General features: G+C 49.3%; 1 protein-coding gene across 1 annotated transcript; it reads right to left on the bottom strand.

Annotated features, from left to right (window-relative positions):
* Window positions 1-17,270: 17,270 nt before the first annotated feature.
* On the bottom strand, window positions 17,271-51,057 carry LRRC38 (leucine rich repeat containing 38). Its single transcript, XM_019918799.2, has 2 exons — window positions 50,415-51,057; window positions 17,271-17,524 (listed from the first exon to the last, which is right to left on the bottom strand). The coding sequence occupies exons 1-2, from the start codon at window positions 51,055-51,057 to the stop codon at window positions 17,271-17,273; spliced, it is 897 nt and encodes a 298-aa protein (XP_019774358.1).
* Between the last annotated feature and the right edge of the window lie 20,468 nt (window positions 51,058-71,525).

Here is a 71,525-nt window from a genome sequence, read left to right as displayed (position 1 = left end):
CAGTAGAATTGAGACTATGACTCAGGAAGGCAGAGATATCCTCCCAGAAGCCTCATCCAGGGTGCCACTTACTCCTGTCTCTTTTGGTTAGCCTGAGGAAATCCTCTCCTTACAGAGAAAGTCCCTGGGCCCCATGCATCAGAGTGCTGGGAAGGCACTGGTTGGAACGGCAGAGCCGGGGTTACAAAACCGATGCTGTTCACAGTGGGGAACGGCCAGCCTGCCACAGTGCAGACAGACACTGACCAAGAGCGCCCATCGGCACTTCCACCTGTAGTAAGCTGCCTGCTCCCTTAGAACCCCCATTGCTAAGAGCACCTGCTCCCCTAGACTCTGCCCTGGATGGGAAAGGACTTTACAATACAAATGTGACGTTCAGGAAACTCCCAGGAACTGACTACGTGATCATTTCAACTGTCTAGTTGATGGGTGGCCCGGGAGCTCTTCCTCCTCTAATTACCCTCTCATTACCGTCAGGAAAGTTTGCTGTAAACTGTAGAGGCATCAGAAAGCCTAGAGATTCAGCGAATGTCAGGATCCTTCCTGCTTTGGAGCCTGTTAGCCGGTGTCACCATGCCCTTGATGAAGAACTTTCAATGACTCCCTACTGCATTACATAATGAGCCCGAACTCCTCTGTCTGGCTTTCAGGGACTCTATTTGGGATGTAAAGTGGCTGCTTATAATGGGCCATCTTTTGAGGGTTGCCAGGCACTCTGGCTCTGGGGTTCCCCCATGTTAAAGGACCCTTTGGAACCTGCCACTCAACTAGGACCTGCTGAAAGTGCTGTGCCTCTGATGGGTTTGGTTATGAGCCTCTCCCCCCAGGGGTGGTGACTCGCTGCCCCCTCCCACATTTCTGCTACTTCTGCTTGCTTCTCCCACCCTTAGGTCTTGTAGGAGCTTCTGCTTATAGCAGTGAGAACAAACAGTGTGATTCAGAGGGAACTACCTCCATCTAAAGACAGTGCTTGAGAGGGGACACGGTTATGAAGGGGAGGGAGGTAAAGCAAAACTGATGGGTCCCCAGATAAAGAATTCCATGTAGTTTTCCTTTCCTTCCCTGAAAATAATAATGGTAGTAATGACAACTTTAAGAAAAATAAGAGAAAATATATCTGTACACTTCTACACACATATAATTGGAATATACAATATAAATAGACTTTATTTTCAGGGTAAAGAGGTTTGTGGGGAATTCAATCCACAGGGTCTCCTTACCATAGTTTGACAAGTGGCCATGACAGTTCAAGGTTCATAGATTTTCGGGTATGATTTTGGCCCCCCGGGGATGTCTTGGCAGAGTCTGGAGGTACTTTTGGTTGTCACACTGAGGAGGGTGCCGCTGGCATCCAGTGGGTACAGCCCAGGGAGGCTGCTTAGCACCTCCTGTAGGGCACAGGACAGCCTCCATGGCAAAGAATGATCCAGCCCAAATTTCAGTGGTGCCAAGGCTGAGAAATCCTACCCGAGAACAGTTTCCCCCCCTCACCTGATCACAGACTGTCCAGAGGTGTTTGTTAAAGAAGAAAGCACCCCCACCTGGCATAAGGAACCTGAGTTTCCACTAATGGGGCCTAATAAAGAATTTCAAGGCTTCTTGGCATGATGGAGTCAGCACCCGTTCTTCTCCTGGTAAGAGTTAAGAAGATCCAGTGGAAGGACCTTGTCCAGGGTCAGCAGTGGAGTCAGGACCCAGATTTCCAGCTTCCTAGTACAGGGCTGTTCTGACCACCTCACAAATATCAGGGATGGTCATGTCCTCCCTCCCTGCCACTCTCAGAAACCGGCATGCAGGTGGGGAGAGCTCCCGGCCAACCTCAGGACAGAGCCTGGTCTGGGCCATTGCTTAGCAAAGAGGCCTGTCATGGGCTGGGACCCCTAGAAGCCGAGCCTGAGACCAGGGTCTGTGGGCATGTGATTTATCGAGTGAGAGCCCTTGGAAGAACCCAGTAAGGGAGTGAGGGAAGCAGAAGTAGTAAGGGGAAGGAACACAAGTCTGGTTTCAGCAGAAGTTTAGCTATGGCATGTCCTCAGGGAGCACGACCTGCCCACCCAGGACCCTTCCCACCTTGAGGCAAAGGAGGGGGGCTTCTGTACCCCTGACTACCTTCTCTCCATCAGTCACTGCTGTTGGCCTGGGGGACCCTGGGGAGGAAAGCAGTGATGTGCTCTTGCCAACTCCTATCAGCTGGTGAGACCAACTGCACTAGTTCAGTGACATCACATTGGGAGCTTGAAATTGGCCAAGGGGGGAATATTTACACTGGGGAAATTGGCAAGTGCTACAAACCAGTACTTTTTTCTGTGAGCCCTTGTTCTAGCACACCCCTGGGGGGAGGGCTGTGTGACTCCCAGGTGGTGGCTTCAACGTGCCACAACTAAGGAGCTGGCAAGACGCAACTGAGAGCTGGTGCAACCCAATTAATTAATTAATTTAAAAAACAGTAAACTGTAAGCACTAGAGAAGGCTATAGCTGTTAGGCGAAGCCCCAGCAGGAACGTAAGGATGGGCAAAGCCTAACTAACCCGAAACTGCATCTGGTGATGTCCCTCCCCAACCCATCGCAATGTCGGTGTGAACAAAGAATGTCACCTGCCATTTCAGTAAACAAAAGATGTTGAGGCCATCAAGCCACCAGCCTCTGCAGTCATCCCCAACAGTGCACTCTGAGGGGATTCAGGATGGAGAAAAACAGGATACTGGCCCTAGATAATTAAGGTGGATATCAAAGGAATAATTTCAGTAAGCCCAGATCTTGCATCTTCCTGCACATAGAAAAGGGCTAAATTCATTAACCTGAGAGGTCTGGTTTTCTTGGGTTGGTTGGTGTCCATGCAATTAGGAAAGCTGTGTCTGCTAGCTGACAGCTGTGGAAGTCAGGATTCCATCCTCCCACGGAGAGTGGGAGAGAGGCCCTATCTTCCTGATAATTACTTTTCACAGGAATCTTCCCCAGGCCCTAGAGAAGGCACCCCTGAGTTGTAGGAGGTACATATACATCTCAAAGGGACAGAGGAAGGATTAACAGTTGTAGATCTCTAAGAAATGGAGACTGGAGTCGACTTCAGGTGTTGGCTAGAACAGTAGTAAATTTTCTTGGCCTCCTGGAGCTTGCCCAGGCAGGCATTTGATGGGGGGCTAGGCTAGGGTCTTCCTAGGGACAAGGTCTTATGCTCCTAGAAGCCCTGCTAGGATTTGGTCCTCTCCCAGTGCAGGGATTTGGACAGAGTCCTTAGTTCTCACCAGGGACCCTTTTCCTGGCTCCTCACCCTGAGCTGGCCCCTGCTCTGTGTTCCCCAGGCACTGGCATTCCCTGGAGTAAATTATCACATTATTGTGATCACTTGTTTTATTTGTGTCCTCTGATGGAAAACTGCCTGTGATGAGAGCCTGTTTGTCCTGTGCTGCTGTATGTCCAGCACCTGGCCAGGGGGAAACACTTAAGAAATGTTGAATGAATTAATGAATGTTTAAATGAATGAATGAGTCCCAAGTAAGAAGCATCTAAGACAAGGTGGATTTAGGCAGAACAAACTGGGGGAAATGAGGGGAAGGTGAAAAGTCAGACAACCTGGGAGCCTGTTACACTCTCTTTAGAATCAGAGAGAAGCGAGGTTTGACAAATGTGTCAGATGATGGTTTGAGGGGCATGGGACCTGCAGGCATTTAATGCCCCACCTGGACTTCTGTCCTGGGCCGGGCAGCTCCATGCTGCCTTTCCCTGGATATGGGAGTGACAACAGGGACCAGAAATGAATGAGTCAGTTAATTCCACATTGCACCAGCTCTCCCCTCCCTCTCCTGCTATCACACTTGTTTCCCCAACAAGCTATCAAGCACTTTAGAAGGTGCAGAATTAGTGAGAGAATAAGCTCTTAGAGGGAACTCATCAAGGGGACAGACTGATCTCCTTTGAGAGCAAATCTCTGGAAAACTGAGTAACCTGAGTGGTACACAGCCTCCTCCCTCTTGAGGCAGGTGGTGGGCAAGGACAGGTGAAAAACATCGTCTTCTTATCCTCCTTGGGTGCAAGTCCTTTTTGCAGGGAAAGCTGTCCAAGTACTTAATAGAAGTAATTAGGGGTCGGGTGGCCACGAATGGAAATCTTTCAGTACCCAGCCACCAATGCCAAGCTTGGTCATGCCAAGGAGAGGCGAACATGGAGGGGGTGGGGGGGGAGGGTCCAAAGAGGAGAAGAGGCAGCCACCACCATCGCCCCACAGGATGTGGTGATCTGAGGGGGGCTTGTTCTCCCGGCTCTCAGACTAAAGGCAAGCTGTGAAGTCTGGGGGTTTGTATCCATAATCAGCAGCCCACACCGGGCAGAGGGGAAAGATTCAGAGCTACAAAAAAGATGGGCAACTGCTAAGGAAGGAAATACAAGTGGTTCCTGACATTACTGCAGCCCAAGGCTCAGAACTGTGCCCTCTGCAAGGTGAAGAAGCACTTTAACGTACTCAGCATGTCTTGTAAATCCTTCCTTTGTTGTATTCGTCAAACGTTATGTGTGGCTTTCAAGTCTTTAGAAATGGTGGAAATTGATCCATCCATCCACCCACTGATCCATTCATCTGCTCACCTACTCACCCATCCATCCACCCACTGATCCATCCATCCACCCACTCATCCATTCATCTGTTCACCTACTCACCCATCCATCCACCTTCCCATCCATCCACCCATCCATCCATCCATCCATCCATCCATCCACCCACCTCATCCATCTACTTCACAGATATTTATCAGGTTCCTGCCAAACCCACAACAGGGCTAGGCTCTGGGCATACAAGACAAACAAGACAAGCATGGACCTTGATCTTGCACTTCACAATCCAGAGAGGAGGAAACAGTACACAAGCAAGCAAACAAAACCCGAGAAGCCCACACAACGAGTCCTGTGAAGAGAATGAAACAGGGTGATAATGGGTTAGAGAGTGACAGGTAAGGGTTTCTTCAGCTGGGATGGGCAGGAAGGACTTTTTGAGAAAGTGACCTTTGAGCTAAATGACAAGAAGGAGAAAAGATCTATGGGGAGAGCATCCCAGGATGAGGGGACAGCCAACTGCAAGGGCCCTTGACTGAAGAAGCCAAGGGGCTGAAAAGAGTGAGTGATGGGGACCTGCGTGGGGAGAAGGGGAGGAGTCAGCAAACTCAGGGACCACTCACAGCAGCACCACACAATCTGAGGGCCAGCTTGCTTGCCCTCCCAATACTCATGTGAATACCCTGATACTCACATACCAGAAACTTTTATTACTCTGCTATTTTAATGCTCCAGTAATACTCCTCCCAAATACTCTGTTTGGACCATTTCAGTGGCTGTAGGTCAACTGCAATAAGCTGGCTTGGACCCCAGCCTGGACTCTATCCCACCTCCTCACCCTCTTGGACTTCCTTCCTTGAGGGAGGCCACATAGTGTGGCCCTCTTCAGATGGGATACTGTGTGTTCCCCTGTTCATGCGACAGTTGAGGGCTCCTTTCTGCCAGTCCTGGTCAAGGGTTGGTGTTCAGTGATGGTGACCCACTGGCTCTGACCTCATGGAGCATCTCTGGGTACAGAGGATTCCATGAGGCAGGGGGAGACATCCACAGTGCCAGCTCAGAGCCACCCAGTGGGGATGTCCTGCCCCTGCATTTCATTTTCTTTATCTTTCTTTCTTTTATTTTAGCACCTTTATTGGAGTACAATTGCTTTACAATGGTGTGTTAGTTTCTGCTTTATAACAAAGTGAATCAGCTATACATATACATATATCCTCATATCTCCTCTCCCTTGCATCTCCCTTCCACCCTCCCTATCCCACCCGTCTAGGTGGTCACAAAGCACCAGCTGATCTCCCTGTGCTATGCAGCTGCTTCCCACTAGCTATCTATTTTACATTTGGTAGTGTATATATGTCCATGCCACTCTCTCACTTCGTCCCAGCTTACCCTTCCCCTCCCCGTGTCCTCAAGTCCATTCTCTACATCTGTGTCTTTATTCCTGTCCTGCCCCTAGGTTCTGAGAACCACTTTTTTTTTTCAGATTCCATATATATGTGTTAGCATATGGTATTTGTTTTTCTCTTTCTGACTTACTTCACTTTGTACGACAGAATCTAGGTCCATCCACCTCACTACAAATAACTCAATTTCATTTCTTTTTATGGCTGAGTAATATTCCATTGTATATACATGCCACATCTTCTTTATCCATTCACCTGTCGATGGACACTTAGGTTGCTTCAATGTCCTGGCTATTGTGAATAGAACTGCAATGAACATTGTGGTACATGACTCTTTTTGAATTATGGTTTTCTCAGGGTACATGCCCAGTAGTGGGATTGCTGGGTCGTATGGTAGCTCTATTTTTAGTTTTTTAAGGAACCTCCATACTGTTCTCCATAGTGGCTGTATCAATTTACATTCCCACCAACAGTGCAAGAGGGTTCCCTTTTCTCCACACCCTCTCCAGCATTCATGGTTTATAGATTTTTTTCATGATGGCCATTCCGACGGGTGTGAGGTGATACCTCATTGTAGTTTTGATTTGCATTTCTCTAATGATTAGTAACGTTGAAAATTCTTTCATGTGTTTGTTGGCAATCTGTATTTCTTCTTTAGAGAAATGTCTATTCAGGTCTTCTGCCCATTTTTGGATTGGGTTGTTTGTTTTTTTGATATTGAGCTACATGAGCTGCTTGTAAATTTTGGAGATTAATCCTTTGTCAGTTGCTTCACTTGCAAATATTTTCTCCCATTCTGAGGGTTGTCTTTTTGTCTTGTTTATGGTTTCCTTGGCTGTGCAAAAGCTTTTAAGTTTCATTAGGTCTTATTTGTTTATTTTTGTTTTCATTTCCATTTCTCTAGGAGGTGGGTCAAAAAGGATCTTGGTGTGATTTATGTCATAGAGTGTTCTGCCTATGTTTTCCTCTAAGAGTTTTGTAGTGTCTGGCCTGCATTTAGGTCTTTAATCCATTTTGAGTTTACTTTTGTGTATGGTGTTAGGGAGTGTTCTAATTTCATTCTTTTACATGTAGCTGTCCAGTTCTCCCAGCACCACTTATTGAAGAGGCTGTCTTTTCTCCATTATATATTCTTGCCTCCTTTATCAAAATAAGGTGACCGTATGTGTGTGGGTTTATCTCTGGGCTTTCTATCCTGTTCCATTGATCTATCTTTCTGTTTTTGTGCCAGTACCATACTGTCTGGATTTCTGTAGCTTTGTAGTATAGTCTGAAGTCAGGGAGCCTGATTCTTCCAGCTCCGTTTTTCTTTCTCAAGATTGCTTTGGCTATTCAGGGTCTTTTGTGTTTCCATACAAATTGTGAAATATTTTGTTCTAGTTCTGTGAAAAATGCCATTGGTAGTTTGATAGGGATTGCATTGAATCTGTAGATTGCTTTGGGTAGTATAGTCATTTTCACAATGTTGATTCTTCCAATCCAAAAACATGGTATATCTCTCCATCTGTTTGTATCATCTTTAGTTTCTTTCATCAATATCTTATAGTTTTCTGCATACAGGTCTTTTGTCTCCTTACGTAGGTTTATTCCTAGGTATTTTATTCTTTATGTTGCAATGGTAAATGGGAGTGTTTCCTTAATTTCTCTTTCAGATTTTTCATCATTAGTGTATAGGAATGCAAGAGATTTCTGTGCATTAATTTTGTATCCTGCTACTTTACCAAATTCATTGATTAGCTCTAGTAGTTTTCTGGTAGCGTCTTTAGGATTCTCTACATATAGTATCATGTCATCTGCAAACAGTGACAGTTTTACTTCTTCTTTTCCAATTTGGATTCCTTTTATTTATTTTTCTTTTCTGAGTGCTGTGGCTAAAACTTCCAAAACTATGTTGCATAATAGAGGTGAGAGTGGGCAACCTTGTCTTGTTCCTGATCTTAGTGGAAATGGTTTCAGTTTTTCACCATTGAGGACGATGTTGGCTGTGGGTTTGTCATATATGGCCTTTATTATGTTGAGGTAAGTTTCCCTCTATGTCTACTTTCTGGAGGGTTTTTATCATAAATCAGTGTTGAATTTTGTCGAAAGTTTTTTCAGCATCTATTGAGGTGATCATATTATTTTTCTCCTTCAATTTGTTAATATGGTGTATCACATTGATTGGTTTGCGTATATTGAAGAATCCTTGCGTTCCTTGTATAATCCCACTTGATCATGGTGTATGGTCCTTTTAATGTGCTGTTGGATTCTGTTTGCTAGTATTTTGTTGAGAATTTTTGCATCTATGTTCATCAGTGATATTGGCCTGTAGTTTTCTTTCTTTGTGACATCTTGGTCTGGTTTTGGTATCAGGGCGATGGTGGCCTTGTAGGATGAGTTGGGGAGAGTTCCTCCCTCTGCTATATTTTGGAAGAGTTTGAGAAGGATAGGTGTTAGCTCGTCTCTAAATATTTGATAGAATTCGCCTGTGAAGTCATCTGGTCCCGGGCTTCTGTTTGTTGGAAGATTTTTTAATCACAGTATCAATTTCAGTGCTTGTGATTTTTCTGTTTATATTTTCTATTTCTTCCTGGTTCAGTCTCAGAAGGTTGTGCTTTTCTAAGAATGTGTCCATTTCTTCCAGGTTGTCCATTTTATTGGCATAGAGTTGCTTGTAGTAATCTCTCATGATCCTTTGTATTTCTGCTGTGTCAGTTGTTACTTCTCCTTTTTCATTTCTAATTCTGTTGATTTGAGTCTTCTCCCTTTTTTTCTTGATGAGTCTGGCTAATGGTTTACCAATTTGTTTATCTTCTCAAAGAACCAGCTTTAGTTTTATTGATCTTTGCTATCATTTCCTTCATTTCTTTTTCATTTATTTCTGATCTGATCATTATGATTTCTTTCCTTCTGCTAACTTTGAGGTATTTTTGTTCCTCTTTCTCTAATTGCTTTAGGTGTAAGGTTAGGTTGTTTATTTGAGACGTTTCTTGTTTCTTGAGGTAGGATTGTATTGCTATAAACTTCCCTCTTAGAACTGCTTTTTCTGCATCCCATAGGTTTTGGGTCATTTTGTTTTCACTGTCATTTTTTCTTGGTATTTTTTGATTTCCTCTTTGATTTCTTCAGTGATCTCTTCGTTATTAAGTAGTGTATTGTTTAGCCTCCAGGTGTTTGTAGTTTTTACAGATTTTTCCAGTAATTGATATCTAGTCTCATAGCGTTGTGGTCAGAAAAGATACTTGATACAATTTCAATTTTCTTAAACTGCCCCTGCATTTCTTACCTTCTCAGGCAGCTCTTAGGGTGTGGAGAGCCCAGCGTTTCCCCCAGTCTCAGCAGAATCTGCAGCCTCCCCCATCAATGAGGAAGGACGCAGGTGCTGATTGGCTTTGATGTCCACATCCCCGTCCTACCTGAGCCTTCTCTGGTTTGGAAGCTGGCTGGTTGCCGTGGCTGCAGGTGGTGGCAACCCTTCCCAGGGAATCTATTTGCTTATGTTGATAAACCTGAGTGGAAACCTGAGGGAGGAGGCTGGAGAGACGGGGAAACTGGGAGGCTCTTAGGGGGTCTGGTTCTAAGCCTGGCCTATGGTCTAGTCTGACCCCACACCTGGGGCATTGTCCCCATTTCCATGGGTAATACAATGTGGTTCTGCAGGGTGAGTGAGGGATGGAAGTCTGGGATTAAAAACCTGGACAGGGCAGGGATGGTGTGGGGAGGAGCCCCCCAAGGAGCCACCGCATGGCTGGTGGAGGCCACACTGCCCAAGGCAAGTGTCAACCCTCAGCAGATGTGATGGATGCTTGGCGGATGCCAGTTCATGCTGGATTTCGAGCCTGAGAGAGGCTCTCCATTCCCATAAATACATAGTGTCTGTGGGCTGGGGGATAGGCTGGGGTGATGGTACTTCTGCTGACTTGCAGTCAGGCTGGCAGGATCCACCAGGACAACATAATCTGAGTATTGATGTGGCCTCATGTGTATTCCTAGTGAGTGGACCCTGGGGACATGCGAGCAAAAGTGGCCTCTGACATTTATGCAGGCTCGTGAGCCCCAGATGCAGCTGGGACTGTTAGGTCACTGGCAGCGGGGCTGGGGGCTGATTACAACATGTAGAAATGAGAACTGAGCTCCTGTGATACCTGCTGAGGTCTTCAGACTGCTGGAACTCGGCTCCTGTTATCTGATGCTGGGATTCGAGCTCTGATCCTACTGTTCTCTTTAGACAGCACCCTCTTCTATGAATGCTTAAGGATTCTGGAGGAAGATTCTGGAAGAGGAGGGAAGGTGTCCCTCCCACCGTTTCACTGTATCCTCATCAACTCTGCCAACAAGTCAGTGTTTCTCTGCTCACAGGGGAGGGCTTGAGGCTCCCAGAGGGTCCCTGGCACAGCCCAGGGCATCAGGTATGAGTATAGGTGGACATTCCACTGGAGACTAACCCTCCACCCCCGAGGGCTCCTTTTGAGGCTGGTTGACGTGCGGTTGCCCCACTCTGATTATTCACAGTCAGGGGCTCACTTGGGGATTGTGGATCTGTACTGGAAAAGCACTCCCAGCTCTGGTACCAAAGATTTCCAGAGAGCAATTGAGTTCATGACTAACGTCCTGAGCATGCATGTGACGTTTTACCAGAAAAGCACATTGTATGTTTTCCAAGGATGTCTCACTTATACCCTGGAAAGACATGTTTTCAGAAAATGGATCACGTTTGCAAACAACAGAGAACAATGTTCCTTTCTGTTTTGAAAAATTCTTTTACGTGGAAAAATAATGTCAAGTTTGGATGTGTGTTCATTAGCCTGGAGTCTTAACAAGGCTACCTTGTTGGTTGCAGGCAAATGAAATCCACAGGGGTCTGCTTTGGGGAGGTTCGGTGAGAATAGACCACTTTGCAAATAATAAATCACTTAACCTTCAAGGTCATTAGAGACCACTAAAAAGAATTTTATGGCCAAGGCCCAGGGCCTGCAGCTGGCTCAGTCGGTGGTGGTGAGATGTTAAGGAAATAGAGCCTTGATGTGTTCCAGGGTCCAGTTAAGTGTAATAAGGGTGTAAAAACCACCTGTCTCCAGCCACTGACTGCACCTAGAGTTCAAGCCTATAGCATTGGTGGGCGGAGGAGAAGGAAAGGAGAGGGGGGAGGGAGAGGGGGAGAAGGAGGAGGATTGGCGGATGGGGAGGGGGACGCATGGATGTTCAGTGCAAATCTCTCCATCACTGGGGAAAGCAATCAGTGTGCATGCATTTTTCAGCCTTTCTGTATAAAGGTTCCTGTGGACCAGCCCCATAGGGAAGAAGCAATATTCAGTTCTAGGGCCAGAGCCAGGGTGTGTGGCCACCCTTTGGTCTCTACTGTGGTACCCAGGCCTACCTGTACCATCTGTGAAGCCAGAACCAGAGTACAAATACCCTCCACACACCCATATCTAAACATTCATAAGTCATAAAGATAAACTGCTAAGAAAACATTCCACCCAGCTACCTTGACAAAAATACCTTCCTAATGACTTGGAAGACCAGGTTTAAATGATGATTCTTGAATTCCTGGAAATCTGCACCAGAATATGGCAGTGTGGGGAGAGCTGAGCTGTATAAGACCTTCCCCTTTCTCTTCCCAGCCCTGGCTCCATCCTGAGCCTCTAAGGGTCTTGGGTACCCATATGTGGATACCTCAGCCTACACATCCAGCCTCTGTTCACATGCCCAGCCAACATCCACTGCCTGGCCGCTCAGTTCACCCTGGAGGAGGGATGCTTGGAAGGGGCCCACCCCCGAGCTTGGGGTCATTTGTGCAGAGAATTCTGGGATCCTGAGGATGTGCTAAAATAGGGCACTGGTACTGGGTGGGAGTGTGCCCTTGGCCTCACAGATTCTTTACCCCAGAGGAAGAGGACAACTGGAGGAGAGCTGGAACAGGGCCCTCCAAAGCACTGGGCCCAAATAGGGGCCCATTGCCCAGGTCCAAGGGCCGCACTGGTGGCTCCTGCTGTGTTCACGATGAGAGGAATTCATTTGTGATGCTGCCGTAACCTTCTGGTCATCAGATCTTAAGGAGAGCAAGATGGTAAGACAAGATACTTTGGTGGTTTTGATTCTCCTGAATGGGTCTGAGATGTTGAACTTGAGGCTTAAAATAAACTCATTCTGGGTGCACCTAGCAAGTGCAGGTTGCTTTTCCTGGAGTCTAGCATACAACCCCAGGAAATGTGCCATTCTGTGCTGTCCCTGCCAGCCCAGCTCCTGCTGACCCGAGAAGGGAATATGCAGTTGGGCGTAGAGAGGGCATGCAGTGGTCAGAGCACAAAGCCTATTCCAACACTGACTAGCTTTGTCCCACCAGGTAAGTTATTCCCAAGACCAAATCAGATCTCTCAACGACCACATGGAGGTGATGGATCCATAAAGGTGAGACAATAATGGTACCTGCCTGTAATGCTTTATTTTACATGTCAAGTTGACTGGGCCACGGTGCCCAGACGTGAGGTCAAACATTATTCCGGATGTTTCTATGAGGGTGTTTTTAGATTAAATTAACATTTCAATCAGTGGACTTTGAGTAAAGCAGATTGCCCTCCATAATGTGGGTGGGCCTCATCTCATAAGTTGAAGGCCTTAATAGAATAAAAGACTGACCGCCCCTGGGCAAGAGGGTGTGTGCAGCAGATGCCTCCAGACTTGAACTGGTACGTTGGCTCTTCCCTGGGTCTCCAGCCTGCTGGCCCGTCCTGCAGATTGTGGACTTGTGAGCCTCCACAATCACATGAGCGAATTCCTTAAAATAAATCATATATATATATATATACATACACATCCTATTGGAGAACCCTGACAAATATACTGCCTTTACAGGGGTGAGTTGTACAAAGGGCTTGGTTCAGCACCTAGCATGGACAGTGCTCTCGATACACATGAACTATTATAACCGAGAGCACAGCTTTGGAGTCCTACAGCCACAAATCTGTTCTGGCTCTGTCGTGTCCTGTCATCCACCACCTTCTCTGAGCTTTGGTTTGCTCACCTATGAAACTGAGAAATGGAATATTGCCTGCCATGTCAGTAAACAAAGGATGCACAGTCATCAGTGATTGTAGCCACGGCCATGGCGATCCGGTGAGCCCTGAGGGAACTCAAGAAGGAAAAGATCTACCTGGATCTAGCAGCCATCAGACTACAGCCACTCCCCCTCAGTGAGCCCCGAGGAAACTCAGGATATGAAAACACAGGATACTGGCCCCAGATAGGTGAGGTGCATATCAAAGGAATAATTTCAGTAAGCCCAGACTCTTGCACCTTCCCATATATAGAAGAGCACTAAATTCCTTCAGAGGTCTGGCTTTCTTTAATTAACAATAATCTTTCGACGTTCAGACTACCTACCCTTTGTTGCAAAATTCCTACATATCCTAGCTGCCCACTGTTGCCTCCTTGGAGCAGTTCTCAGGGCTCCTTGAGATGCTCCCTCCCCGGCTTGAAGTCCTAAACCTTCCTACCGCATAAAACATAACTCTCAGTTTTTAGGTTGTGCAGTTTTTTTCAGTCGACAAAATGAGGACGATAGCAGCTCTCCACCTGGGTTGTGAGTATGCTTAAGTAGAGCTCAGGTTTTTAGAGCTTCTAGTACTGTGCCTGGAATTCATTTGTTTGCTTTTGCACCCCACATGCATACTGGTTGTGCCACTACTGTTCAAATGCTGGAGACACAAAGGGCCTGAGTTCCTGCCCTTGGGGAGCTCATGTTCTAGTTCAGAAAAGGTAGACAATAAACATGTAAACCAACAGGTGGGGTAACTTCACACCATGGTACACGCTGTGCAAAAGATAATACAGGATGGCGTGATGAGAGTGGCTCTGAGGAGGTGACACTTGAGACCCAGATGACACTAGTGGAGATCTGGGAGAGGGAGATGTCCGGCGCAGAGGAGGCCCTCAACTGGTATGCAGCATTACCACTGTTGTTAATGATAACTTGAGATGATACAGCAACAGAGAGCACTAGATCATCACCTGCTGCTTGTGCAATGTCACTTCTCAAAGGCGTTTCCCCAGTTGAGCTGTGGCTCCTGGTCAGTATATTTCCTTGGATTTGACCACAGATGTCCCTAATGTCCCCATGTCCCCAGTGTTTCACGGGAACTTTACATCGAGGAGATGACTGTTTCAACTGCCAATACTTGAAAACTCTTCTTCTTCCCCCAAATCATGTTCTTTTCAAAACTCTAGGTTGCAGTCCGCAGAAATGATGGTTCATTGGCACCCAGCAAGCCTTGGGGCCCCTCCCTTGCTCACTCATCCATTCAGTAAATGACCACCGGCCCCTACACTCTGCAGGGTGTGTCTTCCGAGCAAAGAGCTGAGCCTGCTGACCACAATGAACCACTTGAAGTGGACCGAAGGATTAAAATAGACTTATTAAGAGGGAATTCATCTATCAGAACCTATCATAACAAGGGTCCAGTGCAGTTTCCACAACTTGGGGTATCACCTCCCTAGGATTCTGGGAAAAACACAGTGTGCCTTCGGTGGGGGCCCAGTTGGATCCAGGGCCTTTAGTTGTGTCCCTGGTAGGATGCTCCCGGGAATGGCGATTGGAGACTGTGATGACAGACCGTAATTCCAAGCCCGCACAAGTCTCAGCTGAGTCTGTGGCCAGGCTGGGGAGGTGCTGGTGTTAGATTGTTTCGTGTCCTCTGAGCCCTCGGCCCCCTACTCCATGGTCTTTTCTATCTCCCCTATGATGGCCCATCAGTGCAGTTCTCTCTCCTGACTGAAAACTGTCTCCAGGAACCTTCATACACAATAAGGTACAAATGATGGCTGGAACATTTCGACAGGAATTCGAGCAGCACCTAACGGTTCGTGATGACCATTTTGTTTGCCTATATTGTTTCCTCAATGGAAGCATTACCTGCACTGAGGGTGGGGCCCACGGAGGTTGCCATGGAGTGCTGGCCCACTTCTCCATTTGCCCAGCGACTCTGAGAAGACAGCTCCTCTGAGCCAGGGGTCTCCTCCACTGGAGCCAGCAATGCTGGGGGCTAGAAAGGTGACCGGGAGTCTCCTTGAGGGTGAAGAGTAGAAAGAAGAGTAGAGACAGAGAGTGGAAGAGGAGGAAAGGAGAGAAGGGGAGAGGGAAGCAAGGAGGTGGGAGAAGGAGGCAGGATTCAGCTCAAAACGACCCAATTAGAGGCCCCCGAGTGACAGCTGATGTTATGCATCAATTTGACTGGGTCATAGGGTGCCAGTTATTTGGTTAAACATTCTTTCTGGGTGTGTCTGTGAGGGTGGTTCTGGATGACATTAGGATTTGAATCTGTAGACTGAGTAAAGCGGATGCCCCTCCCCAAAGTGGGTGGGCAGCACCGAATCCATCAGGACCTGAATAGAACAAAAAGGCGGAGAAAGGAGGAATTTCTCTCTCTCTCTCCCTCCCTCCCTCCCTCCCTCCCTCCCTCCCTCCCTCCCTCTCCCTCCCTCCCTCCCTCCCTCCCTCCCTCCCTCCCTCCCTCTCCCTCCCTCCCTCCCTCCCTCCCTCCCTCCCTCTCTCCCTCTCTTTCTCTCTCTCTCTCTCTCTCTCTCTCTCTCTCTCTCTCTCCCCTTCCTCTCCCTCTGCCTGACTACTTGACCTAAGTTTTCTCCTGCCCTCAAACTAGAACTTAACCATTGCCTCTCCTGGCTATCAGGCCTTTGGACTCAGACCAGAACTGCACCACCAGCATTCCTTGGGTCTCCAGCTGGCTGGCTGCAGACTGTGGGACTTCTCAGTTCCCATAACTGCCCGAGCCAATTCCTTGTAATGCACATAGATGGATACGCAGAGCTCCAATTGATCCTGTTTCTCTAGAGAGCCCTGCCTAATACACCCATCCATCCACTCTTGACCGGTTCCTCCCACTTACTCTCTGTCACAAGGTCTCATTTCTTTCCTTCATGGCGCTTATCACTACCTACAATTATAGTTTTGTTTACTTGTTTGTTTTATATTCTACCCATAAGATTATTGAGGCCCAAGCGAGCTGGGGCCCCACCTTCCTTCTGGAAGGTGTACCCACAATTCCTGGACCAGGGCACTTAGCAAGCACTCAGTAATTCTTTGTGGAGGCAGAGATGCAAGAGAGCAATGAGGAAGAAACATAAGGAATATATTATGGGAAACAATGGAAAGATGCTTCCCCAAATATCCCAGGAGCTTCTCACCAGCCCCTCGTCTAAGTGTCAGCCCCCAGCAAGGTCCGACGCTGCCGATACCCATCATCTTGCATCAACCTGCTGGGTGCATGGCATTGTTTCATACTGTCTCCAAACCAAAGTGCTGCAGTCCACATCCTGGAAAACACTGCCTGTCACAGCCTATGCTCCAAAGAATGTCACACACACCCTAAGGCCACTGATGGAGGTTCTACAGAAGCCAAGTCCCAGGTTTTTTTGTTGTTTTCTTTTTTTAACATTTTATTGGTCCGATATAACCTGCTTTTTGGAATCCTGGCCTCCAGGAAAGTTTATCACAAGTTCTGGAGATGACAAGTCTGGAACGGTGCCAGCACAGAGAATGAACAGGCGTTATTCAGTTGAGGTGGGACTCGAGGCTGAAGGAGGTGGTGGGGCAAGATGGAAACAACTGCTGTGCTTCAGAGGGAAGAGTGACTCTCAGCAGAGGCCATCACAATTGTGCAGAAACGACTGTTCTTCCTTTACCAGTTGCTACCTCTTAGGATAAGGATCGGGGTTTGAGTTCTGTCAACAAATGTTTTTCTGACCTGCTCACCAAAATATAACAACAGACACCCTTTGGCCAGGTCTTAGCTTTTTCCTCGGTGCCACTTTAGCCACATGTGGGGCTGTTCTCTGCGTAACACCCTAAGGCGGCCGAAGCCCATTCCAGAAGGGGCAGAAGTCCCACTCCCGTGGAGACGGACCTGAACTCCAATCCCCACTGTCTAGGCTGCTGCCTCTCAGGAGGAAGGAGAAGCTGCCTGGTTCTGCGGTCCAGGTCAGAGAAATGGACGGCGCAAAGTCATCTTTGCAGGTGAGAGCTGCCAGTCTTCACATCCCCCGTGCTGTTTTCAGCTGTCACCTCTGAAACCTGACTCAGTCATCTTCTGCCCACACGCACCTCAAGCCGAGAGGCAGGCTCTCCTCGGGGAATCCTTCCTGGGCTCCTTCGCTCTGCGGATTCTAAACTCTGAGATCAGCGGTCTCAGCGGGTGCGCCCAGGGGGCGAGGCTCAGAGCAGGCGCTGCTCTGGTCACTGATGGTCAATTCTTCTCCGTTTTCAGCATTTCCCTCGGAGGAGCGCCACCTGCTGGGGGTCTGGAGAGCGAGGAGGGGGTGCAGGTGGTTCAGTCGTCCTCATCCTCATCTTCGTCCTCAGTGTCTTTGTTGGGGGCGCACCTCTGGAAGCACTGCACCACGGTGGCCAGAAAAAAGCTGGAGATGATGGCGGCGATGGACACAGCCACGCCAGAGAAGATGATGATGAACAGGTCTGTGAGCGAGAGGCTGAACTTGCACTCGCTGAAGCTGGCCTCCGACAGCTCTTGCAGGAATATCCTCCTGTTCTCCATGGGCAGGGAGCATTGGATTTCGTCAAGGCCTGTGAGAAAGGCAGGCAGAACGAGAGAGAGGTTTAGGCTGCAGCCCAGGATTGCCTACAAGTTAGCAAGGTGAGTGCTTACCAGGTGCAAAGCAGGCGCGTGCCCCCAAACACAAAAGGGGGAAAAAGTTGACTTGAATGCAATTTAAACGTTTTCAGAAAGCCTCAGGGGAATCACATGGAAGAAACCAGAATGTGCTGGTCTCCCTTTCTTTAAGGTGTGGCACTCTTGATTTTGAATCACTCAAGGTGGTGATGGAAGGGAGCATAATCTTTTTAGGGTTTAGAAGCTCTGTAAACCGTAATCCAGATCTGGTAATACCCAGCGCCCTCGGGGCAGAGGGCAGGGCAAGGCTGTGGGATGCGGAGGGGCGGTGCCAACCAATGGCAGTACCCTCTAGTGTGTAAGGCAGCTTCCCAAGAAGAATGCCAGCCTCCTTTCCACTGCCACCCAGGAGAAACTGAACAGAGGATCAGTGTAGCACTGTAGAAACTCCACTCACTACCCTAGAAGGGTTTTCCCTTGGCAGGAGTGGGGAAAATAAATATGTAGTTACGATGCTTGCATGAGCTCCTCTGTGCTTCAGAATCACCTGAAGACTATACCGAAATCCAGATTCCCAGGCTCCGCCCCCTGGAGAATCCAATTCAGCAGGCTGCACTGGGACCCCAGCCTCTGCATTTTTAAAATCCAGGTGATTCTGATGCCGCTGGTCCACGAGGCACACGTGAAAACATTATCTTCTAGTTGGTGAGAGAGACTGAGGGGTTTGAGAGAGAGTTCCTGGGACACCCACCCCGCTACAACCAGAAGAGCCCTTGTAAACTCTGTTTTATATATTGGGGTTCCCTTTAAGATCTCATGTGAAAAGTGTCTGGCTAATTTAAAAAGAAGTTTCAAATCCACAGGTCAAAAAAAATGTTACATCTGGGTATGTGCTGAGACAGGGCTTCATAGCAACAGCAATAAATGCAATCTAGAGCTTACCATGGGCCAGGCACTGTTCTAAGCACTTCACACATAATAAATAGTTTAATCCTCACAACTCTGTGAGATAGGTCCTGCCATCATCCCCATTTTACAGATGAGGAAACAGGCTCAGAGAGGTAAAGTAACTTGTCCAAAGTGGCACAGCTAGTAAGTGGCCTAGCTTGGACTCTAACTCAAACCATTGCCTCCAGAGACCTGGCCTGCAGCCACTGTGCCTCCAAAAGGAACAGAAAGCAGGTGTGGGGCTGGAGAGGAAAGCCAGGAAGAGAGGGGCCAGGGACATAGGAAGCCAACATTGTCTTCTCATGGCTGCCACCAAGAGGAGTGGTGGTGACAGCAGTTGTCGGTCACCTGGGGGTGAGGGACATGTTCTTAGTGTAATGGATTCATGGCATTTTAGAGATACCGCTGTATGACTGCTCCTCTATCAGTTAGCGGTTCCCCTCGGGGTACCCCATCTACCATCAAGTGAAATGGGAGGGCAGCTACAAGGACTGCAGGCCGGTGAATTTTACCCCTTCTACTTACTCGTAGGAGCCCAAAGCTGAGACTTGCCTGGGACAAAGGACCATCTGTAGATAGGGTGTCAACTAAGGTCTAAAGGATGAGATGGAAGCAGTTATGGAAGAACAGTCCAGGTAGAGAAGAAGGAAGCTGGCAAAGAACTTGGAGTTCGGGGAACCATGCAGCTGGGGCATCAGAGTGAGTTCATTCAGCATGAGCTGGGGCGGGAGAGATGGGCATGTGCTGAGATGAAGCCCCTGAGAACCGGGGTCTTCAAACAAATACTATGAAGAAAGGCCCACCTCCACCCCCAATCCTGTTATGGACTGGATTGTATCTCCCCCCACCCCAAATTCATATGTTGAAGCCCTAACCTCCAATGTGACTATATTTGGACATAGGGTCTCTAGGGAGGTAATTAAGGTTGAATGGGGTCATAAGGGTGGGGCCCTGATCAATAGGATTGGTGTCTTTATAAGAAGAGGAAGAGATAACAGAGAGCTCTCTCTTTCTCTGTGTGTGTGCATAGAGGAAAGGCCATGTGAAGAAACAGCGAGAAGGTGGCCATCTGCAAGCCAGGAAAACAGGCCTCAGCAGAAACCAAGCCTGCACACACCTTGATCTTGGACTTCTAGCCTCTGGAACTGTGATAAAATAAATTTCTGTTGTTTAAGCCACCTGATCTGTGGTATTTTGTTATGGCAACCCTAGTAGACTAAAAACAATCCTCACTGGACAAGAACAAAAGATACAGACTTGTGTTAGCATTAAGCTTTAAAGACTGTTCGTTATCAAGCATAATCTGCACATCCTGATGGATATACAATATGAACTACATACAAAGTCAAGTTACTGTCATAATTTCACGAACTTCGAATATAAGAAAATGCATGATATTAAAATGCATAAAAAGGTCAGACCTGTCTTTGATCTGGAAGAGGAGAGAAAAATAAAGTAATAGTACCTAATATTCATATTGCACTTACTACATGCAAACACTGTTCTAAGTTCTATATGCATATTAACTCTTAATTCTCACAACAACTATTATTCACCCATTTTATGAATGAGAAAACTGAAGCACAGAGAATTTACACACCTTGCCTTCAGCAACACAGCTTCACAGGGATGTGAAGACACCGTTTTGACGTTAAGCTCACCTGCCTGCAATTTCTGTGTATCTTTGGCATCCTTGCAGTTCTCAGGAAACCTTCAATTAGCTTTTTCAGTGCTTCCTGGTTTCAGAAAGCTGCCTTCAACCCATATCTAGCATAACCTGAAAGTCAGAATGATTCCTCACACCTCACTAATTAGCTGGTTTCTGTTCTGCAAAGAGCAGCCCTGCTAATTGCACAGCAATCCTGCCACCACCCTTTGGGTCTTTATTGTGTATCTTCCCTTCTAGCTCAGAAACAGAAGGTGGAGGAAGAATGACCGAGCTTCCTCCTTCCATCTGTCCTGACCCATCTTTTATGCAGTCTATAGCCAACCCACTGATGCTCTTCTCCCCATGGGAACTGTTGCTCAGCAACCATACTCATGTTCCCTCCTCTCCCTGAATGGATGCCTACCTTAGATATCCAAGGAATTAGCTGGACCAAAGCTCTGCAGGTTTCTCCAGTTTACACTTGACTACGTTTTTGACAATTTCTTTTCTTAAGCCAAGCTTTTGTTTACTTCTGAGCATTTTAAATGCATTTGAACAGAACAGGAGAGCTTTATGAAGAGTTATTGTGGGGTTCCCTTGCAGACATTATTTTTTTCAATGGAAAAGCAGGAAAATCAATTGACCTGCCCCTTCTTAACATCCACCCCACCCCTCCCTGCCAGCCAAAGATGTTACAAAAATAGAAAAGATGGACACTGATGGACACCATTGGACTACGTGAAGCTCAGTTTCTAAAACGAAGATAATATTTGCCATTTTCAAACCCATAACAGGTCATTATTAAAGAGAGAAAAGGTCTAGAAGTCATTTTTTCAATGAGCTGTATTAACTGGCAAACACCACCCCAACAAAACAACACAAGCCCACAGAGCCTGCCATTTGAATCCAACCTTTGCTGGCCACGACTCCTCAAGTCGCTTCTGATTTCTACGGTGTTCTTTGTGCCTTGAGATTACGCCTGGCATTTTTACAAAGTGACACTTTTACAAACTGTCATATCACATTTCTCTGTGGCTAGAGGAAGCAGGCTTGCTTGAAAAACCCCACACACAAGCCCACCAGGAGTGGGAGGCTCTGGACCCACGCTCAATGGAGCCATCACAAGATACACTGACTTAATGGGTTTCCGTAGCTCACAAAGGGCAGAGAAAAGAGAGTCAGCAGGACCCAGCAGAGGGGGGCAGGGCACCACTGCCGGCTGCTGTAAGAACACAGTCAAGGCCAACTGCAGAACTCAGGAGTTGGAGTAATCTGACTTTGGGGTCCCCTCTTCTCTCCTGCCGGAGCTACTCTAGACCAGGGTTTCTCAACCTCCGCGCTACCAACATTCGGGCCTGGATAATTCTTTGAGGTAGGAGGCTGTCCTATATACTGCAGGATGTTTATCATTATCCCTGTCCTCTACCCACGAGATGCCAGTAGCATCCCCACCCAGTGTGACAATCAATAATGTCTCCAGACAGTGCCACATGTCCCCAGGAGGAGGTCGGGGAAGGAGACAGAATTCCCTGGTTGAGAACCGCTGTTTTAGACTGAAATGCTCAGCTAAGTAGGTAAGCTTCTAAGGCAGGGCTGCTCTTGGCTACTAGGCAGACATTTAGTTGTTAAATGGATTTTTAATTCATGAATTAAACAAAATGGGTAAAGCTTAATGTTAGATACCAAAAAAGAAAAGAAAAGAAAGGAGAGAGAGAAAGAAAGGACAAAAGAAAGAAGGCAGGAAGGGGTGGGGAGGGAGGGAGGGAGGGAAAGAGGGAGGAGAGAAAAAGAGGAAGACGCAGTCCTGGCCTCAAGGAACTTAGGTCTAATAGGGGCAGCAGGACACAAGCATAAATAGTGATATTTTAGGAGAGAGAGTGAGAAGTCGCACAAGAGGTCCAGTGAAAGCCGGAGAGAAGTTGTGAGGAGAGTGCGGGGTAGGGGTCTCTGGGGGGAGGCCCGGAGGGACAGAGGGAGGATGGCTGGTCATGAGCTGTGGAGGGGAGGAGGGGAGTCCATGTGATGTCCCTACTTGATTTGGAATGTTCTCCCTCCTTTTCTTTTCTTTTTTTCTTTTTTTTTTTGAGGTACGCGGGCCTCTCACTGTTGTGGCCTCTCCCGTTGCAGAGCACAGGCTCCGGACACACAGGCTCAGCGGCCATGGCTCACGGGCCCAGCCGCTCCGCGGCATGTGGGATCTTCCCAGACCAGGGCACGAACCCGTGTCCCCTGCATCGGCAGGCGGACTCTCAACCACTGCACCACCAGGGAAGCCCCTCCCTCCTTTTCTGAGCCCACCTCCTCAGCTGTCTGAGTTAAGAATAGTAAACAAGAACCAGTATTTATGGGGCACTTCATGTGTGCCAGGCCCTGCTCTTAGGGCTTTATACACATTAGCTCACTGAATCCTCAGGCCAACCCAAAGAGGAGCCTCTAGTCATCCCCACTTTACAGATGTTCAAACTGAGACACAGGGAAGTCAAGTGACTTGCCCAAGGCCACACTGCCAGGAAACAGACAGAGCCTAGACTGACACCAGCCACTATGCACTCCCACCCATTTTCCCTGTCAAGGAGACCTAAGGCTGAACCAGCCCCACCCAGGGCCTCAGAACAAGTTCCCTCCTCCAGGCAGCGGCTTTTTTTTTTTTTTTTTTATGGTGTAGAGCATTCCTTTCTTTCTTTTTTTTTTTTAACATCTTTATTGGAGTATAATTGCTTTACAATGGTGTGTTAGTTTCTGCTTTATAACAAAGTGAATCAGCTATACATATACATATGTTCCCATATCTCCTCCCCCTTGAGTCTCCCTCACACCCTCCCTATCCCACCCCTCTAGGTGGTCACAAAGCTCTGAGCTGATCGCCCTGTGCTATGTGGCCACTTCCCAATATCTGTCTATTTTACATTTGGTAGTATATGTATGTCCATGCCACTCTCTCACTTTGTCCGAGCTTACCCTTCCCTCTTGCGGGCCCTCAAGTCCATTCTCTAGTAGGTCTATGTCTTTATTCCTGTCCTGTTCCTAGGTTCTTCACGACCATTTTTTTTTTTTAGATTCCATATATATATGTTAGCATATGGTATTTGTTTTTCTCTTTCTGACTTACTTCACTCTGTATGACAGACTCTAGGTCCATCCACCTCACTACAAATAACTCAATTTCGTTTCTTTTTATGGCTGAGTAATATTCCACTGTATATATGTGCCACATCTTCTTTATCCATTCATCTGTCGATGGACACTTAGGTTGCTTCCATGTCCAGGCTATTGTAAATAGAGCTGCAATGAACATCGTGCATGACTCTTTTTGAATTATGGCTTTTTCAGGGTATATGCCCAGTAGTGGGATTGCTGGGTCGTATGGTAGTTCTATTTCAAGTGTTTTAAGGAACCTCCATACTGTTCTCCATAGTGGCTGTATCAGTTTACATTCCCACCAACAGTGCAAGGGGTTCCCTTTTCTCCACACCCTCTCCAGCATTTATTGTTTGTAGATTTTTTCATGATGGCCACTCTGACGGGTGTGAGGTGATACCTCACTGTAGTTTTGACTTGCATTTCTCTAATGATTAGGGATGTTGAGCAACCTTTCATGTGTTTGTAGGCAATCTGTATATCTTCTTTGGAGAAATGCCTGTTTAGGTCTTCTGCCCATTTTTGGATTGCGTTGTTTGTTTTTTTGATATTGAGCTGCATGAGCTGCTTATAAGTTTTGGAGATTAATCCTTTGTCAGTTGCTTCATTTGCAAATATTTTCTCCCATTCTGAGGGTTGTCTTTTCATCTTGTTTATGGTTTCCTTTGCTGTGCAAAAGCTTTTAAGTTTCATTAGGTCCCATTTGTTTATTTTTGTTTTTATTTCCATTTCTTTAGGAGGTGGGTCAAAAAGGATCTTGGTGTGATTTATGTCATAGAGTGTTCTGCCTATGTTCTCCTCTAAGAGTTTTATAGTGTCTGGCCTTATATTTAGGTCTTTAATCCATTTGGAGTTTATTTTTGTGTATGGTGTTAGGGAGCATTCTAAGTTCATTCTTTTACATGTAGCTGTCCAGTTTTCCCAGCACCACTTATTGAAGAGGATGTCTTTTCTCCATTGTATATTCTTGTGTCCTTTATCAAAATAAGGTGACCATATGCACATGGGTTTACCTCTGAGCTTTCTATCCTATTCCATTGATCTATATTTCTGTTTTTGTGCCAGTACCATACTCTCTGGATTTCTGTAGCTTTGTAGTATATTCTGAAGTCCAGGAGCTTGATTCCTCCAGCTCCGTTTTTCTTTCTCAAGATTTCTTTGGCTATTTGGGGTCTTTTGTGTTTCCATACAAATTGTGCAATTTTTTGTTCTAGTTCTGTGAAAAATGCCAGTGGTAGTTTGATAGGGATTGCATTGAATCTGTAGATTGCTTTGGGTAGTATAGTCATTTTCACAATGTTGATTCTTCCAATCCAAGAACATGGTATATCTCTCCATCTGTTTGTGTCATCTTTAATTTCTTTCATCAGTGTCTTATAATTTTCTGCATACAGGTTTTTGTCTCCTTAGGTACGTTTATTCCTAGGTATTTCATTCTTTTTGTTGCAATCGTCTTTTAAAGAGATGTTCTGGAACTCTCCAGCAACCCTCCTGGTCCCCAGGCCCTGACCTGGAAAGGTCAAGGTGCTGGCATAGCCTCTCCCTGGTCAGGAGAAGTGCTCTGTGGGTACTGTGAAGTGCAGATGTGGAGGGAAACCATCCTGTGAGTGTTCGAACAGACCTCCGGGTGGGCCCTGGCTCTACCTCCTGATATCCTATGATCCTGGCCCAGGTCCTGTCTCCCCAAGCAGTGCCTTGTGATGATGCTCTGAGCATGTAATGAGGGGATATCTGAAAAGCTCTTACCAGGGTGCCTGGCCATCATTCAAGCTTGAAAAAGCCACTGTTAGTATCATACAGATTTTCAAGGTTTCAAATTGTGAGCAGGCCTGACTCCTGGTATCTGATGAGGGTGGCTTTGTTAGTCAGGGTTCTCCAAAGAAACAGAACCAATAGGATGAGTATACACGGAGATACTTATTATAAGGAATTGGCTCATGGAACTATGGAGCTGACAAGCCCCAAGATCTGCAGTCGGGAAGCTGGAGACCCAGGAAAGCTGGTGGTATAGTTACAGTACGAATGCCCACTGGCTCAGGACCCAGGGAGGGCCAGTGTTACCGTTCTATCCGAAGGCAAGAAGGAACTGATGTCCCAGCCCTAGGCAGTCATGCAGGAGGGGTTCCCCCCTACTCGAAGGAGGGTCAGCCTTTTTGCTGTAATCAGGCCTTTAACTGATTGGATGAGGTCCACCCACATTAGGAAGGGTCATCTGCTTTACTCAGTCTACTGATTCAAGTGTTAATTTCATCCCCAAACACCCTCACAGACACACCCAGAATAATGTCTGACCAAATATCAGGGGACCCACGACCCAATCAAGCTGACACATAAACTCAGCCATCACAGTGCTCTCTACACTTGCAGCAGCAGCAGGAGAGATGCTTCTCTAATTACATTAGGATGAGGCAGAAATTTAAACGAAACTCTCCTTTCCTCTACTTGCTCAAGACATCTGAGATAGGGAGGTGGAACTCGTTAAGGATCCTTAATGCCAGAAAGATCTGCATGTCCAGAGTCATCCTGACTACAGAGCCAGTGGAGCCTCCTTCTCTGCTCTTCCTCCATCTCCTCCCTCCTCCTCCTCCCTTTCCTTTCCTTCTCTGTCTTATTCTTTGCAATTTTAAAATTTTGGTAAAATATGCATAACATAATGGTTATCATTTTAACTATTTTTAAGTGTATAAATTCATTGGCATTAAGTACATATACCATGATGTATGACCATCACCACTATTTATTTCCAAAACTTTGTCATCCCCCAAACTCTGTACCCATTAAACCGTAACTCCCCTTGCCTCATTCCCAGCCCCTGGCAACCACTCCCTACTTTCTGTCTCCATGAACTGCCTAATCATATAAGTGGAATCATACAATATTTGTCATTTTGTGACTGGCTTATTTCACCTAGCATAATGTCTGCGAGGTCCAGCCATGTTGTAGCATGTATCAGAAATTCCTTCTTTTTTTTTTTTTTTTTTTTTTTTTTTTTGCGATACGCGGGCCTCTCACTGTTGTGGCCTCTCCCGTTGCAGAGCGCAGGCTCCAGACGTGCAGGCTCAGCGGCCATGGCTCACGGGCCCAGCCGTTCCACAGCATGTGGGATCTTCCCGAACCGGGGCACGAACCTGTGTCCCCTGCATCGGCAGGCGGACTCTCAACCACTGCGCCACCAGGGAAGCCCCAGAAGTTCCTTCTTTTTTAAGGCTGAATAATATTCCATTGTATGGTGACACCACATTTTGTTTATCCATTCATTACTGATGGGCACTTGGGTTGTCTCCACCTTTTGGCTATTGTAAATAATGCTGCTATAAACCTTGGCATACAATAGACTTGTTGAAGTCTCTGCTTTCAATTCTTTTAGGTACATAACTGAGAAGTGGAATTGAGGGATCAGATTGTAATTCTACATTTAATTTTTTGATGAACGACCATAGTGATTTCCGCTATGGCTACACAGTTTATACTCCCATAAACAGTGCACAAGAGGGGCCTTCCTTGATAGTGCAGTGGATGAGACTCTGCATTCCCAATGCAGGGGGCCCGGGTTCGATCCCTGGTCAGGGAACTAGATGCCGCAACTAAGAGTTTGTATGTCACAACTAAGGAGCCTGTGTGCCGCAACTAAGGAGCTGGCGAGCTGCATCTAAGGAGCCCACGAGCCGCAGTTAAGGAGCCCACCTGCCGCAACTAAGGAGCCCATGTGCTGCAACTAAGGAGCTGGTGAGCATCTACTAAGGAGCTCTGGAGCCACAACTAAGGAGCCCACCTGCTGCAACTAAGGAGCCCACGTGCTGCAACTAAGGAGCTGGTGAGCCGCAACTAAGGAGCCCTGGAGCTGCAACTAGGGAGCCCGCCTGCCACAACTAAGACCCGGCACAACCAAATAAAAATAAATAAATATTAAAAAAAAACAAAAACAGTGCACAAGGGTTCCAATTTCTCTATATCCTTGCCCACACGTGTTATTTTACATTTTAAAAAATGGCCATCCTAATGGAAGTGAAGTAGTATTCATTTTCCTGGTGGTTTTGATTTGCATTTCTCTACTGACTAGTGATATCCAGCATCCTTTCATGTGTTTATTGGCCTGCTCCTTCTTTTTAAATGAAGGCCATAGTCTCCTAATCAGCCTGCATGGGGCATTTCATCAAGGATTAGCAGCCATGTTGCAAAAGGTTGGTCCCAGGTAAGTCAAACCTGGGTAGAAAACAGGGCTGAGAAACCCTTGCGGGGGGACCCAGAGGCACACTGGGCAGATTTCTGAAAAGGAAGACTAGGCATATCTCCCAATCCAGTATCATTCACCTACTACTTCCTGCGCCTTCATCCACGCCCTAAACTGGGAAGAATGTGTGTGCAGGGGGTGGGTAGCATTTATTGAGCACCTGTTATGTTCTGATGCAGTGCACACCCCTTAACACACGTCATTTACAGTTGACCTCCAACTGGGAGGTGAGTGGCATTATCCTCAATTCATAGCTGAGGAAGCGGGTCTTAGAAATCTTTGGCAATTCACGTACTGTTAAATAGGGAAGCCCAAATTCAAACTATCCTCTCACTTTGTTTTACTCCAAAGCCTGTGTTTTTCCCGTCACTCTATGTTGTCTGTAACGCTGAAGAAAGTGACATCCTCAGCCTCAGGAAGTTTATAATCTGACAGAGGAGCCCAAACTAAAGTACATCAAGCAATGGGGAAGGAAGACAATATATGATTGAGACTCGACTTTGGGCTTTACAAATTCAGAGAATGAAGAGCCAGGGTGTGTGGAAGGTCTGGTAATACTCATCCGTATTTATGGAATGAACACATACCTTTGAGTTCAGGGGATTCCTGGGGAGGAATGAGAAAGGCATTGCAGGCAAGAGGCCCGGATGGAATCTGGAAGTGTGGGTGAGAATGACATTAGAGGCGCCCTCCTGGGCTAGAATAGCGACCCCCAAATACAATATCTTCCCAAATGGCTGCCACAGTGGCTGCGTGTGGAGTCGATGGAGCGTCATGGCCAGGATCTGAGAATCTGGATTAAGAGATTAAAGGATGGCAACGCTGAGTCAGGCTCAGATTGCAAAAGATTTTTTTTTTTTTTGTCCAAGCAACAATAGTGGTCTTTTATCTTAAGAATCTAAAAAAACATTCAAATCAGCAGATAAGGCAATGTTGTCACATGGAGACAACTGTCAGGCTGCCCTAATGCGACAGGACACATGCTGCGAGCCTGCTCACTCATTCATGTCACCTGCTGGCCCCTGTGCAGGCATGTGAGTGTGTAACCCCCTGGGGCAGTGTTTCTGCCTGTCCTGCATCCCAGAGGCAGCCAGGGACTGCAAGGCATGGGCATAAGTTTAGGGTAAGACCACCCGCCTGTGACTAAGATCTCTCGGAAGCCTAGAGTCTACAGCTATGATCCTCCGGCTTTTGACTTTTACATAATGGTACAAAAATTTTTAAAAATAAGAAATAGGGCTTCCCTGGTGGCGCAGTGGTTGAGAGTCCGCCTGCCGATGCAGGAGACACAGGTTCGTGCCTGGGTCCGGGAAGATCCCACATGCCGCGGAGCGGCTGGGCCCGTGAGCCATGGCCGCTGAGTCTGCGCGTCCGGAGCCTGGGCTCCGCAGCGGGAGAGGCCACAACAGTGAGAGGCCCACGTACCGCAAAAAATAATAAATAAATAAATAAATAAATTAATTAATTAAAATAACAAATAGAGGAGACTGACACAGGGCTGCAGCTGATAATTCTTCTCAGGACATTAAACACACTCACGCCATCATCATTTTATAAAAGAGAGAACATTGGTACACCATTAAAGTTAAGAAAGGCAGGATAACAGCAAATCAGTTAATACACTGGCCTTAAAAAACACTCACCACAGTGCCCTCATTGCTCTCATTTTGCCTGGAAAAAAATGACCACTGATAAAAGGCCACATTTGGGAAGCATCGTCATATTCCGTACTCTCTATCCCACCTGGAACAAGAGCCCGGGGACCACTTCCTTATTCTTCAAGACCAGAGGTACACCTGCAAACTACAGCTCCAGGCCCAAATCGCCCTTCCTTCCCTCTCCCACATGTATTTGTAAATAAAGTCTTACTGGAACACAGCCAGACCCCCTGGTTTACACATTAGCTAAGGCTGCTTTCGAGCTACAATGGTAAGTTTGAGTAGTTGCAAGAGATTCTATGGCTCACGAGGCCTAAAATATTTACTACCCAGCCCTTAATAGAAAGTTTGCCAACTCCTGTTCAAAACTCAACCCAGTAAACACCTCCTCTGGGAAGCCTGCCCTGAATGTTTCCTGTGCTCCCCCTTCCCCTGAATCAGACCCCTCCCTTCCTGGCCCCCCACACCTCCTCCACAAAAGTCAACTCCTCCACGGGGCGGCCTGTGTCTCTCACGTCTGCAGACACAGCTGCCAGCTCAGGGCCTGGCACACAGCACACGAACATCAGGAAAACTGGGAAAATCTAAAACAACTCAGAAATATCTGGGTGAGAAGGATCCTCGTGCATGGTTCCCAGCCGGGGTCCTGCAGGTGGGCTGGGGTTCTGTAAGCAAGGACTAGCTGTCAAAAGGCCAATCAGTCACTTGTCTGTGAGAAGGCCTCAGGGGCTATTTACTCGAACATGCAATTTGGTAGACAAAATCTTTCAAACTCAGGGTCTGGAAACATTAATACAATAGGTTCTTTACTGGCAAAAATGCTGGGAGCTATCAACTTTTGTGATTTCTCTGTCTTCTTCAGTGAAGTGCATCCGAGATGCGGAGACCTCTTCCTATTTACTACATATGATTTCTGAAATAATACTAGTAATAGCTGGTGGGTTCAATAGATAACTCAGTTCCCGCCCTGAGTTTAGAACTGAATGATTGAGAGACACAGGACTCAGGGGAAATAGGTGAGAACATCAGTTTTGTTACTGATAAAACTGCAGGAGCCTATGCTGTCTTCCTGTGTCTACCCTACTGGCTGCCCCAATTCTCCCTGCAGCAGCCAGAATGAGACTTTTACAGAAAAACTTATATCCCATCATTCTCCTGCTCAACACCTCCTACCACCACCGCCACTAAGGCTCCTCCTATTTCCCAAAGTGAAATCCACGATCCCTACCACTGTTCCCGCAAACCCCTCACTCCACCTTGCTTGCCATTCCTCAGACACGCCATGCACAGGCCTACCTCAGGGCCTTTGCACCTGTTCCCTCTGCCTGGCTCACTCCACTTCCTTAAGGTCTCTGTTCAGATGTCACTTTATCAGAGATGCTCTCCCCAGCCCCACGATCACTCCCCATCCCCTGTACCTGGCTTTATTTTTCTCTATGGGACCATCTGACATGGTATATGTGTATCTATCTGTTTATTTCCTGCTTCCCTGCCCCTCTCCACTCAATTGTCAGCTCTGGGAGGTCGGGCTTTTGGTTTTGTTCCCTGCTGTATTCCCAGTACCTAGAACTTTCAAAAGTATTTTTGAATGATGTATGAATAAAGACAGGATTGGAGAGCGTGGCTTAGTTGCATGGCCACAGAGGGGTTCCTAGACCACCTCCCCAAACAGACAGTCCATCCCACCTAATGGCTGATGGTGCTGGACAAGCACAGGTCCCTCCCTTGCAGGACAGAAGTCCTTTACGCTAAATCCATCGCCATATACCTTGCAGCTCACTAGGACGAAGAAGAAGCTGTATGTATTTCTCCCATGCTTTTCCCTCTTGGGAGGTGGAAACATTCACTGCTCTTTGGACACAGATGGAGCAGAACAAAGAGCTCTGCAAACAGTGAGGGCAAATCAGCTACAACCCCCTGCAGCCTTACCACATGCTGGGTAGTCTTCTAAGCATTGCACTGTCTACACTCCTCTAATCCATAAAACAAGCTCTGTGGCTAGTACTATAGTGACCCCGGTCAGCAGACAAAGAAGCTGAATGCTACTTCTGTTACCTGCTTCCGGTTCTCCAGCTGAGAAATGATGGAGCCAGGATTTGGAGTCAGGCGGTCTGACTCCAGAGCCTATGCTGTTAGCCGTTACCCTCCCCTATTGTCTTAAAAATGCTTGCACAAGTTATTGTGGGGATACTGAGACCCAGTGAGTCACAGACTTAAGCCAAAGCTGCCCAGGAAACTTGTAAACCCAGTTTGGAACCCACGTCACCTCCAGTGGTGGCCCAAGCCCAGAGTACTCCGCGGGGAGAGGTCATTCTAAAGGGTCTGGGTGTTGTCGTATTTCCTAGGACTGCGGTAACAAATTATCACAAACCAGGTGGCTTGAGACAAATTCGTTCTCTCGTAGTTGCTGAGGCCGGAAGTCCAAAATTAAAGTGCCCGAGGGCCAGGCTCCCTCTGAGGGCTCGAGGGGAGAATCCTTCCTGGCCTCTTCCAGCTCCTGGTGGCTCGTGGCATCCCTTGGCTTGTGGGAGCATCACTCGGATCTCTGCCTCTGTCGTCATGTGGCTTTCTGCTCTGTATCTCTTTCACATCTCTCTTTCTCTTACAAGCACACCTGTCATTGGATTTTAGGGCCCATCCTAAATCCAGGATGATCTCACCTCGAGATCCTTAACTCAGTTATATGGACAGACTCTTTTTCCAAATAAGGTCACCTTCATAGGTTCCAGGCATTAGGGCTTGGACATATCCCTTTGAAGGATGCAATTCAACCCAGTCCAGGTGTCTTATGTGTAACAGTCATTTGTCATCCTTCAGCTTCGCACCTCCATCTCTCCTCATTTGGAGTCCGCTCCCAGATTTCATTTTGGGCAATCACCTCTCACCCCATGGGTACGTCTTAGTGAGACTTTCTTCAAATGCATGGCCCCTCACCAGAGTCTCTCTGTCCCAATACACTGAAACTTGAGTGGACTGACCAAAAAATATGGCCAGAGCCCGTTCAATCCAGCAGCCCCGCCCTGGAGAACTCCTCAACTGGTTTTTCCTTTCCAGACTCCCAGGGCTGCCTCATTCTTTTCTGAGCCTGCTTCCCCAGCTTTCTCTTCAGTTCTGTGAATTACCTGACGTACCTGCAATGAGTCCTTTTCTTGCTTACATCAACCAGAGTTGGCTTCTGTTGTTTACAGTCAAGAGGCCCAATAACCAATGGATTATATGAAAACAGAGTCAGGTCAGCCCCTGTTCCACAGTCACAAATCATCTCACTCTGCCCTGCTGTCCCACAAAACCACGTGTTTGGCGGTTCCAGGCTCTGAAGGAAGTGCAATTGATTCTGTGCAACCCATCTCCCCTCCTAGGGAGACAACTCAGGGAACAGGCACGACTGATGGGAAGCTGAGTTCCTACCTTCTGTCTTGTTAGGGGTCTTCCTTCAACACAGACTGACCTTCCACTAAAACAAAGTGGGCTCTGGCTCGTTTGGGTCCAGGCGGAATGTGGTTCACTGCTCCTTTGCTTCAGAAGCACCTCCTTCTTTCCACCAGGCACACTCCGAAGAGATGGGCCATTCCTCGTGCAGGGTGGCTTGGCTCCCTGCCTGCTGCCGCCCTTCCTGGTCCTCTGCCCTTGACTGATGACATCTCCCCAGCAGCTGACACCTGAGCTGGAGAGCGTGAATTGCTGCCACTCTCCCGAAATAGATGGTGACACAGCAGAAGGCAGAGTAAGATTTATCTCTCGCCCATGCCAGCAAACAGGCCTGCAGCCAGGCCTTTCCCCTCATCTGGCCTCTCGGGAACTGCCACTAAGTGCTTTTTGTCATTAAAAATATATTTTTGCTTTCCTAATTCCACTTATTATGCAAAGCCTCTGTATACACTGAAACAATAGAAGTAAACAAAAAGAAGCGGGATAAAAGAACTCACAAATACATGTTTAACACACTGGCTTACACCTTGCTAGATTTTTTTCTTCTGTGTGTGCACGTACTCCCCGGAGTAGAAATACACTCCGCCACTCTGGTGGATAACCGTTCTGGGAACATCTTTCATTCCACCAATATAATTATCAAACATCATTTGTAATGGCTACAGCGTACTTTATTGTGCAGATGAGCCATGATTTACTTGCCCAATCACCGAATGTTTCCAGTTTTTTTCTTACTAGAAGCAAAGCTGCTATGAGTAGCACGTACACGTTTTAAATTATTTCCCCAAGACACATTCTGCCAAGTTGGAGGTTGTGTGAGAGTCCCCGAACTCACGCCCATAATGGATTTTGTCACTTTTTCATCTTTGCCAACCTGATAAGCCATAAAAGTGCACACTGGTGATTGAATTTGCATTTCTCTGATTACCAGGAGAGCTGACCATTGTATGGTGTGCTCACCACCCACTTGGAGTTGTTTTTCTGTAAAGTGCCTGCCCAAGACCTGTGCTAAGACCTTCGCAAGGCTTACCAAGGTACGAGAAGGCCCTGATGAGAAGAAACACTGGCGAGAGAGTCAGGCTGATCCCCTCCACCCAGCTCACCGCTGGCGCTACAGCTCCCAGGGAAGGGGGTTCCCTGTCCCACACCCGGGAGGAAGGACATTGTCCAGGACCACTGCTGTCGGTCCCATTGGCCTTGGCCAGAGTTCTCCACTGCCTCTTCCACTCTCCTCTTCTGCTCATTGGAGTAAGAGGGCTCGGCCTGGGCTGGTGAAACACCCAGCCAGGCCCTCCCTGCCAGCCTTCCAGAACCCAAACCCAAAGGACCAGGAAAAAGCAGCAGCTTTGGTTCTTTTACATACACAGCCAGACTTTCAGCCTCCTGATGTCACAGCGTCATACAGAGTTAGACTTGAAGGTGCCCCTCCCCAACGTCTCTCCTTTACTTTACAGATGAGAGGCCCAGAGAAGTTAGGCAGCTTGTCTAAGGTCACATGGAGTCTGGACAGAACCCAGGTCTCCTGACTCCCCGTTTAGTACTCTTTTGAGGCATCAGGTTCTTAGCTCACTACAAGCACCTGGAGTTGCATGTGCTGTGGCCCCTGCTGCAGCCACTGCGTGTTACACGGGAAGACTGCACGAGGGGGCATCGCAGATGGCAGGCAGGGCTTGCTCATGCTTCTGGGGAGCACGATGCTGGGGAACACCAGCTCTCATGTTTCACAGTGCTGACCTTTGCTCCCTACCACCACCTTCATTAAGTATCACCACATAGGGGAAAATTCCCACTTCTCACCGTATCAGCCGGCAGACACTTCATCTGATTAAGTAATCAGCTGATTTCTACTAGAGGAAGACGCAGCTGCAGTTTTGGGTCAAGCGCTCCTGCTTGGTTCTGGCTCCGCAGAGCATGTCCTGTAGAAGGGGCAGCACGGAAGAGTGGATCCTGCACCAGGGTTGAGACTTGTGTCTGCTGTCCTCCACTCCAGCCTGACTCCCACCCCGAACCTCAGGACACTGACATTAGTCACACACACAAGCATGGAAAACTGACTGACTCACAATGCGGTTTGCCCAGACTGTCCTCCCCCGGTAAGAAATGAGCAGAGATGATCCTGACAGCTTACACTTTTATTCTCTGGGAAGCTGGCAAGCATTTCCACTATCACCACCACTGCCATCAACTTGACCACCACCATTGCTATATCCACCATCTCTGCCGTGATGCCCACCTTGGCCAAGTCCACCATTTCCAAAATGATGCCCACTCCCCCATGTCCTCCACCTCCACCCTGAGGACCACCTCCCCATGTCCACCTTCTCTACCTCACCCATGTCCACCACGTCCACCCTGATGCCCACCTCCCCACATCTGCCATCTCCACCCTGATGTCCACCTCCCCATGTCCATCTTCTCTACCTCCCCATGTCCGCCATCTCCACCCTGATGCCCACCTCCAGTATTTCTACCACCATCACCACCAGGGCTGCCACCTCCATCATCCATCACAGACATTTGTTACAAGTTGGGCCCTGGGCTGAGGATACCAACCTGTGTCTAGTTATTACAACTGATGAACTGGTTAGAACCTTCTGGCAAGGCCAGCATGAGGAAGTCTAAGACTGGCCTCGTGAGCCTGGTACCTCCCACTACTCATGGTGATTGATGCTCTATACTGCTCAGAGTCACCCACTGGGCCTCCCTCCTTAGACCTGCCCTGCTGAGCACCCAGTGTCCCAAGTTAATCTCTGTCAGTGGACTCACTGGCCAGCTGGAAGAAGCGGTCCTGGGGGTGAGGAGGGGTGTGTGTGTTAAGCGGGCCCCCTCAGATTTCACTGTGGAGGTGACGTTCTATGGGGAAGTCATATTTATTGAAACTCATCGTTTGCCAGGAACTATGATAAGTACTTCACCATTACCGTGTCATTTAATCCTCTTTCTCCACAGCCCTTTTGAAGAGTGGTTCTCATCTGGGGGTGATTTTGCCCCTCAGTGGGCATTTGACGATGTCTGGAGATATCTTTGGTTCTCACACTAGGTGGGGTGCTACTGGCATCTACTGGGTAGAAGAAGGGATGTTACTAACCACCCAACAGTGCCAGGGTGACCCCCAAGGCGAAGAATTAGCCAGCCCATACTGCCCATGATGCCGACGCTGGGATGCCTGCTTTGGAGTATTTTTTTTGTAGCCCCATTTTTCTAATTTAAATTTTGTGGTAGAATTTGCCATCTTAACCATTTTTCAGCGTGCAGTTCTGTGGCATAAAGTACATTCACATTGTTGTGCTACTATCACCACCGTCCATCTCTAGAGCTCTTTTCATTCTGCAGAATTAAATCCCTGTTCCCATTAAACACTAACCCTCCATTCTTCCGTCCTCCCAGACGCTGGCAACTACAGTTCTGTGTCTATGAAATTTGCCTCTTCCAAGGTGCCTCAGATAAGTGGGATCATACAGTATTTGTCCTTTTATGACTGGCCCCTTTCACTTAGCATCACGTTCTCAGGTTCATCCATGTTGTAGTGTGTGTCAGAATTTCCCTCCTTTTAAGGCTAAACAATATTCTGTTGTATGCATGGACCACATTTTGGACATCATTCATCCATCGATGGACACTTGTGTTGCTCTCACCTTCTGGCTATTGTGAATAGTGCTGCTACGAACATGGGTGCAAATGTGGGGTAGGTTTTAGATGCAGAGACCAGGGCTCTAAGAAGCCGTGTGACTCACCTGAAGTCATACAAGTCGTCTGGGAGGGTCTGGACTTAAGGGCAGGCCTGGCTGTCATCACAGCCCATCCTCTCGCCACGACACCACGGTGTCCTCAGTCTTGGTCAGGCTCACTCACATATGGGTCATGGGTTGGACTTCACTTACCTTCCTCTCTCTGGAGTGACCTGGTGGCTGCCCCATCTGTGCTGCCCGTGACGACCACTCCAGGACATCTTCCCACGAGTGCTGGTACTTCCCTCTCAACCCATAAAGCTCTCTCTATGCCCCGGATGGCTCCGAAACAATTTACCAACACAGAAATTCTGATTTTTCTGGGAAGTCAGGAACCAGGCTGGTTTTTTTTTTTTTTTAGATTTACGCTTCCTCTGGCAGCGGGGACCAGGGGGAGCCCCAGGATCCCGGTGGCGGACACCTTCACCCTGCAGTTTTCAGCGGGTCCTGCCTCTGTGGCAACTGCTGTCACTGGGGCCAGAGTTGTGGGCTGTTGGGAAGTGACTTCAGGGTACGGCGTTTGGGGGACGGGGTCGTTAGAAACAACGTGTGCAGGTGGAGAGGATGCATCGTTATCTGACCCTCTCCTTTCACAGGTGGAGAAACTGGCCTGGGGAAGTGAAGTTACTTCCCCGTGGTGACAGAAAAATGCCCCCCAAATGACCACGTCCTAATTCCCGGAATCTGAGAAAATGTTACCTTTGAAGATATGATTAAGTTCAGGGTATGGACTGTCCAGGTGGCTCCAATGTAGTCACAAGGGTCCTTATAAGAGGGAGGAAGGTCAGAGTCAGAGAGGAGGTGTAAGGATGGAAACAGAGATCAGAATAATTCGGGGCCATTTACGGAGCCCAACAGCTGGTCGTCCCTCCTCATAGAGTGTCACAATCAGTGTCCGTGTAGTTCGTAACCATGGGTCCATCTTCAGAGGCCAAAACAAGTTGCTCACATTCAGTGACAGCTCCTCAGACATCAGGAGACAGGGGCTATGTCCTTCCACGTCTGTCCTTAGTTAAGCATCCATTTTCCTATGTCAATATGGTCTTATTCTCCAAATACAAAGAGTCTCTGGCAATTTCCAACAGACAGGAAGCCCAGGTAACTGCTTACAGGCTGCAGTTTGGTGAGGCCTGGGGGCTCCGGCCTTCCCTCCAGGCCTCCCCGCATCTGAAATTCTACACAGACTGTGCCTCCACAGTGAGCAGCGGTTCCCTCCTTCTGCCTTTACTGTATTTATTCCTGGTTAGCCCTCAAGTCACTACCACTTTGCTGAGAGTTAGTTTACCAAACTGTTTTCTCTAAGCAAGGGGAGTGGTTCTGGAGGCCACCTCCTCTCTGCTCTTCTCCCCTTTGCCTTGTGTTAGCATCCATCACTGAGTCATTCATTCAGTCAACAAATACATATTGAGCACCTAATATAGGCCAGCTCTGGGGTAAAAACAGTGAAAAAATCATTTGTGACTACAATTTAGTGAGGGGAACCAGACAGACCACGAGTAAATCAGTAATAGGTATTATGCAGCAGATGGTGACAGGTGTTATGGAGAAAGAGAAGCAAAGTGCGGAGGGAAGGAGAGCTGGAAGCGGCGGGTCGCAGGATTCAGTGGGGCTGGGAGGAAAGGCTTGGTGAGAAAATGGTATTTGAGCAAGCGGCTAAAAGGAATGAGGGAGAAAGTCATGCCGACATCAGGAAAGGGTGCTCCAGGTGGAGGGAGCAGCAAGTGCAAAGGCCCTGGGGTTGAAATATGCCTGGTGTGTTGGGGGAACAATAAGGGGTCTGGGTGCCTGGATCAGAGTGAATGAAAGGGGAGTCATAGGAAATTAGGCCAGAAAGAAAGGAGGAGGTCAGATCATGGGGGTGGGGGCTGCTTAGAAGCCCCTGGAAGAACCTTGGCTTCTAATCTCAGTGACATGGGAGTTACTGAAGAGTTCTGAGCAGAGGAAGGACGTGACTTGATATCTTTCTGGCAAGCAGGGAGGGGTCATTGTTCCAGATAAAGCTCTCAGAAGAGCAGAAAGTAGGAGCTGAACTTGCTTTCAACAGGTGTTTAGTCTACTCTGGTTTCCACTAATATGTTCGTCAGCTTTGATTTCCTCCAAGTCAAGGTTCTGAGTTGGCAAGACTCACTAAGTTTCGTTCTGCACCTAAAGCAGGAGCTGTGGACATGAGAGGGTGGGCTTGCGGATAAAGGACCTGGTTCTGTCATGATATTTAAGAAGCCCTGCAATGGTTGGTGACAAAGACCCTGGCTCATCCCTCCCTCTATCACTTCTTGGCTGGTGACCTTGGCCAAGTTACATTAACCTGTCTGTGCCTTGGAGTTCTCACCTGTAAAATGGGGTGCGCCTGGCACTGACCTCTTTGGAAGATACCCATAGAGCTACACTGTCCACTACAGTAGCCACCAGCCACATGTTGAGAACTTGATCACGGCCATTCTGGACTTAGATGTGCTGTGAGTATAAAACACACCCCGATTTTGAAGACTTTGTACGAAACAAAGAATGGAAAAGTATCTCATGAATGAGTTTTCTATTGATAAGTTGAAAGAATAGCATTTTGGAAGCGCTGGATTAAATAAAATACTGAAATTCATTTCACCTACTCGTTTGATTTACTTAAATGTGGCTACTAGCAAATTTAAAATTCTAGACGTGCTTTGAATCCTATTCCTACTGGGTGGAGCTGCCCTAGAGTGCTTAGCTCAGTGCCTGGAACATAGTAGACACGCAATAAATGGAGCCAATGGGAGAAGCCTGCTCAGGGCAGGAAGCAGGGACAGCCCTCAGCCACATAAACAAGCACCCGATTCGTTCCTTTAGAGCCTTATTTTCCCACATGCAAAGGAAGTGAAGCAACTGGTTCTTGACGTCATAAAATCCAAGGGCTGGATGCCATTTTGGAGGCTACCAAATCCATCCCCCTGCCTCTGGCAAGGAGGGTGTTTATCGTTATCCCCTGCAGTATCGTCCCAGGGCTGCCGTAACACAGCACCACAGACTGGGGGCTTTACAACAGAAATGTATTGTCTCATAGTTCTGAAGTCTAGAGGTCTGAGACCGAGGTGTGGGCAGGGCTGCTTCCTGCTGAGCGCTGTGACAGAGGCTGCTTCCCCTCTCCCAGCATCTGGTGGTTTGTTCGCAATTTTTGGCATTCCTTGGCTTGTAAAGGCATCACTGAGCTCAACCTTCACCTTCATCTGGTGTCTTTTTCTGCGTCCATCTGTGTTCAAACCTCCTCTTTGTTCTAAGGATACCAGTCATACTGGATTAGGGCCCACCCTAACGATCTCATCCTACTCAATTATATCTGCAATGACCCTTGTATTAATCATGACTTTTACATTCTATATTTTACATAGCTTTGGCATCTTGGGGCCTTGCCACCGGGGATGGACTGTCCCTCCCGGGGTTGGCCAGTTCCTAGAGACAGTAAACCCTCACCAGTGAGCACACCCTTGACATGCAAAGCTACCAACCCAAGTCCATACCGCACCCACCTCCTTTTATCAGGTTCTTGCAGTCCGAGACACTATCTCCCTGCCCTAAATCACCACAGGGCCAGGTACACGACAGCTAAGGATCACCCTTTTAGCCAGAGCCTCCTGAAATTATTCAAACTAGCCAACCCTTAACCTGCCTCCTCTGCTTACCCTGCCGTGCCCATTCCTTCCTGCAAAAACCACAATAAAGACTCTCACCTGTTTTTCCTTCCATTCCTTCTGTCTCCTGACCATCCCTAGTGCTTCCCTGTGTGGCCCTGCATGGCTTCCACTCTTCCTATTTCTAGAGATCTGTGAGTAGAAAACTTCATCCTTCAAGACAGTTATTCTGGGGCTTCCCTGGTGGCGCAGTGGTTGAGAATCTGCCTGCCGATGCAGGGGACATGGGTTCCAGCCCTGGTCTGGGAAGATCCCACATGCCGCGGAGCAGCTGGGCCCGTGAGCCACAACTACTGAGCCTGCGTGTCTGGAGCCTGTGCTCCGCAACAAGAGAGGCCACGATAGTGAGAGGCCCGTGCACTGCGATGAAGAGTGGACCCTACTTGCCGCAACTAGAGAAAGCCCTCGCACAGAAACGAAGACCCAACACAGCCAAAAATAAATAAATAAATTAAAAAAAATCTCCCCTAAGCATTAAATTCTTGTGATAAATTAAGCTTATATATATATATTAAAAAAAGACAGTTATTCTGCATGCCCCCAGTTTCTTCTAAAACTCTTTGACATCAGTATTTCCCTGATCTTTCAAATAAACCTCGGGGTAACAGATGAGGGAACCACAGCCCAGACAAGTCAGGTGACCTGCCCAGGTCAAGGAGGTGGCAGCAGGTCCAGGGTGTCCTGACTGTCAGCTCTAAGCTCTCAGCCCCTCAACGGGACCATGTGGCATCTTCATTTCTGATGCAGACGATCATTTATGTTGGTTATGTTTAAAAAGGGACATCATCTCGTTGGTGTCTTGTGCAAAAGCAATGGCATTCTTTCTAATAATGTGAGGGGAGGGCCTTTTCTTCACATGACGAGGGAGAAGAGAGGAACATACTTTTGCACCTACTGATTTGAAAGAGAGATACCAGGGTGATGGGGCCTATATGCCAAGGGAACCCACCCAGGAAACCTGTGCTGGGAGCTGGGGGCGAGCGGCTTCCAGACCCTCTCATCCTGCGACCCGGAGGAGGCTGGCTGGGGAGGGCACAGACCAAGCCAAAGTCAGAGACAGAAGAGGCCTTCGAGGTCATCTAGCCCCAGGGTCTAAAGCGTGTGGCTGGGGAGAGGAGCGCAGCCACCACCGTGTTCCGGGGGATCCGGCCAGCGCGGTGCCCTAGGTTGTTTCTCATGTGCATGTGGTTCCCTTCCTGCCCCTCCCTCTCTGATAACTCCCACCTACAGCCCCCAGGGGCGTCTGGGGTCACCACTCATGATCTAGAGCAACTGAGAAAGAGGACATGACACAGGTCGACTGCTGGCTAACAAGGAAGTGGGGACAGGGACCCCGATTCCTAGCTCTCTGGATCCTGAGTGACCCGCAGCTCCCTCAGGGTCCTGACTCCTGCCCTTGGCATTTATCCCATGACCAGCCCAGAGGATGGAAGAGATGAGGCACCCGGGGGCTCCTTGATGGGCAGCCTCTGAAGCAGAGGGGCCAGGCTGAGAGCCACTGGGAGGATGGGCTGTGAACACACAGATAATGCCCGTCTCCCTGGATTGTAGACATCTGGGATTTGACAGGAAAGGCTTAAATCCGGTGGGATTTGTAAGCCTGTTTGCACATTTCTATGAATTGGATAAGGAAGAAAAGAACAGCTTCTACGTGCAGTGCTGGCGGAAGCTGCACTCTGAGCATCTTCACATGACATCACTCGAGGTCAAAGGGCAGGTGCTATCACCTGCATTTGACAGAGGGAACACCAGGGCCCAGGAATGTCGGGGGATTTATCTGCCGTCAGACAGTTCACTGGAAGCTCGGCCACGGTCACGGCTGCCTAGCTGGATGTCTAGTGCATGGCCTGCCCAGCCCCCATCCCTAAGCTCTGCCCGCCAGAGCCTCCTCCCCGGACCTGGAAATTGGGACCAAGACAGCACAGTCTCGCGCAGCCTCAGCTGGTCTCGTGAACGGAGCAGCGTATTTTTGGCCACATGGATGGAAAAATACAGAAAGTCCATCAGTATATGAAGGGGGGTAAAAAAAGTGTGAGAAGCAGAGGGTGCAAAAAGGAGGCGCTGTGTTCCCTGCAGCCTCTCGGGTCTCAGCCACGAGCTCCCGGAGGCCTGACTGTTCAGGACTTGGGTTCCTGGTGACACCCACATGCTTACAAGACACCCTTCTGTCTGCTTATGTCAGAGGCAGCTGGTTTCCCATTCATCGGGGTAAACTGAGGTCGGCGGCCTCAGTGTCCTGAATTCCCCCCACCAGCCATTCTCATTGCACCTCGCAGAGCAGAGGCTAACAGACTCCCAGAATGAATGGCCGCCCCGCCGTCTTGCCAGCACTGCTCCAACAGATGGGGCGGGCACAGCTAGCTCCCTCCCGCCTTCGCAGTGGAGAGCCTGAGCCTCAGGACTTGACCAGGATCACACAGAATCTGCTGAAGGAGCTAGAGAACCCCTCTCTGGGCTCTGTCTTTGCTAAAAGGTGATCTGGATATCCTTGGCCGACCGAGGTCGGAGAGGGGGTATTTGGTGGGGACAAAAGCCAAGGCCAGTGATGTCGGCCTGTCCCCCCAATGGCCCTTGTGACACAGCCCTCGGGCGTGTGCATTCGTCCACTCACTCACACATGCCTACTGCCCCACGGAGCCCCTTCTACGCTGGGCATGGCCCCAGGCGCTGGGGACAGAGCAGGGAGCTTGCTGATCTGGCGCTCCTGTTTCTAGAGGGACAAGACTTGTGAACGAGATAATGTGGACTCAGTGAGCGAGACGCCACAGACACAACCAGCAGATATGACAACGAGGAGAGGGTGGGGACAGGACTGCTTGGGCGGGGTGGTCAGGGAAGGCCTCTCTGAGGACGGGACATCTCCTGGGGACGTGATGATGAGGAAGACGCAGCCATTTGGGTTGGGAAACGTCTTAGCAGGAGAGGGAGCCGTAAGTTAGGAGGTCCTGGTTGGTCACTGGCACCTGGCGTGTTCACGGGACAGAGGAGCCTCGTGGGACATAGGAGGGAGCTGGCTTGTTCTAAGTGCAATGGAAGCCAACAGAAGGTTTCCAAACATGCCACATACTGCACCAGCTGCTGGGGACTCAAGGACAAAAAGACACGGTTTGTGTCCTCAAAACAGGCCAGACCTGTGAACTGGCAAGCTCAAGTAGTGGCCATAGAGATAACACAGCATCCAATGAGGTCACACAGGCCAGACTCCCAACCCAGCCTTGAGGCCCAGAGGGTTGGAGGCTGGAAGGCCAAGTAAAAACCAGAAGGGCAGAGAAGCAGAGGTGGGGAAGGGCGGGAGGGAAGAATCGGGGACCTGGCTGGCACCGTTTGGGCAAAGACCCGAGGGCAGGAGCCCAGGACACTCCCAGGACTGGACTGACACACTCTGCTGTTCTCCTACAGTGACCAAGTTCAGGATACGGTTTGGCTCACATAACCGTGAACACACCCAATTTTGGTCCTCACGACAGCCCACCCACGAGGAGGCCCTTCTGTGCCATCATCACACTGTCAGCCCAAAGGTGACAAGGCCTGCCAAGCACCTCACTCCCAGCTACCTCGGAGACCACGGGATTCTGGGACAGCAGGCACTGGACGGCCACTTGCCTGAAAGGCCTATGCCTTTGGGTATCTGAGTCAGATGGCAGCCTGTCAGCTTCAGGTAACAGTGACACTGACCTCTCCAGAGCAAATCCCCAACTACCTGTGCTCCCCCGGGACTGTCCTAGCTGGGAAGGAAGGCGGGTCCTCTGTCCGCTAGCCCGGCAATGAGGTCGCCCTTTGAGTTAATTGATAGAACAGCAGGATGAAGGTGACATTTCCAGAAAGATCCAACGTTTGGGACAGAGTAGCGGGACCGGGTGGGGCTCTCCAGGGAGAAGAGAGACAGGGCAGGGCTGTCTCAGGTCATGTTTGCAGTTGACTCTCCCCCGGACTCCAGATCGTGGTGTCTGTAGAAGCTGACACCTGACTGGGACACGGGATGGTGAGAAAGGTGACGCCGGGGAATCAACTCTAATTAAGACATAAGTTAAAAACACATGAGCCTATGACGCCAGGACATGTACAGGCCTGTGAACCGCAGGAGGAGGCCCCTTGCAAGAGCGAGCAAGACCTCAGTCAACCTCTGCCAGCAACGTGGTTCTCTTAAGTGTAAAACACAAGGGAGCGGTCCACTCCGCTGGCGAGCAAATCATGCAAATTATAGCAATAAGGGGATGTCATTGTTCTGTCTATTAAATTCGAAAGCATGTTTAAAAATAATAATACAGGGCTTCCCTGGTGGCGCAGTGGTTGGGAGTCCGCCTGCTGATGCAGGGGATGCGGGTTCGTGCCCCGGTCCGGGAAGATCCCACATGCCGCGGAGCGGCTGGGCCCGTGAGCCATGGCCGCTGGGCCTGCGCATCCGGAGCCTGTGCTCCGCAACGGGAGAGGCCACAGCAGTGAGAGGCCCGCGTACCGCAAAAAATAAAAAAAATAAAATAATAATACATAAACCTGGGAGAGGCACAGTGAGACAGGTACTTTCCATTTGCCAACAGAGCCTGCTGTCTGGGGTGCAATTAGGCAAAAATGTATCCAGAGGTTTAACATAACCATAGACTCTGACCTGGTGATTCCACCTCAAAGAATCCACCCCAGAGAAATAACCGGAGATGTCCACAAATTTACATGAATGAGGATGTTCAGTTCAGCACCGTGTATATACAAAACAGAAAAAAAAAAACAATGCACATTTCTAACAACAGGAGACAGGTTCAATGACTAGACATAAAATGACCTCTTGCATGACCGTAAAATGTTAAATTTTCAAAGAGCTATAACGACAAGTAACTCTCACAACTCAGCAAGAGGAAAAGAGTCAGTAATAAGATATATAGTATAATATCAATTTGTTTAAAATATATATATATGCATAAGAATAAAACCAGAACTAAACACAGTAAAACTTTCGTAGCAGTGGGATTCTGCGTGGTTTTTATTCTCTTCATGATATTTATCTACATTTCCCAAGTCTACAAAGGACCTGTTATTTTATAATCAGAAAAATAAAATGCTTTTATTTTCAAAGAAAACGAGTCACCTGGGCGAAAAGGACCTGTGTGACCTCCAGGCAAGCATCAGCTTGTGCTCCTTTGGCTGAATTACTGTTTCTTTTGTCAGTATGACAACAAGTCCCCACTCATCTGACCAAATCAGGCCCTCACGGCATCTGACATCAGGAAAGGGAGGTGGAGTTACTGGGAGATTGGGGGGCGGGCTCCCCCAGAAGGCCGCGAGTCTGGCCTGCTAAGCAGGCAGGGTTAGTGATATAACTGGTGAGCACCCCACTTGCCATGAACCCCCTCCTCGACAGGACTCTGCCTGCAGGGTCCACCCTGCAGGGGCTGAGCCACACCACAGAATGCCCGGGTGCTCCAGGCACTACAGTGGACCTTGTCTCGGAGGCTTGTACCCACCCAAGGGGCCAGGGTGAACAGACTCAAGGCATGACGTGCAGCCGTGTTTAATTTCCCCCCAGTCCCCGCTTCTCCCAGCCCTTGCCTCCCCACAGCCTCCCTTGTCAAGGTCCCAGTTGCAGCTCAGATCTCTCCCCTGGGGCTGTGGGCTGTGTCCTGCAGGCCACACGAAGCCACGGCTGCAAAGGGAGGTGACAGAAGGTGCCTCACTATTCGGCACCCCTCACCCCCAGGCCCCAGCTCCTGCTTGGGCTTCTCCCATAATACACACTCAGGGCTCCGTGCGGTCTGTGTCCCCGGGGAAGCCTGCTGGCTCCATGCACCTCTGAGCACAGAGACAGCCCCTTGCCTGCCGGCTATGGTTCCTCATACCCAAGGCTGGGACATGTGAGATGTCCTGTGAGCCCACAGCCCCGGGCTGCCTGAGTGATCTGCCCCCTCCCCACCGCACAGAGACTACGGCCACCTGGATTCCAACAGAGGGGTCTCTGGAGGGACCTGTTCTCCCCAGGCCTCAACTTCCCAAACTTTAAGACACAGACAGTCTTCCCTTCCCTTGAAACCATAGAACTTTAGAGTTGGAAGGAACCTTAAAGTCCTCCTACCCATACTCCTTTGTTTACCAAAGAAAAATCTGAGACACAGAGAGACAGGAAAGTCGTATAACGTCACACAGCATTTCCACAGCTGCAGCAAAATGACTTCCCCCTCCAGCACAGTTTTCAAGCTTTAGTGAGTGTGCACTGCAAGCCCCTTTCAGGGGCTGGGGGTGGGGGGAATTAAAATGCAGATTCCCGGGCCTCACCCCCCAGGCACACATCCAGTAGGTCTGGGGGCCCAGGAATCTGCATGTCAAACAAGCTCCCTAGGTGATTAGCACACAGGTTTCTCATCACCCGTGTGTTTTCATTCCCTACCCACCTCACTGGGCTGCTGTAATGGGAAGGCAATGGGAGGGGCTGGAGGGCTTTTTAAAGATCACTGTCTGCTGAGAAGGTGCTCATGCTTCCCTGTTTCCCCACACCTTCCCCATCTCTCCCTCTCTATCCTGCTGGTCACTTGAGCGATTTCCCAGGTCTCTTGCTTCCAGGTCTGGAGCCCTTCTACTGAAAGAGGGATGGTCACTGTTCCCTTGATGGTATACTGTCCCACTTGGCCCAGGACCTACTATCTACTGGGAGAACCACCAGACCAGGTGCAGAATCTGGGGCTGGAAGGTCAGCTGTCACCCATGAGAGTCGGGGATGGTAGGACAGTGCTGGGGCTATTCTCACCCTCCAGAAATTATCAGGAGTGGGGTCAGACGCTCCTGAGTGCAAGCTCTTCTCAGTCACTAACGATGTGACCTTTGCACCTCGTTTGCTTCTTGTTGGGGAAGTTGTGGGTAAAGGTACTTGCCAGGCGCAGGTATTGTATTAAAAGAGACGGCACTTGTAAACCACAAACCACCGCCATAAGGTAGGGCCACCGGGCAAAACACAGGACGGCCAGTGACGTGAATTTCAGAAGAACAGCAAGTAATCCTGTGTGTGAGAATATCCCAACGTGGCACGGGACACACTGATACTAAAATATTATGCCGCGTTGATCTGAAATTCAGAGTGAATTGGGCATCCTGGAGTTTTGCTCGTTTGTTTGCTTGTTTGGGGTTGGTTTGCTTGTTTGCTGTCGCTAAGGGGGCCAGTGGGCATTCTGGCAGGCGTCCCCTTGCTCTCTTCCTTCAGACCCAGCACCGGCAGGCCGGCTCCCCCTGAGTCCTCAGACCCAGATGCCTCCGTGCCCCGCCTCCCCATCAAGCCCTGGGGAGCCTGCACAGAGGGGACCGGCTGCCCCGACGGGTGGCTGAGCGCTCCCATTAGCAAGGAGGCTCACTGGCAGACGATCACATTTTTTTTTTTTTTTTGCGGTACGCGGGTCTCTCACTGTTGTGGCCTCTCCCGCTGCGGAGCACAGGCTCGGGACGCGCAGGCTCAGCGGCCATGGCTCACGGGCTCAGCCGCTCCACGGCATGTGGGATCTTCCCGGACCGGGACCGGGACACGAACCCGTGTGCCCTGCATCGGCAGGCGGACTCTCAACCACTGCACCACCAGGGAAGCCCCGATCACATTTTTTGTGCTGTCAGGGCTAGTCAAGGTCACTTGCTCAAGGTCACTTGTTCAATTTGCTTCTCTGGGGGAGGAGGGACAGGGGAAGTGAAGGAAAGACAATGAGGGTGGGTCCCCTCTGCTCCTTCCTCTGAATTCCCTCCCCTGGGTGCCCGCCTAGAAAGCCTTGGAGCTTGTGCCCCATGGTGCCTGGCTTTCCTTCGTGGGAAGTGGGTAGTCAGCGTGGCCAGGGGCGGGGGGCGGGGAGCCAGGAGGCCCTGGTGCACTCCCAGCTGCTTCTAACTCTCTGTGTGACCTTGGGCAAGTCACTCGCATCACCTCTCTGGGCCTTCCAGAGAAAACGGGGTAATAGTAACAGCACTAATGCTTATTAGTACATACTGTCTGTCAGGCACTGCTCTAAGTACTTTATAGATAATACCCTTTCAATCCTCCGAACTAGTGAGAAGTAGAGGCAGGATTTGAACTAAGCAGCTCTGTGCCAGAGTCTGGGCACTTGGCCCCCTTGCCCGCTGCACCTGTGAAAATATGAGAGGCCCAAATGCAGAAGGAGGAGGGAAGGGGGTGACTGACACCTAGCGATCACCTAGATCATCTACTCCTTGCTAAGATTACCACACCCTCGACAGAGCTGACTTCGCGCAACCCTCGCCGCAAACACGCTGTGGGATTTTGATCTTCAGTCTGAAGTCAGAGGCAGGGAAACGGAGGCACAAAGAAGGTCAGGGACTTGTCTAGGGTCATAATCTGAGTCTACGTGGGAGCTCAGCTCTCCCACGCCAAGGCCTGGGCTAGGTGCTTCGCAACCGCCCCACTTCCGGTTCACAGAGCTCGGGACGCTGCTCTGGCCACAGAACATGGGCAGTGAGGTCAGAGCTGCTCTCAGTGCTTCACCTCAGGAGATGCCGGAAGCCCCCATGCTGCCATGCTGCTGTCTCCGTCCTCTCCCCGCCTGAATGAGACCAACTCTTCCCCAGGGCCTGGACACTGTTCCTTGCTCTGGACCCGTCCATCCTTACCCCCAGCCACACATCCTCATCTGATGGCTCTTCGCTTTCCTACATTACAGACAGTAGGAAGGATAACATTTTATATTCTTTGCTCTTTAATTTACCCGCTTTATCTTGACAATCACTGGTCAGGTGGATTGGTCAGCACCACTGTGTCCCAATTTCACACAGGAGGAAGAGGAGGTTCAAAGAACTTTCCCAGAGTCACCCAGTTTTTAAGCCAGGACTCCAGTGTATACCTTCCAACCCAGGGCTCTGTAGAGGCCTCAGAGGGCAACCAAAGTACTGTAAAGATGACGAGACCGAAGCCCAGACAGGATACCTGTCCCGGTCAAGGTCACAGCCAGCCACGGCACAACTGAGACTGAAATCCACAGCTCCTGACCCATCACCCCTAGCCCTCGAGTGAATGATGGTGGGAGCCAATGACAGCACCTCAACTGACAGCTGGGGTTCATGATGCCAACTCTACCAAGAAGCAAAGGCAGATGCCATGAGAACCAAGGGGAACCGCCGTTCAACAGTGACGTCTGCATCTGGACCTTCCTGTCTTCTGGTGGGGAGGGTCTGGGGAGTGAGTGAAGGCAAAGTTTAAAGTCAGGCGACTCTGTACCTTGCAGGTCAGATCTTTTTATGACTTGCTCATGTGGGAGAGCCAGCCTGGGCTTAAAGTTCCAGCTCAGGGACCCGTGTCTGCAGAGAAGTGACGGCCCCTGATACCTGGGATTTGTGCTAGTGACAGTACAGAATGAATAAGCGAGCACAGGAATTCCGGACACAGATGAGCAGCATTTCTGAATTCTCAATAAATGGAAAAAATATATATTTACCCATGATAAATCCACCTCTATGTCACCTTTTATACTGTGGGTCTTTCAGCTCTGGTTCCTGTTCTGACAAACCCTCGGGGTCAAGGTGGGAGGTGGAGTCTGGCTCTGAGAGGTCGCTGCTCACATGCTCACCAGGGGAAGCCTGGAATCCACTGAAAATAAGGGCATTTCACCCGCTCCCTGTCATGGGGCTCATTCTTATGTATGCTGGAGTCCCCTCTCCTCAGCTCTGCCTTTGCTTCCTTCCCACTGGCCTTCACAGGCTCTCTTACCTGCTGTGCCCTTATGTTCCTGTCTGCCAGGTGGGGACGTATGTCCATGTCACTGCCAGAAAAGTGCACGAGGCAAGCAAAGGGTGCCCCAGCCCACAAGACTGTTCAGCAATTTCACGTCTGGGCTGAAAAGCTACTGAACGGCCAATCTTTACTGCATGACTGGCTCTTAGCAAGCTGCTGCTTTTCCTCACCAGGAATATTCCTCACTCCTTTTAGACAAAGAGCAAACTGGGAGCTGAGAAACAAAGACCTACTCAGGTTACAGAAGCCCTTGGAGAGCTCTTAGAACTGGTGGGCTCCCTCCCCATGTTCAGTGTAGTGAGATGGGTGCTGAAATGCTACCCACGGAGTAGGGTGTCTTCCACTTAGGAGGGGCCCAGAAATAACCCACACCCACCAGTACTAGGACCCAAAGCCCCACAGGATGATCTCGGAAATCCAGGTCCCAAATACTACTGGAGAAACGGGGGAAAGCAGGGCAACCAGGCCCAGAATCTCCAGAGAATCCCAGATGTGTCCCTCCCCACTTCCCTTCCCTAGCAGAGTCCCAGGGAAAGTTCTGGGAACCTGGGAGGGTTACACCGGGAGCAACTCTCATCCAGGACAGTGGCCGTGGGCGCCCAGGCCTCCCCTTCCAGGCTCAACGCGAGGCCGCTGCCCTAGGCTCTCCCCACGCGCTCTGCCTCACTCCTTCCCGCCTCCCGGTCCGGCCGGCAGGCTCACCTTTGGGCAGCTTGGACACGTTCTCCTGGATCCAGGAGAAGAGGTGGGCGAAGTCGCAGTCGCAGAGCCAGGGGTTCCCGTCCAGGCGCAGGGTGCGCAGCGCAGGCAGCGCGGCCAGGGCGGCCACGTTGAGGCTGCGCAGGTTGTTGTCGTTGAGCTCCAGCACCTGCAGCGACTCCAGGGTTTCGAAGGCGGCCTCGTGCACGCCCGCCAGGTTGTTGTTGGCCAGGCTCAGCTTGACCAGCCTCCCGGCCGAGCGGAAGGCGCCGGCGCCCAGCTGGGTCAGGTTGTTGTAGCTGAGGTCGAGGAAGGCGAGCTTGGCCGAGCCGCTGAACGTGCCCTCCTCCAGAGAGCGCAGAGAGTTGTTCCTGAAATCCAGGTAGACCAGGTCGCCGTAGAAGATGAAGAAGCCCTCGGGGATGTGCTGGATGCGGTTACCGGCCACCAGAAGCTTGCGCACGTCCAGGGGGAAGGGGTCGGGCACGCTGGGCAGCCCGCGGTCGCGGCAGTCCACGGTGTGCGGATCGGTGCAGGCGCAGCCCGCGGGGCACGCGGGTCCTGGCGGGAGCAGCAGCAGGAGGCTGCAGAGCCCCAGCGCGGCGCCGGCGCCGGCGGGGGCGCGGGGCGCGGCGCGGGGGCGCATAGCCGGGACCCGCGCGAGCGGCGGCGACGCGGACGCGGCTCTGGGGCCGAGCCCTGGCGCGGGGCGGCGCGCGGGGTTCCGGCGGCCAGACGCTGGGAGCCGGAGGGCTGCCGGGGCGGGGAGGGCTTGCGCCCGGGCGCGCGGGGCGATGGAGCGCAGCGCGGACCGACCAGGGGAGCCCGGGAGGCTCGGGCGGAGGGGGCAGCTCCGGGGAGGGAGGGCCGAGGGACTCGCGAAGGATTTACCCGAACAGGAAATTAACCCTCTGGAAAATCCCGGGAGAGAGGCGGGAGCGGCAGGGGTGGCGGAGTGGCCGTCCCAAACGCGGCCCCGCCCGGGCAGCTTATTTCCGACACCGGGCAATAAGACCTGTCTCGCGGACTTGGCGCGGAACACTCGACGACCAAGTTCAGTGACCAAGCGCCCCCAGCCCCAGTGGATTTCAGAGGGCGTGTCACGGTCGTGCGCCCCGCACCCCCGCGCCCGCCTGGTGCCAAAGCGCGCTCCCCGCGCGCCACCCCTTGCAAAAGGGAGCGCGACCTGGGTCCCTCTGGCTCTGCGCCAGGGCATTCCCGGCGGGCTCTCTCGGGCCGCGCCAGGGGCTGTTGATCCGGGGTTGGGCGGGGCTCCAGAGGGCTCCAGGGAGCTCCAGGGTGGCTGGTCCTCCTTCCACCTTTCCTCCACCGGCACTTAACCCATCTCAGTGAGACAGGCGGGGTCAACCAGGGGGCGCTGCCAGGGCCCCCGCTGTGGCCCGAAGGAAAGCCAGGGGCCAGTCAGCAGTTTCCACGCTGGCCCTGAGTTTGTCGGGGAACTGGCAGCCACCCGGGCGCGGATCTGCTGCTGATCTAACCAAGGCCCAGCCGAGAGGCTCCCTCAGAGGCCTCAGAGGCCAGGGTTCCCAGCTGTGTGGCCTCAGTTCCAGTGCTTCCACACTCTGGACCCCGTGTGCCCCATCTGTAAGATGGGAAAAGGTAATATGCATGACACCAGCTTTGGGGGAGGAACACAGAGTCAAGAAACAGAGTTTAAAAATGATCTTTTCGGGCTTCCCTGGTGGCGCAGTGGTTGAGAATCCGCCTGTCGATGCGGGGGACGCGGGTTCGTGCCCTGGTCCGGGAATATCCCGCGTGCCGCGGAGCGGCTGGGCCCGTGGGTCTTGGCCGTTGGGACTGCGCATCCGGAGCCTGTGCTCCGCAGCGGAAGAGGCCACAACAGTGAGAGGCCCGCGTACCGCAAAAAAATAAATAATAAAAAATAAATAAAAATGATCTTTTCCCTCTTAATTTCTACTCCATCCTCAACCAGCCCCCAGCTTTGGTCCCCAAGGAAGGTGGTCAGGGCGGTGCCAAGGCTGGAAGGACAGCAAGGAATGGCATGTGTAGCCTCAGAGCCTTCACCAGCCCCCAAGTCAAACTCCTTTCCCTTCCCAACCCCATTTAGAAACTTTTCTAAGGAGAAGTCCCCACAGAGCCACCAAGAGATTGTCCTGCTGTTGGCTATTTTGGTCCAAGTGTCCTGGAATTGATAAGCTCCCCCTGGACCAAAATAACCCGGGAACAGCTGTTGGGCAGCAGGCCCCCAGAGCCCGTGCCCTGGCCCCTGGCCCCTGGCCCCATGCAGATTGATGGAGCCTTGAATTCTGAAGCCACAAAGCTAAGCCCTGGCCTTTCTCCAAAGGTACACACAGCTTGACGCCTTCCGATGGATCAAAGCCTCAGCCTCTGGGACACAGGCAAGGGCTCAGCAGAGCCCTGGGTGAGGAGGGGTACAGAGCCCTGAGGGAAGCTCTGAGGCACTTGGGGGCCTGCCTACACCCCAGACCTCCACACCAGACCTCCTGAGTCTCCTGTCTGTGTCCCCACTCTCCCAGGGTCCCCAGTTTGTCTTGGTCATCCCCCGCTGCAAGGGCTCAGCCCCCATTCTGGTCTCATCCCTTTGATGAGGCAGGTCTGGGGGAAACGTCTGAATCGTCCCAGAGTGGGTGAACACCCCAGGCTGCATAAATAATGCATTATTGCCGTGTCAAGGCAAAGGCAGGTGGCAGAACAAACGGGTCCCCCCATTACAACTCTCCAGGAACACCCTGGAACGATCGGTTACACCCTCCACCCCTCCAGCCTCAGGCTTGGCTCTGGTCCCTCACTCTAGCACTGAGGGGAACCTATTCCTTACCCGTCTGAGCCCCTAGCATCGTTGCTCGGGGCATCTGCGTTTGGCTGGGCTGCCATCCTACACACGTGCCCCCCTGGGCCTGTGTGTCTGAGAGCACCTTCCTGCCTGCCAAGTGGTCTGGTAGGCTGGAGCCCTGGCCGGAGTGTCAGGCCCCTGGACCTGGTCCTGGCCCTACCCTTAGCCACAAAACCTTTCACAGGCCACTCGACCTCTCTAGGGAAATACTTCCCAGTCGGGGATCCTTGGGCCCCCTGAGGATCAACTCTTTTCAGAATTTCAAAAACTCTGGTGAAAATTGGGCCTTTTCCTGTAAGGAGGTCACCCAGAGCAAATGCCGCAGTTCTTGGCAATGAACTCAGTGATAGCCCTAGTTCTTCTGTGTTGAGCAGAAACTGGTGACTTTGATTCATGGAAACAGATGAATTTCTACCTAATAAGTTCAGAGCATTTAGCAAGGGCCTGCAAAACAGGGGGTTGCACGGTTGTAAAAGAATCAAAGGGTCCCCGGTAATGAAAATGTTGAGAAATGACACTCTGGGCCTTGACTGCCTCATCCTGAAACTAGAGGGAAAATACCTTCCCTCTCCCCTTCCACAGCCACTGTGAAGGCAACGTGGGGAAATATTGGTTTGGAACGTGAGCTGAAAAGTGTTTGGAGAGACACTGCATATAAAAGTGGCGGTAAGTCTTGCTGTGGCAGGAACGCCTTGCTTCTTGCTTTGTGTCCCCCAAAGTGCCTTGAATCCAAATCGAAAGGCTTTTTTTGTGAATAGCAGAAGGAGCAGACATGGCTGGGGCTCATGGGGAGCAGACAGGCCCCCCATATTCCAAGACTCCCATGCCTTGGGAAAATGCAAGCTTTGCCACCTCTGATTTTCCCCCAGCAAGGAAAACATAGCTGTGACCTCAGCAAGGTCACACCGTGAGTCAGTGGTAGCTGCTGGAAATAGAACGCAGGCATCCTGACTCCCCTGCCGCCCCACTCGCCCTGCTGCCTCCCTGGGAAGGGGGCCTCTTACAGATTGAGGAAAAACACTGCAGGTGATGTGGAGAGACACCTTCAGAGACTCAGTTTATCGGCTCCATTTCTGTATTTATTCCCAGAGTCAACACACTTTGTGATGCCTGATCTAGAGGTTCAAAACAGGGGTGGGACAAATACCGGAGGTATCCTGATGTTTTCAGAACCTTCCCCAAATCACCAAGCAGAATCCCTCACCCCTCTTCTATGCTCCCCGAGCTACAGAGCACTTCCTATCTTATCTTGGAAGTGGCCCCTGTCTGACTCCCCCTGAGGTTGGGCCTTGGGGAGCTACGTGGTTGGGGTCCGCAGGAAATCCCCCACGTGGTGGCTGGTCCCTAAGCAAAAGCAAACCGGGCGTGAGGGCTTCCCCTTTGGTTGCCTCTAAATTAGCCCAAATCCTAGGCCCTAAATTGTAAACAAGATGATGCCAGTATGGTATGTGCGGGAATCTGAATTTAGGTGCAGAGGCTAGGTTTGAAGGATAAGACTGTGGATGGCGTTTGGTGATGTCATTTGGGTTACTGGCCTGTGTCACCTGTGATGGGTGCCTGGCTGACCTGGCACCCCGTGGGCCCTAGGAAGGGAGACGTGCTCTGGCCCTTTGCCTGGGGGCAGGCTGACTAAGTGGAACCAGCTCTCTGCTCCGAGGAGGACACTGCTCTGTATCCGTCCCCTCACTAACTGGCAAACCCCAAGCTCCAATTTGTTCCCACCCACTGCCCTTCTCCACCACCACCACCAGGGGGCACCATCCGCCGCTTGTACTGGTGAGAGCTGAACCCTTCCTCTCTCAAGGCAGCAGCTCTGTCTCCTCCCATAAAACTTGCTTTTGTTTTGCTCTCCTCTGGCAAGGCTGGACCCACTTTTTAGAAGAAAAGCTCCTGCCCCTGTTTCACTCCTGGTACTAGGAAACGAATCCTTAACCAGCCTCAATGGAGGCAGGGTGGTAGTCGTGCTTAAGAACATGGGTTTGGAGTCGGACAGACCTGGGACAAACCTGGTTCTCTTGTTCCTTGGCTCTGTCACCTTGAGCAAGTTGCTTAATTTCTCTAAGCCTCAGTTTTCCCATCAATGAAATGGGATAATACTAGTGCCTATTTCACTGGGTTGTTATGAGGATTAAATGAGATCTATCAAGTGCTTGGCAGTGAGTCTTGACATCATAATTATTTATTTCTTTGTTTTTTCACATATAGCAGGTAAATATTTAATGGAAGTGGTATTCTTTAGGTAAATAATTAAAGTGTTTATCTGGAATGTATTTTCTAGGGATGGCCTACATTCTAGGACTGGGTTTAGTAACTCTCTCTGCCCTGAACCTTATTCCAAATGTAGCATTTCTCAGACACACACACACACACACACACACACACACATCCCCACCCCTTCAGCCCCCTCCAGCTCTGGCTGACTTTGTGAGCACAGTTATAGGTGAGCAGCTTCCAGCATCCTGGCTTGGTTGGCCTGAGCGTGGGCAGACCAATGAGACCAAGGACATGGGGTCAGTCCCTCAGCCTGGCACAAGGAGACATCTGTTCTCTGCTCACAGCCGGTGCTCCTAGTGCTGGCCAGCCAGCCAGCAAATGAGTGACCTTGGGTAAGGAGGATGGGGATACTGCCACCCCGTCTCTCCCAGGACAAAAACGCAGAGCACACGTCCCAACAGTCAAGGGCACCACCATCCCACAGGCAGGAGGCACATGATCTCCAGCAAGTTCGGGACTCATCCCCGCTTCCTCTTCCCTCACACCCACCTCCTGTCCACTAGCAAGGCCCTTTGGTACTATGTCTCTGCCTCCAATGGGATCTCCTTAGTCCAAACGGGCATCGTCCTTTACAGAAGTCCCACTGGCCTTCCTGCTTCCAGCTTTGTTCCCAACAAGGGAACACTCATGCTCCCCACTCACGCTCCCAACACTCAAGAAAGCCAAAGTGAATCTTTGAAAATATGTTACCTCCCAGTTTGGACACCCCCAGTGGCTTCCTGTCAGTGGTAGGCAGACTTCTAAGATGACCCCCAATGATCCCCACCTCTTGGTACTCCCTGAGTGAGGGCAGGACCCATAACTTGCTTCTAACATATTTAGCGAAGGTGACAGATGCCATTTCTATGATTAGGTTACAAGAGACAGTGACTTCCATCTTGCTATCAGACTCACTCTGCTGCCTCTTTGGCTTGTGTGCTTTGATGAAGCAAGCCGCCGTGTTGGAGTGGCCTGCGTGGTGAGGAACTGAAGGTGGCCTCAGATCTACAGCCCATGAGAAACTGTGTCCTGCCAACAACCACATAAGACCAGCAAACATTTTGGTTGCAACCTGTGAGAGACCCTAAGCAGAGGACCCAGCAAAGGCCAGTCAGACCCCTGGCCCACAGAAACTGTGAGATTGAAAATGTGTTTTGTTTAAGCTGCTATATTTCTAGGGAATTTGTTACGTAGCAACAGCTAGCTAATACACCTCGGCACTTGGAATAAAATCATCCCACCAGACCCTGCACCCTCTGGCCCCACATGCTTCTCTCACCCCATTTTGGACCCCTCTCCCCTTGGCTCACCACCCTCCAGCCACTCTGGTCTTTTCATACATCTAATTCATCACGTTTGTGCCAACCCCAGGACCTTTGCCTGTGCTGTGCCCTCTGGCTAGAATACTTCCCGCCCCCACCTCCCCCAGTTTTTGGCATGTTTGGTGCCATTTGGTCATTCGGGTCTTCTCAGCCCACATGTCACCTCCTCTGACTGGCCTCCACTGACCTCCCTCTCCCCGCCATCACTTCTGTGCTACCGCCTTGTTTTATTTTCTTCAGAACATTTGTTCCACCTGATATTATCTAGCTTGCTTGTTAGTTTACTTACTTGCTTTACTTCCTGGCACTAAAATAGAACTTCTATGAGAACCATTACATTGTCCCAGTTGCTAGAATCACCCCAAAAATATAATAGGCATTTGAAAAATGTTTAATTAATTAATTGCCGCCTACAAATGATGCTTCTCAACTAGGCCACCAGTTTCTCAACAGCTTCCAGTGGTATCTCACCTGGAGATGCCTATCTACCTCCTAGGGGGAGCAAGGACCTTCATCCCTCCAAAGGTGGTCTTGGCTCTGGGCCCATGGAGGGGGAGGGATTCATGTGTGGAGGACAAGGTGTGCCAGCTGTACCCTTGAAGTAGCTTGGGTGTTTGGGGCTCCCCCCAACACATTTCTAGCTTATCTCTACTCCATCAAAGCCCACAGCACCCCATAAATCGCTTTAACACATCCACCTTCAAGCCTTCACATGCACTCTCTTTCCAGCTTGCCTCTCACTATGTTCCAAGTTTGGCTCAAGGAAACTTGGCCTCCTCCAGGGAGCCTTCCAGAGTTGCTCTGAACAAATTCCTGGTCCCCTTATTATCCATCCCAGGAGAATAGATGCTATGCTAGGTAGGGGGGTACAAGGATGAAGCAAGCACAGCCCCATGCTCAAGGAGTGCCTGGCTTAGGAGGCAGCCATAGGAAGAGGTAATCCCAATTTGGTTAGAGCTCAGGACTTACCCGTCAGCCTGAAAACTCCAATTCACGCTGCTTTATTAAGCACACTGAAATAGGGGCAGCAAATTTGGCTAGAGTCAGAGCTAAAAGCATCAGCCCTCGGGCCAGTCAGCCTGCATTCAAATCCTACTTCCATCACTTCTAGACTGCATCTCTTCTGCAAGTAATCTCTCACAGCCTCAGTTGCTTCATCTGTAAAATAGACACTCATAGTATCCACCTCTTAGGGTTACTGTGAGGATTAAATGAGATAGTGTACAATTAGCATGTAGCACAACATCCAGTGGGTGCTCAAAAGTAGCAGCATCCTGGCTGTCATCTGTTCGGCTGCCTCCTGCAACAAACATCTTTTGCCTGCTTAATATTCACAAGAAAGGCATTGACCTGGGTTCTTGGGAGCTAAAGATAGAATAGAAAGTCTCATTGTCAGCTGACTCACAATCTCTCTGAAGAGATGGGACACACAGCAGCAGCAGAGGGCAGACAATTCAAGGACTCACTGTGTACGATGACTGCCAACAAGACTTAGGAGTTTATAAATGTCACAGGCATTTGGAGGAGTCAGGGATGCCTGGACTGGTGTGACTGGAAAAGGTACCTCTTGACACCATGAACCATATTTTCCAAATCTGATTTCGGAGCATGTGGCCATGTGGCTTCATGCTCTGTACCCTGGCATACGCAGCGTTCCCTCCGCTGGTCCACCTGGCAGGCACCTGATTGCCCTTCAAGACACCATGCATTTCTCCAGGTGGCCTTGACCTTCTGAAGTGCAGCCCCCTTCACCTCTCTTGCTCCCCAGGCTTCTGTCACTGTCCCTTGCATGTGGTGTGGCATTTATCGATGACATGTTTGTCTCCCCTGCTGGATGGTTAGTGAGCTCTGGTGTAAGAAAAAAGGTCCTTAGGAACAAGGACAGCAGGAAAATGTCCTTGTGAGCAAAGATCGTGTCTTTTCCATCTTTTAATCTTGGAACCCAGCACAGGACTCTGCCCAGGGCAGATGCTCAATGTCTTTGCTAGATGAACAAATGAGTACATGCCTGTATGAATGAATGACTCTGCCGTGTGGAATGATAAGCGGGCGAAGACTGTTTGAAGTCTGAATTGCTTTGGAAAGCTCAAGAGGTATGAGTCTCTGGAATTATACTACAGAACCGTTCATTCAGCCCCACAAATACTAAACGCTGTTCTGTGGCCCCGTGGCAGCTGCTCCTTGCAAACCCTCCCCCTTCCCCAGTAACAATGATGGTGACCCCAAGCCCTCTCATTAACCATTCACAGGACTGCAAAGCCCCTTTACACCCATAATCCCAGCTGATCCTCAAAGCAATTGTCAGGTACGCAGGCCGTGCGTCATTGTGTCCATTTTACAGAAACTGAGCCTCAGATGGCTCACTGATTACTCAGCTTGCACGGCTGGGGAACTCTAAGGATATTTGACATTCCCGCTCCAGGAACAAGTTTCCTGTGCTCCTTTTGCAGCTCTTGTGGTCTAAAGGGAGCTGTTTAATAATAACGGGTGGTGGTAGGATGGCTGCTGACTGATTGGATACAGGGCCTAAGAGCCTGGAATTTTAACGTTTAGTTTGGACCAGCCACATATATCTGATTGCAGAGCAGTATTTCAGCTGCCCTCACTAGCCACCTCTGCCCTCCATCCCACAGACGTGCACACAGCCCCACAGGCATACATCCACCTGCACACGCCTCCCTCCTTCCAGCCAGGTGTGTCTTCCTGAGAGTGCACATGAGGAACGGAACGTGACATAACCCGAACAGAGTATAAAGCCACCAGCATTCTTGCTAGTAAATGCAGAGGCACAAAGCAGGCTACTTTTATGTGGATTTGCATGTAATTTGCATACATACCTGCATGCATTTCCCAAAGCCATCACACGGAGTTCATGAAATGAACAATTAATGGGTAAATCCACTTCATCTGTGCCAGCCAATGGCAGATATGGACACATCTACTATCCAAGCTGCCATGGCTTCTTTATCCCTGAAGTTTCTTCTAATTTAACATGAAATTGTTTTCAGAATTGCTGAAGACCTCAAAGGAAAACACAACGTTTATGCAATAATCATGCTAACGATATCTAACACATACTGAGTGCTTCCTGTGTCTGAAGCACGGCTCTATGAGCTCTAAATATATTAATCTCAGTAATCAAAAAGGTCCAATAACTATCCCCATTTTACAGGTGAGGAGACTGAGTTCCATGGGGTTAAGGTCAAATGTCTTGTTAGTGACTCAAACACGGGCAGTCTGGCTCGGTTCGTTTCTGTAGCAAATATTAGTTTGAGCCCCTCCTACGAGCCAGGTATTATTCTAGGCACTGGGAACACTGCAGTGAACAAAGAAGACAAAGCCCAGCTGTTAGAAAGCATCAGGATATGTTAGTTAGGGTGAAGTTGGATTGCTGAACAAAGAGACCCCAACGTTCGTTAAATTAAAGAACAAAGAGGGAATTCCCTGGTGGTCCAGTGGTTGGGACTCGGTGCTTTCACTGCTGGGGCCTGGGTGCAATTCCTGGCCGGGAAACTAAGATCCTGCTAGCCGTGGGTTGCAGCCAAAAAGTTAAAAAAAGAAAAAAAAGTTAAAGAACAAGGAAGTGAATCTCTCTCAAGCAGTAGTAATTTAAGATGTGTGTCCCAGGCTGGTGGGCAGCCCTGCTCCACCTGGTCGCTGGGGAGAGCCCAGGTTCCTTCCAAGTCCTTGCTCTGCCAAGCACCTACGATGCTGTCCTCTCCTGCTTGAGTGGAGCTGGGCTGCTGCCACGTCTGTGTAGCTGTCAAGGAGGGTGGAAGGGAACATGCAGGGGCCACCCCAGCTAAAGCCCAGGCTGGGGGTGGGGGAGGGGAAGGTAACCATCGCTCCCGTTTCCTCTCTGGGAGTGAAAGCCTAGCCCCTGGCCACATCCAACTTCAAGAGGGGCTAGGGATCAGGGTCTGGCCGGGGACCAATGAGGAGGAGAGGATGGATCTGGGTGGGCAACCGTCCGCCTTTGCCGCGGAACCACACCCACCAAGCAAAGGACTCTACTGGATAATGTCAGAGAGTGATGAACACAGTGAAGAAAAACAAAGCAGGGGAAGGGGCTGGAGGGTCGTGTTTTTAGACCGTCATGAGCTCTTAATCGCTCTCCTTAACAAACACCCGTGCTCGCAGTGAGGGTTAGGCTTAGGAGAGTTCCAAGCACTCCCTGAACCAAACAAAGTCAATTCACGTCCAGCTGAGAAACCAGGGGCTCTGGCTAAGCAAGAGGTGACTGGATTTGACCTTCATAGAGTCCCTCATGCCTTTTACTGAGGTATTTTTATTTATCAGTCATCTTACTCTCTTTTTAAAAGGCCTTTAAGGTACTTAGGGCAGGTACTGTCATCCCCCTTTGACAATGCGGGAGCTTGAGACTTGAGAATGATGAGTTCAGTTAGAAAATATACTACATTGAACTCCTTTGTGCCAAGGAACTGGGATAAAAAGGCAAACGGGGGGACTTCCCTGGTGGTCCAATGGTAAAGAATCCACTTTCCAATGCAGGGCACGCGGGTTCGATCCCTGGTCAGGGAACTAAGATCCCACATGCTGCGGGACAACTAAGCCCACGCGCCACAACTAGAGAGAGAAAACCCACACGCCACAACTTAGTTAGGCACGTTAGGCATTTCACAGATCTTACTGTTTACCACAAAGCAGAAGTTGGTAATCGGGTTTAAAAGTGTGAGTTTACGTAAGGAAAACGGTTAAGCACATAGAAGGAAATGGCCAATATTGACACTGGTAAGGACAGCAGGAACTATGGGAAGCAGCCCTCTAGCTGCCCAGTGGAGTTGGAAAGAGCAGAATCTGAGCCAGTGGAAGATGAAGATGGAGCAGTGATGAGGGGGTGGGGCGATTGGGGGCTGGAAGCTCCTGGGTGTCCCTGGAGGTCACTGCATTTCCAGTGACTGCCTACTTCACCTGTACCTATGGCTGACCCCCGCTCCCCGGCAGGAGGTAGGGGCAGGAAAGGAAGACAAAGATGCAGGGAGATGCTGGAAGTTACCTGTCAGCTGCTTGGCTGATGGCATTTTCCCTCTGCGGCATCTCATCCCAGCCGCCGTCACGGTGAGAGCCACAGCCCTGGGGCAGCTGCCCACCGCCGCATCCTGAGTCTTCTGGTCCCGTGGCGCTCTGTGAATGTGGTTCTGCAGATACACTTGGACCCCTGCAGACCCAGCCCGCAGCCCAGCTGGTCCCAGTCAGGAGTCGTCTTCTTCCAGCAACACCTGGTTTCTGGGCAGAGCCCGTCATTGGTCACTTGGTCATGCACTCGTCAGACAAATCTTTACCTAATACCTACTCTGCAAACCAGGTACTAGGCTCTGCCCTCGGTGGGGTGAACAGGTATCTTACAAGCTGGTTCAGGGCCACGGAGACTTTGTGCTCCATTTTGGGGTAAAATGCCTGCAGGCCTGCTCTTCCCCATGCCTCCTCTCTCGTGCTAGCCGGACCACTTCCATCATGTGTGGTCCAGGCTGGACCACTTCCATCATGTGTGGTCCAGGCTGGGACAGCCGGGTGGGGACAGTGAGCACAGGGCTAGGTTGACAGATTGTGCAGTCACCCTGCCTGCATTTGAGTCCCAGGCTGTCGATAACTAACTATGTGATCTTGCCTCATTATTTAAATAGTCTGTGCCTCGTTCTCCTCATTTGTAAAATGGGAATCGTAGTACCTCCCTCAGAGGGTTGTGTGAGGATGGAAAGAAATACTATAAGCTTAGAGCAACCCTTGATAAGTATGAGTTGTATTATTATTATTATTGTCTCCACCATTTTCACTATTATATCCCTGGCTGCTGCTGCTTCTCCCATGTCCATTAACACCAAGTCCTGGAGATTTGCTTCATATTTTCCTTGTATCCTTTTGCTTCCCAGCTGACCACAGTCCTGGTCTGGGAATGTTGCCCTCACGTTCTCGGTGGTTGGAAAACATTTCTTCTTCTAACTGGTTTCTTGTCTCCAGGCTTTGCCTCAACCTAAATCACACTTGACATTCCTATCGCTGTGATCTTTCAAAAGAGAGCTGACTTTTGCCTATAGCCTTCTGGTGACAAGAGATATGCACAAAGACGTTCATTACATTGTTATTTATAATGACATAAATTTTTTAGAAACAACCTGAAATATTGTCTTAGTCCATTTGGGATGCTATAACAAAATACAAGAGACCGGGGCAGTGGGCAGTGGGAGGGCAGTGTTATAAACAACAAAAGTTATTTCTCACATTTCTGGAGGAAATGTCTGAGATCAGGGTGCCCACAGGGTCAAGTTCCATAGCTGGGGAGGACCAGCTTCCCAGTTCTTAAATGGCATTCTTCTCGCTATGTCCTCACATGGTGGAAGGGGCTGGGAGCTCTGTGGGACCATTTATAAGGGCACTAATCCTATTCATGAGGGCTCCACCCTCATGACCCAATCACCTCCCAGTGGTCCCACCCCCTAAGGCCATCTCCTTGGAGATTAGGATTTCAACATATGATTTGATGGGGGACCATTCAGACCATGGCAAATATCCAACAATAGAAGATTCGTTACATAAATGTCCACCTAACGAAATGCTATGCAGCTCTTAGAAATCTTATTTTAGAAGACTGTTCAGTGACATGGAAAATATTAAGTGAACATAGCAGTTTACAAAACGTTATGTCCCAATTTTGTTTTACAGACATGCACACAGAGAAAAAAGAATAAAATAAAACCATTTATCTCTAACTGGCATTTTATAATGAGGAAAAGGGTATTGAAATCAAAATAAAAATTTTGATGGCTTACCTTTGTCTTTAGAGAAAGTCTGAGCACATGTCGAGGCTTTCAGTGTTCAGATGTGACCTCATCCTGGGGGGTCTTTCCACCCTAATCTCCAGCCACCCTCCCTCCTGCTTCTAAACACACTGGTCACTGGCCCTCTGTGCCTCTATCCCGCTATTGTCTCCATGCTGAATGCTCTTCCCTGCTCTGTATCACCTCCTTCCTAGGGCCCCCTTCGACCTGCACTGCTCCCCAGGATAGAATGGCTCCTTCCCTCACCTGTGTCCTCCTGGCCCTTGGTAAATCCTCAGATGCAACTCTAGCCTCACTGAGTTACAATTATTATTTGCTCACCTGTCTGTCTCTCACATGAAACCATGAGCTTTGTAAGGAGAGATTCCAAGACTCATCCTAACCATTAGCTCCTGGCACGTAGAGGCCTGTCGTTTTATTATCTAGGGCACCTTAGTTATAAGCCAGGAATACTGGTAAGGGGTCTCTATGGTGTCAAATTCAAAGAAGCACCATCTTGTCCCTGAAAGTAATTACAGTACAGGTTCAGTCCTTGCTGCTGCTTCTCCAGTGACACTAAAGGGATCTAAGTAACAAGCCAGGGCAACTCTTTAGAAATCTCTCCCTGGTTCTCTTCTCCCCAACTCTCTCTCTCTTTTTTTTTTAAATTAATTTTTATTGGAGTATAGTTGATTTACAATGTTGTATTAGTTTCTGCTGTACAGCAAGTTGAATCAGTTATACATATACATATATCCACTCTTTTTTATATTCTTTTCCCATGTAGGTCATTACATAGTATTGAGTAGACTTCCCTGTGCTATACAGTAGGTTTTTATTAGTTAACTATTTTATATATAGTAGTGTATATATGTCAATCCCAATTTCCCAATTTATCCCCTCCCCCCATTTCCCCCTTGGTAACCATAAGTTTCTTTTCTACATCTGTGACTCTATTTCTGTTTTGTAAATAGGTTCATTTGTACCATTTTTTTTTAGATTCCACATATAAGCAAAAATCCGCACAGCTGTTGCAGAATGCTCCACCCTCCAAATCCGTCACTCTCCACGCACTCTGAAGCCTCGGCCCGCTCGCTTTTCCTGTCCTTTCCCGTCCTGTCTCTTGCTTGTCTCTACTCATGGTCCCAATTTGATATCTCAAAAGCCCAGAAAAGACAGAAAGGACAGAACCCTCCCAAGCAGATGGAGAGGAAGTGCTGAGAAGTGAATACACAATCATTCCTCGGCTCCTGGGCTGTGCAGGTGGGAAGGGACTTTCTCCTTTCCAGTTCCAGCTGCTGGAATGCCCATTGTCACGTGACAGGTGAGCCGCAGATTCACGGCTGGCTAAGAAAGGGGTCATGCAACACGCAGACCAGCCAAGGCCATAGTGGCCACAGCCCTCCCTGGCTGATGGTGGGCAATGTCTCCTGCGACCTGGAGGGAGCTGTCCTCAGTGGGTTCACCCATCCCTCACAGAGGAAGAAGAGCAGCTTGGAGAAACGGAGTCTGGCTAACCCAGCCCCTCCCCTTGCTCTCCCCTGGGATCTGTGCGCCTCCAAGCTGGGGCTTTACAGAGGCAGCACGAAACTGGCCCAGCTCTGCGTATACGTGGCACCTTCGTCTGCCTGTTTCCACTGTGGGATGTCCACTTGCTCTCAGATTTAAGCCACCTTCTCCAAAGTTAGTAATACAGAGAATGTTCCAGACCTCTGTCCACTGACGGCTCTCTCGTTTCTCAGTTGATATAGAACTCAGGTAGGGACAAGGGATGGTATTTATCAAGACCCTCTGAACCTCACCACCTCCCTGCTCAGCCTTCCATCTGTTCCCAGCAGCCCAATCAGTGCAGACTACGTTTTCTTACTTTCTTTTCTAAGCTATATAGGAGTTAGTTTTAACCACTCCTGCCCAGAGCAACCCTCTTCATCTCTAGGCATCAGTAATCAATAGAAAATCCATAGTGCTATTTCTCTCTTCTTTTTATCCGATGGTCCTTGCTTGTCTCCTGGCTGAGCTCAAATCTGATTTTTCCTAAAGTTGCTTGAGGCTAGACCATTAGTTTCCTCTCTCTGAGCCCCAGTTTTCTCACCTCACATGCAGTATCTCAATAGCACCCCCCTTTCAAGTTTGCCACAAGGATTAGATGGGGTAACATTTGTGAAGCTCCTGATTGATTCTAAAAAGCTTCACAAATATTGAGTCCTCTCTTTCCTGAGCCCCTGGAAACTGTGATCCATCCATCGTTCATTCAAGTATGAAAGAGCAGAAAAGTCGGACAAACCTGTTTTTCACCGAAAATGTTCCCTTCCTTGGATGGCATGATAAACCAGATGAGTTCTGAGTCCTTTGGAGCACTTTGTACTGGTCCTTTGGTGGGAATCCTACCAGCTTACGTACCTAGAAGACTGTGTATTTCTCTTGACAAGCATACAAGGAACCCATAGGTTTGGGGGATCCCAAAATATTTTGTTCTAAATTTTCTGCAACAAACTCTAAACAAATGTCATTTTGCTTATTCATTTAAACATCAAACAACTTGGTTTCCCAGTTGAATTCTGGGAGGCAAGGTTGAAAGAATATACAGCAGATTGGTTCTCTGAGTGGAGAAAATGATATTTCAACTGGCAGGTGGAAATAAATGGAACCAATTCTGAACAAGAAGTCTCTTACTCAATTTATCCTACTTTTTCCAAGAAATACCAGTCCCCCTTATTCTCAGCGCTGCCAACATTCTGTTTCTGGGTCTTGATGATAATTAATGATAGCTCTAATGGGATTATCACATTTGAAGGACTCTTTGAAGCGCTTAACCCATTTAAATTGAGCCTTATCGTGTTAGAAAGGTGCTGTAGCCAGTGATGTGTTGGTAAGTGTTTAACCATCTGCCTCTCCAGAAAAAATATATTCCAAATATACTTATGCATAAACGAGTTAAAATTTTGCTGACATAAAGGATGTAGAGCACACAATTTACAACCAATAATAAATTATGCAATACATTTTCTTGTAAATTCCATACACCCAACTAATTCTCACAGAATTTTTTTTGCGGTACGCGGGCCTCTCACTGCTGCGGCCTCTCCCGTTGCGGAGCACAGGCTCCGGACATGCAGGCTCAGCGGCCATGGCTCACGGGCCCAGCCGCTCCGCGGCATGTGGGATCCTCCCGGACCGGGGCACGAACCCGTGTCCCCTGCATCAGCAGGCGGACTCCCAACCACTGTGCCACCAGGGAAGCCCATGTTTTCACTGATTTTTATAGAACTCTTGAGCTGTAGCAAATCTCTGGTCGCAATTCAACCATAATTTGGCAAAATCAGACTACAAATAACTTCCTGATCACTATCTGACTCAGCAAAGCAGTCACTCCTGTAGTTGGTTGTTGGCTATAGTTCTAGCATGGATATTCATTGATCTCTTCATTTGCATTAATAACCAAAATAAAAGTTAAACCATGAAGGTATATGTTGAGACTTCATTGATCATGTGAGCAACTTCTTTGCTGAATCAGGTAACTGTTCCTACACTGGAATATTTCCTTAATTTTTCTGGCTGGTCTCAATATCATAACCACAGACACAAAACCCTTTTCAGTTGAATCTGCGTTATTAGTGCTTTCCCATCACTTTCTTAAGTCTATGCATTTTTCAAAAGCCCAGCCAAGTAAGCCCTGATATGTAAGTGTTTTCCAATTTCTGTGGTACAAATACTCCCATCATGGTAACAGCTAGCAACCAGCATGACATTACTGAGTGTGGAGCTGCGGGGAAATGTATAGTAAGTAGAACACCGTTTAACAGACTTTCTGCCATGCAGACATCTGAGATATAAATAACCTCCCAAGCATAGATAATAGTAAAATGTAGTTAAATAATTAGAAAATGATGTGTTGAGTATTTATTGCCTTTAAAAAAAATCATTTTAATGTGTTCAATTCAGTAGCATGAAGTACATTCACAGTGTTATGCCAACATCACCACTATTTAGTTCCAGAATTTTTCAGGACCCCAACTGAAAACCCACACCCATCAGGCAGGACTTCCCATCACCACTCCCCCACCTCCACCCCCAGACTGCAGCAACCACTAATCTACTTTCTGTCTCTCTGGATTTTCTTGCCCTGGATACTTCATATAAAGGGAATCATACAATATGTGGCCTTCTGTGTCTGGCTTCTTTCACTCAGGATAATGTTTTCAAAGTTCTTCCATATGGTATCGTATGTCAGTACTTCATTCCTTTTCATGGCTGAATAATATTCCATCCCATATGTGGATAGACCACATTTCACATACCCATTCATCTGGGGATGGACATCTGTGGATGGGTTGTTTCTGCCTTTCGGCTATTGTGAATAGTGCCGCTGTGAACAGTTGCAATTGCCTTCATTTTTGATATAATTTATTTAATTGTAAGTTTATGGCATTTAATTTTTAATAATGGCTGTGTTTACCACCAGCTTGCAAAATTCCTGATCATTTGGTGATTGGCTTTTGGGAGCAGGCAGGAGCTGGTTCCAGGGGGGGCACCGGTTATCATTCTCCACCTAGCTCCAGACAGGAGACAGAGTTCTGAACTTTGAGCCAGCAGATCTGTGTTCTGGGGTCAGTGCAGCCTCTTCCGCACTGTTATCTTAAGCAAGTCATGAAGCTCTCTCGTCCTCCTCGGTCTCATCTCTGAAATGATGCTCTTAGGCTAGATGATGCCTAATATCCCTTCTTGGGGTTCTATAAACAGATAGGGTGGAGGGCGTGGTCCCTGGAGAAAGAGAACCAGACACGGCTTTGTGGACAGAAGAGAAGCCATTTTTGCCTAAGCCATCTTGTGATCTAAGCCTGGCCGCAATCCTTAACCTAGAACAGGTCTCAGTAAAAAAACGATCTTAAGGGCATAAAAGAACAAACTGTTATCAGGCAAAAGAAGTAAGGATAGCAAAGATAACAAATCAGCTGTAAAGGCCCCCAGTTCCCTTTCAGTGGGGGAGGTGAGCCTAAGGCACTTTCTTTGAGCTATTTTGCAGAATTTAAACCCCCCTCAGGTGCTCAACCACCAGGTCAACTGGAACCTAAGGGATGAGGATGGTGACCTTTTCTGACCCTCATGACTTCAATCAACCGAAGCTTGGACTCTGCCTGCTGCCCAAGCCCCTTCATGAGTATGCTTGTACCCTTAGCTTAAAGCTCCCCCAGTTTTGCTGTTCCGGGTGACCCTGCGTTGGGTAAGATCCCCGGGGTTCTCCTTACTCGCTACAAGTAATAAATCCTTCCCTCTCCTGATCGTGGCTTGGTTGTCTCTTTTGGCTCGACTCCCACCAAGAGGCGAACCCAGTTTTTGGGTAACAGTACCTTCTAATGGGTTGGCCGTGCTGGGTAAATAGATGAAACAAACTCACATTAGCCGCCCCCCACCCCAGCAGTTCAGGAGACTGAACATCACTCTTCTGCAGGTTTGGAGCATTGGCTCCATCCCCGTGGTAGACATGCTCTGATTGTCACCCCACCATCCCTTCTTCTCTTCTCTTCCCAAGATTTTTCCTGTTGGTGAAATCAGCCCCTCCCCCATTCTCAGACTTGCGTTTGGGGCACTGACCTGAAAAGATTCTCTTCTTGACCAAATTCTAGTCAGGTTCCTCTGACCTCTTTTCCCACCAGGCCTTGTCCTTGGGCATGTCCTCAAGAGCTTAATTTTAGCAAGAATCTTGCTAAGTCAGTTTAGCCAGAACCCTCACTCTCAATATCTGACCAAATTCCTCACCCCCGCCCCCCACCATCCCCCAGGTGATATCTGATCACCCTGGCCTGATTTCAGCAAGATTCTGTGAGGTCAGTTTACCCAGAATCCCCCCTTAACTCTGATGTTTCCTCTCAGTAATTTTCCATATACTGACCATCCCTGGCCCCTGCTTCTTGGCTATAAATTCCCACTTCTTGCTGTGTTGGGAGCTGAGCACAATTTCTCTCCTCTGCTGCAAAACCCCATGGGAGCAGTCCCTGTATCTATTGCCACAGTCCTGAATAAAGTCTGCCTTTCTTTTATTTATTTATTTTATTTTTGGTTGCTTTGGGTCTTTGTTGCTGCGTGCGGGCTTTCTCTAGTTGTGGCGAGCGGTAGTTACTCTTCATTGCAGCGCACGGGTTTCTCATTGCAGTGGCTTCTCTTGTTGTGGAGCACGGGCTCTAGGCAGACAGGCTTCAGCAGTTGTGGCTCGCGGGCTCTAGAGCATAGGCTCAGTAGTTGTGGTACACGGGCCTAGCTGCTCCGCGGCATGTGGGGTCTTCCTGGACCAGGGATCAAACTCGTGTCCCCTGCATTGGCAGGTGGATTCTTAACCACTGCGCCCCCAGGGAAGCCCCTGCCTTTCTTTTTTAACAAGTGTCGTGAACAGTTTAACAGACCACACCCCATCTCCGTGTGACTCCTTTGGTTCTGAATACATGACTCAATTGGCTCTAAGAAGATGCCAGAGGCTGTTTTGCTGGGGCTTGTGGGAAAGAGGAGCATCCTCTCCCTCCCTCTGTTGAGATGCTGTGGGGTGAGGATGTGGTGCTTGCAGTTTCTGGGGCCATTTTGTGGCCTTGTGAGTATTTATTAAGCACCTTCTGTGTGCAGGCAGGGCCCTGAACCAGTGTGGAGCTTGCAGCTGAATTGTTGGGAAGCAGAGTGGGGGGCCAGTGAGAAGATGTGCGGTCTCTCTGGGCCTCTCAGTTACATGAGCCAATAAAGTTCTACTTTTCTTGAGGCAATTTGAAGTTTGAGTTGGGTTTTCTGCCTCACACAACTGGAAAAACAACAATAACAGCAAACAATGGATACCACCTCCATTGGAATGAGAAATGGAATATTTCCTGCCATATCAGTAAACAAAGAATGTCACAGTCATCAACAGCTGCAGACCTGCAGCCCTCCAATGTGAGCCGGTGAGCCCTGAGGAAACTCAGGAAGGAAAGAATACCTGCCACCTAGCAGCCATCAGACTGCAGCCACTCCCTAAGGTGAGCCTTGAAGAAACTCACGATATGAAAACACACGATACTGGCCCCAGATAGCTGAGGAGCATATCAAAGGAACGATTTCAGTGAGCCCAGACTCTTGCATCTTCCCATATACAGAAAAGTGTTAAATCCCTTAACTTGGGATATCTGGTTTTCTTCAATTTAACAATAATCTTTTGATGTTCTGACTACCTGCCCTTTGTTGCAAAACTCCTGTATATCTTGGCTTCCCCCTCACTTCCTGGGAGCAGTTCTCAGGGTTCCTTGAGATGCTGTCTCCCGGTGTGAGGTGTGAAGTCCTAAAAATTCCCACCGAATAAAACATAACCCTCACCTTTTAGGTTGTGCATATTTTTAAAGTCGACAGGAACCAGCAACTTCACTATTGTTTCAATCTCAGGCCAGTTGTAGTCAGTGCTCTTGATCTAAAGAGGTCCCGGGGAAACAGTGGGAACAATTAGAAAGACCATCCCCAGGGTGGGGATGAACGTATAGAGGGCTGAAAAAAGTCACCTTTGGATACTGGCCTTTGTCTCCAGTTCCTGGCACAGAGTTCCTAAAACCCTTGGAATTTCCTGAGTGATAGGAGTATCTTTTGCTATTCCTAACAAAACGCTCCTTTATATCTCTGGTGTGTTTTCTCTGACACCACACAGTTCTTCAGTTCTTTTCGTGCCCAACCATTCAATTCAGTTCTGACACAAGCCCCTTTAGATCACACCTGAGTTCGTGCTAATGCATGACTTAGGGTGGCACCCTTAGACAGCCTCAGGGTAGGGACGGTCACCGGAAGGACCAAGTAATTAGAGGGTGGGAACTTTCAGCCCCACCACTGACCTCCTGGGAGGGGAGAGAGGCTAGAGATTGACCCCTATAAAAACTCTTGAACACTTTGATTCAGAGAGATTCTGGGTTGGTGAGCACATCAAGTG

This window comes from Tursiops truncatus, chromosome 1 (genome assembly GCF_011762595.2).
Source record: "Tursiops truncatus isolate mTurTru1 chromosome 1, mTurTru1.mat.Y, whole genome shotgun sequence".
Taxonomy (NCBI): Eukaryota; Metazoa; Chordata; class Mammalia; order Artiodactyla; family Delphinidae; genus Tursiops; species Tursiops truncatus.
This window is presented reverse-complemented; position numbering and strand designations above follow the sequence as displayed.

Coding starts and splice junctions, on each gene's coding strand:
- LRRC38 (XM_019918799.2), bottom strand. CDS start 51,057: ATGCGCCCCCGCGCCGCGCCCCGCGCCCCCGCCGGCGCCGGCGCCGCG. Junction 17,525..50,414: donor CGTGTCCAAGCTGCCCAAAG/GTGAGCCTGCCG, acceptor CCTTTCTCACAG/GCCTTGACGAAATCCAATGC.